The 72,089-nt window shown below is 39.5% G+C and overlaps 1 protein-coding gene across 1 annotated transcript; it reads right to left on the bottom strand.

Annotated features, from left to right (window-relative positions):
• Nucleotides 1-31,898: 31,898 nt before the first annotated feature.
• LOC134220788 (protein FAM117B-like) lies at nt 31,899-71,493 on the bottom strand. Its single transcript, XM_062699889.1, has 5 exons — nt 70,909-71,493; nt 44,029-44,373; nt 43,443-43,594; nt 33,217-33,459; nt 31,899-32,452 (listed from the first exon to the last, which is right to left on the bottom strand). The coding sequence occupies exons 1-5, from the start codon at nt 71,132-71,134 to the stop codon at nt 32,240-32,242; spliced, it is 1,179 nt and encodes a 392-aa protein (XP_062555873.1). The 5' UTR covers nt 71,135-71,493; the 3' UTR covers nt 31,899-32,239.
• Between the last annotated feature and the right edge of the window lie 596 nt (nt 71,494-72,089).

The following is a 72,089-nucleotide window of genomic DNA, read 5'->3' as shown; positions in this document are numbered from 1 at the left end:
AATTGAATACGATCTGTCCATGAAACACGCTATTCAAGGAATACCAGATCATCTTCGACAAATATTGCGATTTTTCACCATTTAGACTTATTATTCACCATTTAGACTTTTATGAAATAAATTTCGTCGTACTCAGATTTCGCTTTCGATTTCGCTGTTGGCTACCTTGCGCATTTCACTTGAAGATCGTGACAGTTGTCGCCAGCCCTCTCATGTTTACTTTTTTTTTCATTGTTCTCAGCTCTCCAGCTGATCATGTTTACACAACAAAACCAGCTGGTGCTTCGATGTTTACATTCAGTCCCATTGTTTTTAATCGACCACGTGCTTATCCAGTTTTCCGCGAGCGGTAATGGCCGTCAGCTTGTCTGCGGGTTAGTCTCTGATTTGACGTTTCTGGAGGTCAACTGCACCCACCATTCGAGAATTTTGATCAATGTGATATATAAGAAGGCTTGAATTCACTGAATCAGCACCTTCTTATATGCAACATTGGTCAAAATTCTCGAAGCGGTGGGTGCAGTTGACCTCCAGAAACGTCAAATCAGAGACTGACCCGCAGGCAAGCTGGCGGCCATTACCGCTCGCGGAAAACTGGATGAATCAAGGAAATCAATAAAAAGGTTGTTGAAAATGCCTTTAAAGACAAAATTGACAACTCTTTAATTTCGTCGAGCGAATCTAATCATTCGTGAAAAATACAATATCTATTCCCTCAATTTTTTCAGAAAAATATGAACATGTCTATTGCAACAACAGATATTTCACTGATGGTTCTCGCATTAACGGATCCACTGGCTTTGGTGTTTTCAATGTAACTTCAACCACCTTCCGAAAACTTCAGGAACCATGCTCGGTTTATGTTGCTGAGCTGGCAGCAATTAACTTCGCTTTGGGGATAATTTCCAATCAGCCCGTAGACCATTATTTCATCTTCTCGGATAGTCTTAGTTCTATCGAGGCACTCCGGTCGATGAAACCTGTTAAGCACGCATCTTACTTTCTTACAAACATAAGAGAGCAGATGCGTGTTTTGGTCGAAGGATCATTCAAGATTACCTTTGTTTGGGTCCCATCTCACTGCTCAATCTACGGCAATGAGAAGGCTGACTCGCTGGCAAAGGTGGGCGCACAGGAGGGTGAGGTTTCTGACAGAAAATACTCGAGCAACGAGTTTTTCCCATTAGTCCGTCAGAGTACTCAACAAAGTTGGCAAATAAATTGGACACACAACGAACTTTGACGGTGGCTATTTTCCATAGTTCCAAAAGTTTCTGGGCGAGCTTGGTTCAGAGGTGAGGACTTAAGTCGAGGCTTCAATCGCGTGATATCGAGACTTATGTCTAATCACTATTCACTAAACGCACATCTGTACAGAATAAACCTTGTCGGTAGCAACTTATGTAGGTGCGGAGCCGATTGTGATGACATCGATCACGTAGTTTTGTCCTGCTCGGAAAATAACGCCTCCAGAGAGCAATTATTGGATACCCTTGTGGCCCGAGGTAAACAACCCTTCAGGGAAGTTCGAGGTGTTTTGGGAGATCGAGATGTTGTCTATATGCAGGCCATTTATAGTTTTCTATGTGCTTCTGACATCAAAATCTAATATTTTGTTTTTTTTTTCTTTCTTTAATTTTTTTTTTTTTGTTCTGTCTCTGCCTTTTTGTTCCGTAGAGCTCCATAGCTCTTGCCATCCGGAAGATGCTCCCAGTCGAACCATTCCTCGAGCACGCCACATCGTCCCTGACGCCAAATGCCCGGAAGAAGAAGAAGAAAAAGAAGTTTGTTCAAATTAATTTCCACCCACACTTCAAAAATAGCATATTTAATAAATCCATAGTTTTCATCCACAATGGAATTCATTTTCAACTAACACGAGAAAGGTGACAATAAACTGCACATTGTTCGCGAAACCCCTCCGATTGCCCAGTAGTAAGCCGGCCTTGAGACCCAGTTCGAGGGGTCACTTGCTATTGAACAGTTTACCGCGAGCTAGAGAAGGGTAAAAGAGTCCAGAACGGTTAACCAATTAATGCTAGTGAGCACGTTCGCGATACTGCAGTGGTCGGCTTTCAAAACGTTGTAGGGAACGGAAAAGGGATGAGCGTTGCTAACAGGTATTTGAAGGTTTTCAGAAGTGGCTATTAGCGGAGATGTGATGAGAAACATGTTTTACAAGAGGACAAGGTGCCACCGAAATAAAGGGTGCTTTATTTTGGATGGAAACAAAGCACAGGCCCAACGTTCTCGTCCACTACGTTATTGATCTGGGTTAGAAATCCAGAAAGCCACTATGCGAAGGTACCCACCGAATGCCAGGCAGGTTGAAGTCGCTCAAAATGTAAATCTCTTTAATTGGAGATGCAGTCTCCAATACAGTGAAGACGGACTGGCAGTGAGCGTCAATAAGGTTATTATCTCCACGGAAGTTGGTCAGGCAGAGAACTAACGCTAGCAAAGTCATACTTGTCTGAGAGTGGTGTTTGATTGACTCCGACACTGCCGTCATACGCATATTTGTCCCATGTTTGCTGGGATTTCCTATATACATGGGACAATTATGCGTAGAACGGCAGTACTCAAGACTCAAATCCAGGGCCAGAACTACTCTGAATCCAGGAAGCATTGCGGTGAAATTCAAAGGCACCTAGCACGACTGGGTTGAACGGTTCAGGGTCCCCCATGACACGGCAGGCAGTGCGTTCTGGTAAAGGCAGCATAAATGCCTCCACGACACATGTTCTGCTTGGGCTTCTCAGTATCCAGTTGGTATCAATTGCGGAAGGACTGGAAACAGCAAACGATGCAGGGTACGGAAAGCTGGTACGGACATGACTTGATACTTGCCTATGGTAGGGGTTTGGAAACCCCATCCTCCAGCTCACACACAAGGATGGGGCGTGTTGCGATGATTTTCCTCTGGCTCGAATGAAACCTCCTTGACAGCATTGTCCATTATGCAAAGCTTCAAAGTTAGATTTTATTTAACATTAGTAATTAATATTTCCGCATACATAATTCAACTTACAAACTAGTTTCTAATCCATAATCCAGCACAACATCTCAACTAACTATTACAATATAAACCAACATTTCAGTATGTATGTATGGGCATTGGCCCAGTTCCAGTCATACAGCCAGTGTTGCCAGATTCACTAATCATTTTAACTCTTCTCAACACTCCCACCCGTGAAACTAACAACGAACTGGTCTGTTGTATACCGTCAAGCATTAACCCTTCAGAAATTATACTCTCCTCCGATCCGCCTGGATCAAAAATTCTTGTTTTCGCCAAACACTCATCATTTTCTCTCACCTTCTCCAGAGTGTATGTAATTAAGAGTGGCGACACTGTCAGAATTGGAACAAAATTCATCTGTCATTCCCATACAAAATCGCGTCATTCCCATACAAAAACGAGCAGGAGACCTGAATGGTTTTGTTTTTTCTTCCAATTCGTAGGTGAACAGTACGATTTGTATGTACCAAGTCGATTGATATTATTTGACGCGTATCTGTCTCTAATCCGTCCGTATCGTTTTGTGCGACACACAACGGCACCGCCCTGAGTTTCATGATGCAGGAACTGTTGGTATTACGATGGACAACTGCGGGTGCGGCATCCAAACACAATTCACTAACAAATTCATGTTTTGGTTTTGTTTGATCGCTGCAAGAAATTTGCCGCTCTTTGTCCGCCGATTTTCACGAATGTTTTGCCTGTTATATTTTGCCTGTTATATTTTTGATAATTACTTCTCTTCGTGCACAATATTTCACATCGATTTCCTTTACGGCTATCTCGTAGTCCTCGTTCAATTTCTCTAATTTACGTTGATAATCCAGCTGGATTCTCTTCTCGATCTCGTTCTGTTGAGCCCGCCATACTTTGTTCTGCTCCTCAAGCAGCGCAAGCTTTCGTTTTAGCTCATCCATGGCGAGTCTTCTGCACTTCAAAAATAGTTTCTTTGAAGAATGTTGCGATGATTTTCCTCTGGCTCGAATGAAACCTCCTTGACAGCATTGTTCATTATGCAAAGCTTCAAAGCTAGATTTTATTTAACATTAGTAATTAATATTTCCGCATACATAATTCAACTTACAAACTAGTTTCTAATCCATAATCCAGCACAACATCACAACTCTTAAACTATTACAATATACACCAACATTTCAGTATGTATGTATGGGCCAATAATTCAAGACGAAATTTTCAAAACGACTTATCTGCTTTTGTAAACAAAGATTCAAACGACGATTTGACGAATCTGATAGCTCTCCCACGCAAACCAACACCATCAATAGGTAGGTGAAGGTTTCCGCTACCTGTTGGTGGTGCTGATTTGCGTGGGAGAGCTATCAGATTCGTCAAATCGTCGTTTGAATCTTTGTTTACAAAAGCAGATAAGTCGTTTTGAAAATTTTGTCTTGAATTCTAGTCATACAGCCAGTGTTGCCAGATTCACTAATTATTTTAACTGTTCTCAACAAGGCGGCTGCTAGTCGCTGGCAGGGAAGGCTCGACTGTGTGGTGAGAGGAATAGGGGCTTCCTCGAAGCTTGCGGAAAGAATGCGTCCCGGTGTGGCTTGACTATTGCTTACTCCATAATTGTAGCTTCCGCTGAAGATACATTCCGTGAATCGATTGGTGTGGCAGCAGGTCTCGAGCGTCAAACATTTTCGTCTTGGAGGTTGACAAACGTCTCTTCCATTGGCGCCAAGACGTGTAATCTCTATGTCTTCGCTGTCCAGACGTATTTTAGCTAAGGAACAGACTTGGTCGGCAGTAACATCTTAAGCGATCCGAGACAAATATAAGAAAAATTTGGGCTGCACTGCAGGAACGGTGCCAATTCCAAACGACGGAGAGGAAGTGCTGTCGGCTCCGAGCATCATTGAAGCCTGTTTGTTCGGAATGTTGAATAGGGTAAATCACTACTTGGGCCTATGGACCCCATTCCCGGCTCACTGCACAGAATGCTAATGATTTATACTGTTTAGTAGCCGCAGGTTTATGATTGATCATTTTAAACAAGTCTCCTATTTATCTCGCACAATACTCAATATTTTTCAACCATTTATTTCACTCCTAATCGATCCAATTATAGAAAATAAAAATGTAGATTTCAAACTTTTGCTCTTCGTTGCAACACCACTGAGCCGAAGTGATTCTTTCCACTTTTACAAAACGGTATCATCAAATAAACACCTACCTGAAAATCGTCACAGTGCTCGATTCAACCATTGCTTCAGGCTGTTTATCACCACACAATAATGCTAAACTCACGCACTTTAATCTTTTGTAATTGTTCGTATCACTAGATTTTATATAAACATATTGGAATACATTTAAAAATGTATCCTCAAACCGAACAAAAAATCACCTCGGCCCAAGAACTTCTAGCTGTACAGTGCTGCCAAAAGGCCATAAGTCTAATTTTAGTATGAAGATAATCCTTCATCGATAATAGGAAAACTGTCTAATACGTTGAAGCTATCATGTTATTTATAATTCTCTCGATTTCAAAAGGTGGAAAAGATATTTTTTTTGAATGTTTGGAAGAAATTTGGATGAGTAAATATATCTTCTCAACCAAATAAAAATGATTATGAATAATACCATCTGGCATCTTGTTGTCGTGGAACGGGCATATTTTTGTTTACGTCGCATTTTCTACCGTCCCGAGAGAGAGAATGAGAGTAAGATGTTGAGAGATTGAGTAAAATATTGCGTATGCCGAGGAGATTTGGGGTATGCCGGATAAGCAATCGCCTATGACTGAAATGAGTGCTGCACCATGTTAATTTAAGGACATAGTTGGAAGAGTACCACGATGGCCGTCAATATGGCACCGGACCTTCCACGGGTCGTTACCACACCTCCCGCACGCCTCTCCCACCAACATTCGAATGCATCGAACAGCATCGAACAAAAGTTTAATATTGAAATTACTAACCTGCTCACAGCATATTTATTTACTTCCCGTGATAATTAACATGTTTCTTCAAAGAGTCCTAAGCATTTCGGTTCGAATTATAGAATAAATCAGCAGCTTCGTGCCAATTTAATAGCCGTTCGCGATATGGTGGGCTTATCACTGCACTTCACTTCCTCTCAAGGGGCATTGAAAAAATCAAGTTTTCTTACACTTCTCCGCACATGAGCAGCCCGAAATGTTGATGGAATGCCAATTAAACATCACTATTTGAAATCAGTCACTTGTTTGAAGCGAAAACTTAATATAAACTGCTATTTTTGATCGAAAAAACCGACTAAAAACTGATCACGGAGCGAATGTAAACACCGGCAGCGGCAGCAGCAAACTAATATTTAGGGTGGCTCAAAAATTATTTTGCTCCGCCACGCTCAGTCGAATATGTTTCATATTCTGGGTGTCTTCCGATGGTTTGGGCTGGTTTAAATAGGGGCTTACAGTGCACAGGTCGTTTTAGGTTTGTATGACAGTTGATATGGCGAGGTTTGATTTTACATTATTCTGATTGTGGCGCTTCGTCATTGGGCCATGGCGAGGGGGGAGACCATATGATTGGATGAAATATTCAAGAGCTTTGACTCCATAGACAATGCATATTGAGTTGTCGTTCCGATAGTTGTGAGTCGATTTTATTCGAGATTACCAATCCTTAGCATGATAATTTGGCTTCTCAGAAAGCATCAGTCTGTGATATCTATCGCACCAGGAGCAGATATGTACTTCATGCAAAAAGTGTGACATGGGAGTGAGCGGGGTATAAAATGCTATTTTTTGCATTACGTAATCAATGGATCTTTCCCAACCCGAGAAGCACAAGTCAGTCAAAATGATTGCAGCAACTTGATTGCGACCAAATTTGGTCACATATGAGTTGCAGTAACCTACGTGTAACATGTGTGCTGCTAGGGAAGGTGTGGTTTTCATTCAGCTATGTGGGTTCTCTTTTCGCCAGCGTTTGGAAGAGAAGCACGTTAGTCAGTGTAATGAAAGGTTTAGTTTCCCATACTAGCTTTCATACAAACTTGAACCGGCTTGTGCCCAATCAGTTTTTGTTCAAATTGGCTTTTGGAATACACTCGGAGCATGGGACAGAATCGATTGAGCGTGGTGGAGCTGGGTCGTTTTTTGAACCACCCTACTAATATTCTCTGCTTTTTTATAAATACTACACCAATACTACTACAGTATATGACAGTTTTAATTGTACCAATACTTTCAAAGCTTTGTTTTGGTACTCAACCTACCTTCACCTTAAATCAAATAAAAGCTTTTTCAAGCGGTGTTTAGCAAGAATAACTATTTTTGAAGCAGAGGTGAACCCCATCGCAATATTACACGGCCCACAAAATTCAGAAAAGTTGCCCCTAGTCATAAATATCAATTAAATAATGCAGTCGTGCGCATGTTAGGCCGGGAATGGGGTGAGAAACCCTAGAGGTAATAAACTATAGAGGAAGATTGTCGCTGTCGTCACTGGTGAAACATCTTTTACTGGCGAGGATAGGGCACTAAATGTCAACGAAGCAAAAATCAGTACGTTTTGACAGATAGGTACCCAACATGTTTCGGGACGATAACAAAGGGAACCGCATCGACAATCGTCCTCTATAGTTTATTACCTCAATTGAATGTTGTCATCAGCTACACTAAGGGGCAAGCCAGAGTAAACGCGACGAGCGATGCGACGCGACGCGACTCACGTAAAAGAATAACAATCAATATCAACAGGCTGTCAAATTGCACTGTCGCGTCGCGTCGCATCGCACATCGCGTTTACTCTGGCTTGCCCCTAAACATTCTTCGGCTTCTGTATAGTAGGATGGATGCCAATACACTTGAATGTTTCCGGTGTGCACGAGCTCGTATTGATCAGTTTCGCAAAATTTATCCGAATCTCAGTATTCAAATCTTCTAAAATCTCGGATTTCAGGCTCGGCATGTTATAGCTGTGCGAGTTTAGTGCAGCCCGGGCGGCATTTCGGAAGCGAATTTTCTTCATCAAAGTTGAGCATGAAGGACATAACCAGAATATTAGCGAAATTTTCATATTTTTTTCAAGCGAGTGAGAACTTTCGCGACAGGGCCCACCTACGGAAGACGAGGATACCTGTGAGGTGGTCCATGAATTCGTTAACCTAGGATCTTTGTTAACGGCTGCTAATAATGTTAATCGTGAATTACGGAGGCGCATAATCTGGGGAAGTCGGGCCTACTAGGGGCCCCAGAAAAAAACTGCGGTCAAAAAAGTTTCACACCCTCACCAAATGTGTCATGTACAACACGCTTAGAAGACCGGTAGTTCTCTACGGACATGAAACTTGGACCATGCTCGAGGAGGACTTGCAAGCACTCAGAGTATTCGAGAGACGGGTGCTTAGGACCATCTTTGGCGGTGTACAAGAGGACGGTGTGTGGCGGCGAAGGATGAACCATGAGCTCGTCCAACTCTACGGCGAACCCAGTATCCAGTAAAGTTGTCAAAGCTGGAAGGGTACGATAGGCAGGACGGGCATGTTGCAAGAATGCCGGACAGCAACATTGCAAAAAACAAGAAGCTGTGGAGCGCAGCGAGCGAGGTGGACTGACCACAGGTACAGAACGACTTGGCGAGCGTAGAGTGCAATCGAGGATGGAGATATGTGGCCTGGAACCGTGTATTGTGGCGTAAAATTGTTGATTCAGTGTTTTCTGTTTAGATGTAAGTTAAACAAATGAAAATGAAATGTCTACCATAGCTTGAATATGTATGTTGTGTGACTAGCACATAGGCATACTGGCACATGAGTGACTAGCATAGAGAATGTATCTGAAGCGAAAACATCGTAGATCATCAGAATCGTCATCTCAGGATTGGCAATCCTACGCCTTTGCTTGCTAGGCTAACGACACAGACACGAGCGATTCCAAGCAACAGCATCAAAATTTAAGAAAATTTTTAATTCATAATTTTCTATTGAGTTGAAACTTTGCACAGTTTTTCAATTTCATCTAAATCGTCATTTTTCGATATCAAATCTTCATATTGAGTCACGACTAACTTTTCAAAAGGGTGTATGTGAAAATGGTTCAAAATATTTAAAAAGCTGCACAGCAAAAACGGAATGTTCGATTGTTATGATTTTTTAGCAAAGTTAGACAACTAAATGGTGATTCTTAAGAAAATGTGCACAGTAAAAAAAAATTTTTTGCCTTTAAAAATATCATTTTGTCACAAAACTCAAATATCTCAAAACCCTATCTTTTTCGAACGTAATTTTTTAGGAAAACGGTCCATTATATTAGCTATCTACCATAAAATTTGGTGATGGTAAACTAATAAACAAAAAGTTATGACATTTCAAACATTTCACAATTTCCACAAATAGTAAACAAAAAAAATTTCCGTGTATTTTTTTAAGAATCGCAGTTTGATGCTGATTTTATTGTTAAGGGCCTTGCGTGAGTTAAACAAGTTGTTTGTATGATATTCCATATGTATGTATTCATCGATATTATGTATATTATATGTATAAATATTATATGTATAAGGCTTGTTCGCGACAAAATCTGGACACAAAACTTTAAGAATAAAAATAAACTGCTGTTGGTTTATTTCGGTACGTTTTTTACTTCAAATGGCTTCATTCCTTATCGATGCTTCGATGTATGCACGAAACTTGGTAACATTTGAATTTTCAAAGAAATAATACGTGCCGAAAGATCTGGCATCCTCAGTAGAATTTGTTTCGAGCTCGTATCCTTCTGGTGGCTCATAAAATCCGTTTTTGTTCTACTCTCTAACGTTTTAGATGTTAGGGGCAGCAGGGACTATGTCCAAGGGCTTGACGACCCCTCCCCATGGCCACTGCGAGTTAGGGGGCCTGCCTAGGATGTGGTGGGGTTTGACAGTGGGCTCTGTTAAACCTCTACAAAAAGCTGCATGTGTCCATAAGCAGGCCCTATCAAACCCAGTCAACACATTAACGTATATGGTGTCGTGTAGGATGCTGAAGTGCAGGCGATAGAGGTACTTTTCCACACAACATGTATGTATATCGACTCCAATTTAGCATCTTGTATTGCACCATGTGCGATTTTATGTAGACTGGGAAGCGACCGTGTGCCGCTCAAAGCGCACAAGCCCAACACGAGTGCCAACCGGCACATCAGGATTAATACCAGTGAGATCCTGATTACGGTATACTGGTCAAGGCAAGTGACACACACGCGTGCGCGAAAGTAATGCAAAATAAACGACATGTAAAATGAACGTAAATTTACATTCTTACTTAACGTCAAATAGAGATAAAATAAGGGTTGCTGAATAACATTAGCTTTCCGATTACTATCAATTATTTTCAATCCCGTTTCTTTTTTGCTTTTCTTACGTTAATAAAATGATAACGCGGGCGCCTAATCCGAAATTCAAATGAACAATCGCTCACTTTGAGCGATTGATTGTTTATTCTCGCGAAGAATGAACAATTGAACAAATTAAGGAAATGCTAATACTGCTGTGTAGAAGTTTCATAGGTCACATCACTTTCCATGGTGAATCCCGATCTATGTTACTGATTACCCCACCCAACTAACACTACTTCCTTTCCGTGGTAAATGTGGAGATGCAGAGGTATTCTCGGTCTCTAGTAGCAACAATTACCACACACTCACATTTCCTCCCTTTCCCAACTGACTGTAAGGACTTGGCCGGCGCCGTTATTGATCAATATTTGCGAGCTGCTGAAACGTGCACTTCGAGAATAGTTGGTAAATCCCAACCACTATTTACTTGGATCGTAGTGCAATTTGCACCAGTTCTGATCAATCACGGAGTAGCAACCATTGATATGTACAGTCAGTCTAAGCTAAGCTCTAAGCTAAGCTAAGCTAAGCTACTCTCTAACGTTTTAGATGTTGTCAAACAAGCATCGACAAATTTTAAAACGCTTTGAACAGTGTTCACATGAAAACAAAATGTTTTTAGTCAGTTTCTGGATCGAGAGACCCGAATTTCAATTGCGACTGCACACAATTCTTTCCGAACCTGCAATTCACTGCGCACTTGTAACACTTATGAGAAATATATTTTCAGAAAGTACAGACATACATTCATCGATCTACGAAATAATTCACTTGTTGATGAGCTATTTCAAAAGTTATACGTGTTTAAAGGTGTCCAGATTTTATCGCGTACAAGCCTTAAATAAATAAAAATTAATTAATATTATCCTAAGTATTAAATTAAATGTGGCAGTTACACAATGTTGTTATAGAAACTCTAAGAGTTTTGGGTTTGAATTTTGGTATGGGTTATGATATCATGAAAACAGTTTATTAATACTTATTTTTTATTTATTTTTATTCAAATTTTTAAAATATCGAACACTTTTGAATTATTATCAGCACAGTTTGAGTATAGTTTTGCTTTAATTTTATTTTCCGACAATGGAATGAAACAGTGAAATTTTTGGGTTCCTTGGATCGTTTTCGCGTTATTAAATTGCTCGCTGAGCTCTGAAGCCTTTATTTCGTACTCTTCAGTAGTAGTAAAACAAAATGATAATTTGGTTAAATCTTTTTCTTTTCTACGATTTGCCCAATCAAAAAGTTCTTTCGCAGTTTTAATTGGATGCTCACGTTCTTTGGCTAAACTTGCTCTTGTGGCCATGCGCTTTATTGTTCCTCCAATAGCATCACAAGGACCTTTGCCATGTGATGTAGCAAAAAATGCCATTCTGCATCAATTCCGTACATTGATTTAAATTGACATAGGCTCGAAAAATTCTTACGATTTTTGTACTGCGACGCTGGTCCATCAGACATGAAATATATCTTGTTGACTTCGTTATGCTTATCAACGCGTAAAAAGTGAAGCATTTTTTCAATGAACAAGTTTACGGATGCTGAATCGTGTCTTAAGTCTTCGGCAATTACAATAAAGCTCACGTGTTCAATTTGCGTACTTCCATTCAAATAAATAACGACTGGATGAATTGTAGCTTGTTGTACGTTCCAGTGATGGGACTGCACTTCATCTTGCAATACAAAGCTGTAATTTTCAGAAAAATCACAAATGACTAAAATTCACCATTTTGTAATGTATTTTTCGTATTTTTTAAAAAGCTGGATTGTTCTGTTTTAATGAAATCGTGAGGGATTAAACTTTCTAATTTCAAGCAAAAATATGACACAAACTCATCTACAGGTTTTACAATAGTTTCTATGTCACACCTATCCGTGGTCACCCATTGCTCAAATGATAACTGATCAATATATTTTTCTTCAAACTCAGCGAATAAAGTATTTTCCAATGATGAAGAATCTGGACAATCCGAACAAGATCGTAGATAGCAATTTGATGTTGTATTTTCACACAAAAGACTACCAGTTAACATTTTAATATCCTTTGTTAAATTGATTCTTTTCAAACTATGTAAAATAAGATTAATATTCTCATGGGTTGTGCACACACACACATTATGTGTTCCTGAAATGGAAAGAAGCTTACATTGCCTTGGCCGAAGGCTTGCAAATGAGGAAAAACCTATTTTAATATTATCGTGAATTTCCTTGAAGCGTGTGTACGCTTCTTTCAAAGTCGTCATCATTAATCGTTTTTGGATTGCTTGACGCTTTCCATCTTTTTTACTGATACATAATCTTTTTGACCAGGCATAGCTCGACTTACTTCATCATCTTCAAAATATTGAACTACTATTTCTTTTGTCTCATCTGTTAATGCAGTACTAGACCTAGTATTTTTGGTTGAAAGACAGTTATTCTTCAATTGTTTTGCCTCTTTTACTGTATTTCTATTGGTTTTGAACTCATCAATGGCATCCTAAATAGACCACGAACTTGGCAGCATCGACAAAATCAATATTTTTTCTTTCCTTGTCGTGGCTGCATTCGAGAACCTTTCCTTCATATTTATAATTACCTCATCGTAGTCTGTATTTTCCACATCATCAGGTCCTAATTTGAAGAGGTTTCTTCGTACAGCTTCGTTTATTTCACGGTATTTTTCTCCGGGTAATAAACGTAGTCCATCTTACTCCATTTAATCGGAGTCACTTTTATCCCAGCTATGCCCTCGTTAAAGCGTTCGATGTTGACCTTTTGGATACACTCATCTTCCGATTGATTTGTTGAAACAGATTTCGCTGATGGTACGGTGGCAAGGCTCTCAGCACTTAATACTTCTGGTAATTCCTCAGTTGTTGTCGATACATCTGGCAATTCCTCAGTTGCTGTCGTTTTCGAACTTCCTGCGCTCTGCTCAACCGATGATATACAGATTGCTCTTTTGTCAACGTTTAGACGGCAGGACGTGCAAATGCGTAAATTTGTATTCAATGTGGACATTGGAGCATAACCAGTCGCTTTCAGTTTATCTATGGTGCTTTCGGTGGGATTTCGTTTTGAACACTTTTTCCATCAAACGGCCTACAACAGTTGAGAAAGCGGCTACTCATGTTGTTCGTAATATTTCAATAAACAAAATCACTTTTAAGTTTTTACTGACTAGTTTGGTGTCATTTGTTGACTGAGAAAAAATTACTATAAGATCTTTAACAACCTTAGTAGTAGTAATTTTTTGCTTTTTCGTGAGCATTGTCATGGTATGTACCTATCAAGCATTTGTTGTTGTTGACGATAGCCGTTTCCTCCCGATCATAAAGTCTATTCTCTAAGAGGTATATTTTTGCAGGTAAACTATAGACGTACACGTGTATATAAATCTTTGATTTTGCAGCTTTTGTCTTAAAAATAACATTTCTGATATGTTTCTATCAACGTTATTATCAACAGGTTTCAACACTATTAAAAGAATTTTTCGCCAGTCACGTGCAATGAAAATTATGACACTATCAATACTTTTGATCACAACACTGGATCGTGTCTAAGTTTCTTATAGATGCTATGAATAATTAAATCAAAATATCATGAAAACAACTTGTTTAAATCACGTCCCTTAACAATAAAATCTGCATCAAACTGCAATTCTCGAAATAACTTACACAGAAAAATTTTTTTTTTTACTAAATGTGAAAATTGTGAAATGTTTGAAATGTCATAACTTTTTTGTTTATTAGTTTACCATCACCAAATTTTTATGGTAGATAGCTAATATAATGGACCGTTTAAATTACGTTCGAAAAAAGATAGGGTTTTGAGATATTTGAGTTTTTGTGACAAAAATGATATTTTTAAAGGCAAAAAAAATTTTTTTTACTGTGCACATTTTCTTAAGAATCACCATTTAGTTGTCTAACTTTGCTGAAAAACTCATAACAATCGAACATTCCGTTTTTGCTGTGCAGCTTTTAAAATATTTTTGAACCATTTTCACATACACCCTTTTGAAAAGTTAGTCGTGACTCAATATGAAGATTTGATATCGAAAAATGACGATTTAGATGAAATTGAAAAACTGTGCAGAGTTTCAAATATTTTCGAAATGGTCGCTCAGGATCGACTGACATGCCCCCGTGGAATGCCTCAACATAGTTAAAAGGAGGACATTTTTGGATGTAAAAGTAGCCTCACCCTTGCGAAAACTTTCTGCCGGATTTTGGCCCCGTGTATTTTAACCCTTTCCTTCCCATGGTAGCTGTAGAGCTCCATCAAATTTTGCACCTTCCAACATTCATCGAATTATTTCAACAATAAGAAGCAGTATTTGGCACAACATCATGGTTTAATTAGACTGCAAATATAATCATATTTGAGTAAAAATAGTGAAACTATTCAAAACAATCAAATAACTATTGATTTACAATCACAATTTTTTTTTTCGTCTTCCACTAATTTTAGCTATGCCAAATAACTTTTGTTCATAGGTGATTCATTCCTATTTAAAGCTTCGAAAAAAGTCGTGGGAAAGAAAGGGTTAAATTTGTACATTGTATTAAACAAGAAGACATGTCCTCCCAAAAGGTTACCACCTGGTAAGTCTATTCCCATCTCAGTGCTAATTAATCAGTTTCAGTTATCGACACCAAATCACATATTCCATGAAGGGAAAATTTCGGATAACACTTCTACAAAATAACTTACGGTGCCCTAAGGTACTATCACCCGTCAGTATTGTCCGATTATTCACCACTTGTCCCTATAGCCGTTTCAACTAGAAACTACCAACCGCGTGAACAAGAGACGACTCTCTGTCTCCCGAGCTATTTCATCGTATCGGGTGACGACGTGATGCATCGAACGATGTCCGTACCAAGCGCGCGCACCGCAAGCCAACCAAGATTCAATTTGCGATACGTTCTAGTTAGAGAATTGTCCGATCGCCGATATGCAGGTCAAACTGGACAAGTTCGTGGGAGAACTCAGATCGGTTGATGTTAGACTAATTGACGTGTGCACATGGAACCGCTGCAGTTGACTCAATTTGCAGTTAACAGTATTCGAGATCCTAAATTTGCAACTCTAGTAGTAGGTAGTATAGTACCAATCAATGATGTAATCGTCTTGATTGGCGGAAATTGACTGTGATATTGACGATAAGCTGCTCGGAGAAGAAGAAATCATTTTAATGCTTTATTAGTCCATCAAAATGGATTCGCGTGTTCTGGGTTTAATCCTCACAGAATCTCTACAAGATTTTAGCATACTTCAGTCATATGTTCGGTCGTTTCGCATCAGTTCTGGCTCGCTTTTATAATATTATGTCTTGTTCGACAAGTGAACCTTGTTACCTGTCCTAATATTTGTATTAATTTTTAAGTTGCGATTCTCATTGACACTCATTTGCGCCTATTTTGTGCATTCTCACCTGTTCAGTTCCATGAATCGCTACAGTATAGATATGTCAGTACCATAAGTACAGTCTATGTTCAAATGACTAAAAATATATACTTGCGTTTTTTTCGGATTCGTGGATTGGATAATCCTTATTTTTGTTATATCGCTTATATGGTTGCAGAAACAATTAGAAAGCTGGAATGTTCGTAATTAATTAGTTGTTTTGTTTGACAGTACCATCGCAAAAAAAAACAAAATTATTTGGATTTTTATTATATTCATATCTGAGATAAATCATTATTAAAGAAAAATAGTACAACTGTACTTGCTCTATTTTGTTTTCAATGCTCGATCTTTGATTTTTTTCCTTTTCAATGCTTCAGAAACTTTCCAAGTTATTCCCACTCGCTCAATAGCTTGATCGTCCATACACTGTTATTCTTTTCATAATAATAATTTTAAGTCATTAAAGCTCCAAAAAGGTTCCCGTTTTTATGGATTTTAAATATTTCTTTTTTCTAACATGACGTTAAAACTAATTTTACGTTTTTTTTACAAAATAGCCAAAGGCGAGGCACATATTTTTCAGTTTCATTTCTCTATATTTGTCTTAAGTATCCAAAAAATATATCGTTTTAATTTTTTTTTTCCTCTCTAAATATAAATTTTGAGACTTACTAATTGTTATCTTTCATTTCTTGTTGGAATAAGTCCAGCTCAACTGCAATGTCACGTGGTTCTTCTACGTTCATGTGGTACGCGTCCACTGTCGAGCGAGCGGGATGTACAGAATACACACACAAGTGCGGAATATGAGCGTTGCCACAGGGGCTGCTTGAAGTCGAGATTGCAAATGCGCCTTTTGGTAGTCTTTGTCTAATATCGATAAATTGCAAGCAAATTTTTCAGAACTTTCATACTATCGAGGAAATCTGAATACGTACTTGATGCGAAGACCGTTGAGGTCATGAAATATATGAAAAAGGAAAATATAAAAATATATAACTAACTTAAAGATAAGAATCCAAAAAACGAGAAAGGCAAAAGATGAAATTGAACACAAAAACAAGGAATCATAAGTGCTGTCCAATGTGCAGCTCGAAGTAGCTCGAAGTTGTTCCCGTCCGGCTCGTTCTTTTTTGTCAACAAATGGGAATGAGCAAGAAAGGGAGAAACTTCGAGCTACTTCAAGCTCTCATTGGACAGCACTATATTCTTATTCATTTCTACTTTGCGGTTGATGAGAATTCTCGTTTACGATAGGATATGTAAGTTTAAAAAATCATTCGTATACCTACCATATAGGGGAACTGTTCCGATCTCAATCTCACTGTACATATATCCATCTCATCGCTAAACAAAAAAAAACGGCACCAAATTCGTCGCTTCTTTTTGTCAACATGCGTACTCACTGCTGAAAGAAATCACAAAAATAATAAACCAAATTCCTTTCCATTTCTTTGTTTTTGATGTGATAGAAATAGGAGCTATGAGATGAAGTGGCGAACCGTTCCCCTATGTATAAATAATGTTCAAAAATAAACACTAGAAACGTTTGAAATGAATTTTGATGGTTTTAAATCAACCGATTGAGTTGAGTCAAGTACGACATCAAGACATTCAATACGGAGGCCGTATTTAGTGTCTCGTACTTGACTCGACTGAATCATCTCCCATAATGAGACGTGATAATTGAGAACAAGAAATGAAATAAAAGTACCTATGATGAGTGAACTTTGACATCAAAAAGCTCTATCATGTCAAATATCTCATAAATGATCGTAATCTGAATAGGCTATTAGATAACTAAATAAAGCTTCAAATAGTGGCAGTTTTGATGCCAAAGCCAACTAGTTCCATCGGTTCAGGCCTGCCCAACCTATTCAAGCCACGGGCCAATTTTCAGAACTAACAACTGCTGGCGGGCCAGAAAATAGTCAGTACATCTGTCATAAGACGAGTTTAGTACCATCCCATTCAATTCCTTGTAATCGTTACAGATACGTTACAGATTGTAATCTCCACAGAAACGTAATTCTACCTCAACAGTAAGGCCATCTTCAGTGTCTCGGACTTGAGTCGACTTACGAGTCACTAAAGAAGGCCTTACTGTTGAGATCGAAATACGTATCTGTCAAAGATACAATCAAGTGGTGGAATTAAATGGGAAGAAAGAACTCGTCTTATGACAAGTGAAGACATTCCATTAAAAGCTCAAAATAATTTTCTTATCAATATTATAATAGGTATCAAAAAGTTTTACTCAGTCACTGAGTAGATGACAGTTTAAGTGTTTGGTTTCCGATGGTAGTGTATGACCGAAAAAACACGATGGTTGCTAAAAAAAGCTTTAGCGCTACTAAAGTAAATGAAATCTGTTTACATAAGCTACCCAGGCAAACACAGACAGTTTGTGAAAGAATCCTGGAAAGTGATAAACTCGACTACATCTAGGGGTGATCGGGGCAATATGGGCCACCTAAGGGAATCGATCCGAAAAGCTCAACAAATCATCATTCAAATGAAGTTGACTTATACTAGGGAGTGTTACCTTTCATATTACGTCGATGAATGGTGAAAAATTCGTTTGGAAATTGTTGGAATGCACTTTTGAAAATGTTTTGATTTCAATGTGTGTTATACTTGTGACACATATATGATACCAATATCACTGTACAGCATAAAATCATATGTCTGTCACCCAGAATCACGCTCGTATCACGATAGCACAATGATTTCCGTACCCTGCCCTTCGACCGTTGTATTGTATTGCGAGAACAGAGAAAACTTCTATTTTTGCGGAGCAAAGAAGAAGAAGAAGACTGAGTGTCGGAAACTTCAAATGACATGCACTGTGCGAAAAGTGTTGATATTCCTTGATATCAAGAATATTCGAGAAGTCTAAAATGTTTCAAAATCGCATAAAAACGTTCCGAAATGACTTGAAAGTATCATAAAACAAATTTAAAATATATAGCGGCACGTAACACTCGTTTAAAGTTACATATTTTCTTTGATTTCAATAATCAACATTCACACCAAAAAAATCAACCAACATTATTTTCCGTGCCTCAAGTGATTTGACGTTTGCGGAACAACATTCCGACGGTCGACCGTCGGACCCTCGTTCGAATTTTTCTATCTTCTCGCAATACGAAACAGAACATAATTTGTTGTTTTGAAATGTCAAATACGCCGTTTGACATATGAAATAAAAACAAACATTTGCAAGCTGACTGAGTAAAATTTGTTTTTCTGCAATTCCGGATGATATTTTTCACAACATTGGCAACATAATTATTCGTAAGCCCATTATGTGCTACAATTACGCTCTGAAGATGTCTTCCTCTTGATTTTGCCAGTTCTTGGGTTGTTTCCGGGAAGATCTACCGTCACTTTTGCATGATATTCAATGGTTTGAGTTCTGTGTCGTGTGATTTCGAAAATTTTGTGCAAGGATCCCATGGGTTTTGATTGGAATGAGGTCTGGGGATTGGGAAGGATGCGGGATCTTTAACTTGCCATTAGTCAGCACCTGCTTTTTTAGATGGGAAGAATGTTTTGTACCGTTGATTTGGACAAATTCAAAATTGGATCTGTAGTGTTTGGAGAAAGAGGGAGGAGAGGAGGATCTCGTGAAGGTAAAAGTGGAGTGCAGAAATAAACAGTAGTCAGCACAAAGTAAATAAGTGTTTGAAAAACCCGGAGTTTCGTGTCCGAATAAACCTGTTACAGGATCTATGAATATGCACTGTAATCACCCCAAACCGTAGAATAGAGTGATTAACGTCCGCAGAAATAATTGCTATGTGGAATATTTGCAAGAACTCGCATATTTCTGATAAAATAGGGGAAATGTCCCGATCTCCATCTCACTGTATATATATCCATCTCATCGCCAAACAAAGGAATACGGCACCAAATTCGTCGCTTCTTTTTGTCAACATGCGTGCTCACTGCTGAAAAAAATCAGAAAATAATAAACAAACCAAATGTTTTACCATTGCTTTGTTTTGATGGGATGGAAATAGGAGCTATGAGATGAAGTGGCGAACCGTTCCCTACCTATACAAAAATTGGAAAACTATGACGTTTTCATATCGATGAATGAACTGCTGACGCAAATTTACAATTTATTCAAAAATATGGGTAAATATTGTGTCATTCATAAAAACTATAGTAACAGTTTATGATTTCTATACATTTTGATGAAAAATATAGTTTTGGAAAACGGTAGAATTAGTTTCAAAATAAGCTGTCTAATAGATACAACGGTGGAAAGAAAAGATGTGTGTCATCTTGTCACTGTACGCGTACAGCGTGATACGGAAATCATTGTGCGGAAATCATATGTCTGTCGATAGTATTAGTCGGAAATAAACACGGGGCAATATGAGCCACCATTTGGGGCAGTATGGGCCACCCATGCAAAACGTTTTTTTTTTCGAGAGAAAAGTGTGGTAATATGGTAGAATATGATATTCCTACAACAGTTTAGAGTATTCTATACAAAATAAAATTAATAAGCCGCACAACAGCGGACCGAAGCAGTGATGGGAAATGTCAAAAAAATGTCATGGCATTGCTATTACTACTTTTCTAATAACTTTTTTCAAAAGTCATTTACAGTTAGGATTTTTTGATTAACATGTAGTACTTAAAGGGTCCTAGAACTTTGTCAAACAGATCATTGTTCTAAATTGAAAGTGTGAGCCATGAGGGCGAGATTAAAAAAATGTCACGGAATGTCATGACATTAATGTCATTTGACACTAATTCGGCTCTCACGCCGCCAATATCATATTTAGAGAAATCAGCTGTAAGAAAAAGATTTCGGGTTCTTTGAGGGCTACATGTTTAAAAGAAAAACATAATTGAAAATGACTTGTGAGAATATTTATTAGCAAGTTAGTCCCATGACATCGATATGACATTTCCCGTCACTGGACCGAAGCGATTTGCACTCTTCACCGTTTTAATAGCCATGTTTCAATTGATCGATAGTCATTTTTTCTGTTTCGATCACAGTAATGCGGTGTTGTAATGAATCTTACATAGATGATAATATTTCAGATTCCAATCAACTTCTGAGGGCTGCGAAATGGTGAGTTGACATCCGGGAATCCGGGCGCCTAACATAGCTCTGGTCCTCACAAGTTCCAATACTCACGCTTCCACGGGTCTTTCGATGACAATTGACCGCCAGCTAAAGGTTGCGTACTTAGCTGGTAGTGCAGCCTGGGCACTGTTGTCCTTCTGACTTCAGCTAGAGTGAGAGGGTGCGTCCTGTGGGGTCTGCCTAGGATGTGGTGGGGTTCGACAGTGGGCTCTGTTGAACTTCTATAAAAAGCTGCATGTGTCCCCAAGCAGGCCCTATCAAAGCGACCGCCCAAAGCGCACTAGCCTAGTCCTGGTGTTGGGTGGGACTTTGAACAAATTTGACCCGACTGACCGAGCGTCTGTTCACCAAGGAGGTGCGGCTCCAACAGCGCCTGTTCTGGCATCCAGCGGCTGAGTATGAAATGCTATTCCCCGGAAGCTATACCTAAGATGGCAGCCCCATCCCGGTGGATAGGGAACCTTGGGCCAACAACCTACTGTTCCCGAAACATCAATTTGTTCGAGAATTCGATAATGAAAGCATACGGACTGATTTTACGGCGACGACTCTTAGCGCGAAACAACGGACACGAATAGGAATATGGAACGTTTTAACCCTAGCCCAGCAGGGTAAATTGGCACAACTTGCCAATGAGGCACGCCGCATGAAGCTTGAGATCCTGGACTGAGTGAAGTCCGTTAGCCAAACTTTGGAAAACACAGAACACCGTCGAGACAAGTTCTGCTATACTCTGGTTTACGAGGTGAACACGCTCCCCGGCATCGCGGAGTTGGCTTCCTACTAAGCGCTCAGGCACACTCTGCGCTTATGAAGTGGGAACCTATAAGTTAAAGCATAATCCTTGTCAGATTTAGAACACGGGTTCGAAACCTTACTATAATCCAATGTTATGCGCCATCTGATGCTGCCGATCCGCAAGACAAAGAGAACTTCTACAGTCACCTCAATGACGTCGTAGATAGAATTCCGAAGGGTGGTATCAAGATCTGTTTGGGCGACTTCAATGCGAAGATCAGATCCGACAACTCGAACCATGAGCGCATTATGGGACGCCATGGTCTCGGAGAAATGAGCGAAAACGGAGAGATGTTCGCAGAATTTTGTGGTAATAACGACATGGTGATCGGGGGATCGGTTTTCCCTCATCGACTGGTTCACAGGGTCACGTGGGTCTTTCATGACGGCTTTACAGAAAATCAAATTGACCACATCTGCATCAGCCGAAAATGGAAACGGAGCCTTCTTGATGTACGGAATAAACCTAGTGCCGATATCGCATCTGATCATCACCTCCTCATCGGCGAAATACGCCTGCGCATTGCGCGGATTCGTCGGCAGGAGGAAAGAGTTGGACGACGATTCAACACACGCCGACTAGAAGATGCCACGATGGCAGCGTGGAAGACCAATGGACCGCCATCAAGAATGCCTTCATCACCACCAGCGAGAATAATCTGGGCGAACTACGCACCCAGAGATAACAATGGATCACCGATGAGACCTGGAGGAAGATAGAGGAGCGAAGAGAAGCCAAAGCCGCGATAGAGCGATCGAAAACCAGAGGAGCCAAAGTCTTAGCCCGTCAACGATACGCGGCTCTTGAGAAGGAAGTAAAACACTCATGTCGACGGGACAAGCGAGCGTGGGCAGACTCTCTGGCCGACGAAGGAGAGAGAGCCGCCGCGACCGGGGACATTCGCCTCCTCAACGATATCTCACGACACTTAAACGGCGGGGCGAAGATGAATGCAACGATGCCTGTGAAAGACGCGAATGATCAGTTATTGACCGATCCAACTGACCAGCTGAAACGCTGGTTCAAGCACTTCGAACAACTTTTTCAAAGGGCCAGCCAGGGCATCATCACCTCGGCATGATCTGCCTAGGATCCGACGTATAACATGCGTCAATACCGAAGCTCCATCACTGCTAGAGATTCAAACAACCATCCAAAGCATGAAATCGAATAAAGCCCCAGGGGTCGACCGCATATCAGCCGAGATGCTCAAAGCTGACTCTATGACATCCGCTCAACTATTGCATCGTTTATTTCGTAATATCTGGGACACCGCAACTTTCCCGGTCGACTGGATGCAAGGTATCTTAGTGAAGGTGCCCAAAAAGGGTGACCTGACTGCATGCGATAACTGGCGAGGCATTATGTTGCTGTGTACCGTTCTCAAAATTCTGTGCAAAATTATCCTAGCCCGGATTCAGGAGAAGATCGAGCGACTCTCCGGCGATGGCAAGCCGGATTCCGTGCCGGAAAATCCTGTGTGGACCATATTGTCACGCTCCGCATCATTCTGGAGCAGGTCAACGAATTCCAAGAGTCCCTTTACTTGGTATTCATTGACTACGAAAAAGCTTTCGACCGTCTCAATCACGAGAATATGTGGGGCGCCCTGAGACGCAAGGGGGTTCCTGAGAAAATCATCGGCCTCATCGAAGCACAGTACGAGGCCTTTTCGTGTAGAGTGCTGCACAATGGGGTCCTGTCCGACCCTATCCGGGTCGTAGCTGGTGTGAGGCAAGGATGTATTCTATCACCGTTACTGTTCCTCATCGTAATCGACGAGATTCTGATAGATGCGATTGACCGTGAACCAAACCGCGGGCTGTTATGGCAGCCTATAACCATGGGGCACTTAAATGACTTCGAATTGGCTGATGACGTTGCATTCCTCGCGTAACGGCGCTCTGATATGCAGAGTAAGCTCAACGACCTTGCCGAGCGATCCTCCTCGGCAGGTTCAGTCATCAACGTCAACAAAACCAAATCGTTGGATGTAAACACGGTGACTCCTTCCAGTTTCACAGTAGCCGGGCAACCAGTGGAGAATGTTGAAAGCTTCCAATATCTTGGTAGCCAAATGGCGTCAGACGGCGGTACCAAGCTCGACATAGGCGCACGGATCAAGAAAGCAAGGGCTGCCTTTGCGAGTTTAAGAAATATCTGGAAAAACAGGCAGATAAGTGAACGCACCAAAATACGAATTTTCAGCTCTAACGTGAAATCTGTGCTGTAATACGCTAGCGAAACATGGTGTGTATCAGTGGAGAACACTCAACGGCTGCAGGTGTTCATTAACAGATGCCTGCAGTATATAATTCGGGCCTGGTGGCCTCACAACTGGATCTCAAACAACGAGCTCCATCGTCGTTGTCACCAGAGGCCGATAGCAACAGAAATTCGGGATCGGAAGTGGGGCTGGGCGGCCACACTCTACGTAGGAGCAGAAACGAAATCTGTAAACAAGCATTAGACTGGAACCCAGCGGGACATCGCAGCAGAAGCAGACCCAGAGGCTCATGGCGGCGAAGCCTCAATAAAGAAATAAAAAAAGTCGACCGAAATCTAACCTGGCAACAGGCAATCTGGCAATCTAGCCGGGCAACGCTCACTATGGAGATCTTTCAAGCCGGCCGTTTGCACCACCGGAGGTGTACAGTAGACTGGCCCAGATTACTATGGGGAGAAAAAATGTTGTCGAATTCCACGGGGCACCCCCCAGAATTGTGTCTTTGGGTGAGAAAATCAATCTCTGAAAATTTCTGCTCAATCGCTTGTTGCATAAGCTGGCGCATTTGATTTGAAGTTTGTATGGGGATTTCAGCCATAATGTATAGGAAAATACACCTCCGTCACTAATTCGATCTGAAAATTGGTTCTGATTGCTCGATTGACCTCAGAATTGCAAAAACGGCAGTTGGTATGCTACAGAACAATTTCACAGAACATTGCGTGATGATTAAATGAACTTTTATATAATTTTCGGCTGATGTATTAGGAGCTGATTTGTGTATTTTTGGGTTTTTTGATCGAATCGCATCAGCCGAAACCTATATAAAAGTTCATTTAATCATCATACAATATTCTGTGAAATTTTTCTGTAGCATACCAACTGCCGTTTTTGCAATTCTGAGGTCAATCGAGCAATCAGAACCAATTTCCAGATCGAATGAGTGACGGAGGTGTATTTTTCTATACATTTTGGCTGAAATCCCCATACAAACTTCAAATCAAATGCGCCACCTTATGCAACAAGCGATTAAGCTGAAATTTTCAGAGATTGATTTTCTCACCCAAAGACACAATCCTGGGGGGTGCCCCGTGGAATTAGACAACTTTTTGTTTCCTGGGCCAGTCTAGTGTACAGGATCCATAAGTAAGTAAGTAAGTTCGGGGAAGTGATTTCGTTACGGGAAATAACGTGGGGTGATGGTTTAGAGTTCGGTTGCATCCCGCTCGGTATGTGGTCGGCTCGTATGTTGTTTCAGCGAAACATTGACTAGTGGGTCACGATCGATGGACAACAAGCATACATCCACTACAAGGGCCAGGTTGCCTCTTACAAATGCTGCAAAGAGCAGGCCTATACTGGCATATCTTGTGTGCAGAACAAGAAACTGCTGGTTCAAAAGAGCTACGTGAACGTGACGAAGCAAACTGGGCCACGACAACCGCCGAAGAAGACGAACGGTGCGAAACCTCTGAGCCTTTTGACCACATCTCCTTACCGATGAAAACGTTGCCGAGTTCCAGTATAAGTGGCAATACTGGACTCGACAACGCAGAAATTATGGAACGTGTATGGATTCCCAGCAAACACAAGATCGTATATCATAGCGAATAAGTATACAAAGTGGAGGCCATATACGTGCATTTTGCACGCAGTCAAATGGAGGAATGCGCCTATATCGCCTCCACCTTGTACACTTATTCGCTAGTATATACGATTTTGTGTTGGCTGGGTTGGTGGCTGTCGTACGCTAAGCCTAAAATCAAGTCGTTTTTTAAGTGGAAATCTCGATCTGTTTTTGACGAATTTCACGATGCGCACCAGCATCTCTATGCGCAATTACGGCAAGCGTACGACGGCTACTACCAGCAGCCACAATTGATAACCACCATCAATCGGCTGAAAGGAGAAATGTTGGCACCGCAGCGTAATTTCTCGCACATGTTTATGCGCATCAACGATACGCATCTGGCAGGCGAACCAATGTCGATCTTCCACCTAGGGGGAAAGACGAGGAATGAAAACCGTAATTCGACACGGTTGTTTCATAAGGGCCAATGTCGCAAATGTAAACAATGCCTTTTCCTGCAAATTCCTCAACAACTAGGACCGCTCCCAGCTAACAACCACTTGGAACTGGTGGCGCTCCGCACCTTCTATCGAACGGAAGTGGAAAATACCGCCAGAAGTCTCTAATCTTCCTGAAATCTGCAGAAGAAGTCATTGTTTACGTTTGCGACTTTCGTCCTTTTGAAACAGCAATGTCGAATTACACAGCTGCAGACGGGAGAGGACGAATTTGTCGCCGAGCCTCAGGCGATAGAAATGAAGCTGTTTGATTTCTTCGCGAGCCTCTATGCAGAAGAAGCAGCAGAAAACGGCGACAATAACAACGACGGGAACGACTTTGCATGCGAGCGCGTTATCCCTCCGCACGATCCGTCGAACGAAGCGTGAATAGAGGAGATAACAACAGCAGAGACCCTCTCTGCTATAAGGGCTAGCGCACCCAAACGATCCCCCGGTGCCGACGGAATTCCAAGAGAATCTCCCTAATGCTTTCGTGGAGGATATTATCGAGCTGGTGAAGAAAAAGGGAGGTGATAACACGGCCCGAGCATACCGGCTCATATTGGTGCTCAACGACGATTAGAAGTTGCTTTCTCGAATCCTCAAAATCCGGCTAGAGCGCGTCATGCGAGCCCATCGTGTGCTGAGCGACGCACAGAAATGTTCGAACTCAGAACGCAATATCTTTCAAGCTATTCTCGCTCTCGAAGACCGGATTGCCAGCCTCCGTCACCACCATCGCACCGGTAACCTCAACGTCTTCGAACGCCTTCGATCGGGTGCGTCATTCGTTCTTGTTCGGCACCATTCGGTCACTCGGGTTCAACGAGGAACTCATCAGTCTTCTCGCGCGCATAGCCAGTCGGTCCACACCCAGGCTGCTTATCAATGGACACCGGACACCTCTCTCGATCGTTCGAGATCGCTTGGTCAGTGCGGCAAGGGGACCCGTTGTCGATGCATGTGGCATAGCGGACGATATCAGCGTCATCGTCACAACAGAGGCACGGATAGGAATGATCCGTGAAATATTTAACCGTTTCTGTGCAGCAGCCGGCGCAAAACTTAATTTGCGCAAAACGATGTCGATTAATGTTGGGTATTGCGAAGGTAATATCATCGATATTCCGTGGCTCCAGACGGAAAATGTCGTCAAAATTCTAGGTATCACCTTCGCGAACTCGTTACGATTGATGACGACGTTGAATTGCAATGCGATGGTGGGGAAGTTCTCCCAACAAATGTGGCTTCACGATTTTCACACTCTGGCGTTACACCAGAGGGTGATTGTATTAAACACTTTCGGCACAGCAAAATTATGGTACCTCTCATCGGTGCTGCCTCCACTGAACCTACATACAGCGAAGATAACGTCGACGATGGATACGTTCCTGTGGAGGGGTATTGTCGCCCGCGTGCAGCATTTTGTGCAGCAAACAGAACGGCCTAAATTGGAACAAAATAGTCCGACGATCGACTGGCTCCGCGTGTGGCAAAACATTGGATACAAACAGCTGTCTTCAATACACCGTTCGCAACTCTACCTGTTTGTGAATGGAAAGTCCTAGCATCGGAAGCTACTTCATACAATGCAGCGAGTAGCAGACGACAACTGCACCCAACCATTTACAAGAAACGCTCCAGCACAAATTTTGCTCTTGTCCTCGTGTCGGCCTAGCTTGGACGGTCCTACAACAGAGAATAACAGGGCTTAGGAATGGATGGAGAAGATTCTCTTACGACGAGTTGGCGATACCTAAACTGACAGGGGTGAACAAACGTAAACGAGTGGAGATTTCACGAATGTTAACAAATTACACCAACTTTGTTAACTTAAGTAACGATGCTATAGATGTAAACTCACTAGTCTTCCACTTGGACGTTAATTTTTAAAACTGTAAATAACTTTTAATTTAAATGAACTACAAATAAACTGAATTTTAAACCACAAAAAAATTGTATTTGAAGTCTGTCTCATTTGGAGAATCAAACTTAAAAGTGACAGTTCGAAAATTAAAAAATCACCCCGTTATAAGAATGGCTGGTGCTGGTGCTACCCAGCAATTCCAATAGGACATCGATGGAAAATGATTCGATATCTGTCAAAAGTAATCTTGCTCTGCGAGCCGGGTTATTCGATAATTATTGAAATGTCACTTTTAACTTTAATTTCAGTTTAATTCATAGAGACCATAGAGACCGATTTTGGAAAAAAACAATGTTTTTGAAAAATTAAAATTTGTATCACTACAAACATGTGCACAATATTCAATTATAAGAGATCTTTTGATTGTGATGTATTTATGACCTGTATTTTAATCAGTTTTGTGTCAAAACCTTATTTATAAACTGGGAAAGTTTTTTGATCACCGTACATGACTCAATCATTATTGATTTATCGGCATTTATCGGTGAGTACAACATCTAAAGCTCAAAGTAAGAGGGAGCGCAACAATGAAGAACAGTATGGATAGGTGCCACAAGCGAGCGACGAGTATGAAGCGAACAGAAATTGAAATTTTAGTAGAGGGCCAGTTGTGAGAACAGCATTGTTGAAATCGCTGTTATTCTGCCTAACGTCCACCCAGGAACTGCTTGGGTAGTAGCATGGTGACTACTCTTACCAAGACAGGCTTATAGTATATAGAGAGATCTTTTGATTGTGATGTATTTTTGACCTGTATTTAAATCAGTTTTGTGTCAAAATTGAAATTTTATAAAAATTCTGCATATGCTGCGAAAATTTACATTTTCAAGTGTGTATTTTCATGTTCGAATTGAATTTTAATGCGGTTTTCACGTTGAGGCATATGTGGAGCATTCTTCTAAAGATCAAATAACTTTTACATGACAAAACTTGTCAATAAGCTCAAAAGAGAGTGACTCATATTGCCCCTACTGCCCCTATCACTTTTCTTGACATTATTTATGTTCAAACACATCATAAATGTAGTTCAAACATACTAACGGCCAGGTCTACTGTGCAGCGTTGTTAAAAATACCTGTGAGAATTAATTCTTAACCTGATTACATAATTAGGAGTAGAACGGGGACTGAAAATCTCTTAAATAAAAAAAACTATCTGAGTAACTACATTGTCCGAAGACGAACTTATATATGTACTAGTTAAAAACAACCTAAACAAAAAAAGGAAAAACTACATAGTCCAGGGGTGCACGAACAGTTTATCAATATTTCAATACAGTCGCATGTTCGCTTCCCTTATTTTCCGAATAATTTTTTGTAATAAAAAAGTTTGTCCAAGTTGTTTGTTCCAATAGAAATAATCTTCAAAACCACATAAAACAAAAACGATAGAGCAACAAATCTGTGGAAAAACGATTTAATTGAAATGTTTACTTATAATACATAACAAAATGCATATAAAAAGAATATATAACTGATCGAACATAAAATGCTAACATAAATGAAAGAATATTAATTATCCAATACAAATTATTATCTTAACCAGAACTAACAATCCAAATGAGTAATAAAAGATATATAAGCTGGACATTTATAGCACAGTTTCGTTGTACTTCACAGAACAAAAATAAAACATCAAATCAAAGACGTATCGAGAAGGGTTCGGCAATTCAATGCAATGCAATGTTTAGATTAACGTGGATAAACATTTTCCCGTTGACTAATATATGGCGCTAATTAATGATGTACCTTGTATTTCGTTTGATTTCACTGAAAGATCGAGCGTTGGTAACGTATAGTTTGTTGTTTCTGTTGTTATTCACTTGAATTCGACATGTTGTACCACCTAACCGAACAAATCTCTCCTCCAGACTTCCGCCAGAAAGCGCCATTTTTAACCGACTGCGCCTCTCTATTTTTGTCTTCATTCGTTTCTTTTATGGGTTTGTTGGATCACTTGCTGTCGGCAAAGACTATACTTATCGTTTACTATGTGATTATTATTACTAATAACTTATCGATTTACATATAAAGAAAGTTATCAACATTTTTCGTCGCAGTATTCCTTTTTTTGGAAACAAAAATCTTAAACTAATAAATTTGTACATTTAGTATTTGGGAATAATTATCGGCGAATTATTGGGTAGGTATTATTTTTCAGCGGCGATGTAATTTTAGTCAAAATAATATATTACTACTGTAATATTTTCGAATATTTGTTGTTACAATTTTGTTTTTAGGAATTATAAAATCTTTTTAATCGATTCTTAGCAATTTGAACAATTTCGACCCAACAAATTTTTGACATTTTTTATTACACATAACAATATTTTTTCAACTTGCTTTGAGCATAAAATGCATCCCATTTTAATACTGGGTTGTATATTGGAATAATTCAACGATTTTAATATTTTACCATCCTACATTAAGTAGTTACTCTCAAAATTATCACGAATTTCTTTCATTCTTATTATATTACTCACGAAATAAGGGGAATGTAGCGCAAACTGTTGAACTGATACAGAAAAAAAAAGAAAATCTAGATGACACGAAATCAACAAAAAATCCAAAAATTACTTGGTCCTGTATTCAAATGCTCAGAGAAACCGGCTTCGCGTATCATACAGATTGCATCGCGAAAAGACTAAGCTTGCCAACTTGCTCTCGGCACCCACATCTTTCTAAGTAGCTTTCCATGCACCGATAAAAGACTTAAAACGTTCATCTTTCCATTTCCTCTATACATTGAGTTCGTTTCCGTAATGGGTGAGCCACAATCGTGTACAAACAATCGAATTGTTAGCTTATTACATTGTCTACTAATGTGAGAGTTGTTGTTATGTCATAGTTGATAATGTTGTTTAGAAGTTTTGTATATCAAAATATAATGTGTATGCTGTTTTTGATTCTATTATTATTTCCGGTCGATACTTTTTCTTACTATTGCGATGATAGGTGAGTTATTTTGCTTGTTTTTAGGTTACATTTTGAATGAAAATCAAATTTCGATTACGGAAATGATTCCAGAAATATTTATATCAAATATATCGAGTATAAAAATGCATTACATGGGATACATATGTAGATTAATTACGTTTGTGATGCATGTGGATAAACTAAGCATATTTTTGTCGGATTTTGAAACATAGTTAAATAGAAAGAAAATATCTGCAATGTTCGACTAATGATATAGATTGATCTTTCAATCCTATAAATTTGTGTTTAAAATTTTCGTTGGCTTGTTCGCGAAAAAGATATATGCAATATATTTGATTTTGGGAATTTCGTCTATAATCCATCATCCACTAAATATCATGCACAAAATCAGAGGATCTGTGATTTCAGGAAAAAAGGTAGAAGACTCTTCAATATTGAGTAACACGAGATGAATTATCTTTCTTGTTAAATAGCGTAGAGAGAGATGCGATTTAGCTTCCTATGCATCACAAAGCTAACAAAATGAAAGTAATTTCAAAATATATAAATCGTCACTGCTCCAACACGCTCTGTGTCAGAAGTACGTGCGCAAGCAAATGATAAATATTCAATTCGGGTTGTTCTACTGGTCGCATGTTATCCACAGCTACCGAGTAAAATAAAATATCTTTTGTTTTCAAATAGTAACACTATACAGCAAAAAAAATGTAGAAAAACTGAAGTACACGAGATCCGGAAGGAGTTATTAGCGTTACTGATAATGTCTATTAGTCTGTGAATGCTTACACCTCAGTTCCTGATTGATAATCTTTTATTTTATTGTTATCTTGTCGTCAGTACAAAACTCGCCATCAAAACATGGCATTCCAAAACTGGGTCAAAACTCCTGACAATGGCTACCCATTCAATCTCTCCAGCTCTCATTTTGTCTCCTTTTAATATGCAATATTTACAAACATTGACTCTCTACAATTACCAGCCGATGACTAAAATAGTCCAATGAAATCAAAAACATTTCCTGAATCGTTTTGAGTTTAACGAAAAATTGTGTCACGATGCAAATTAATAGAAATATACAACACAAACCCCTATTAAAAGCACGATCTTTTTATTGTTCTAAACTTACAAAGCACTCTATAGTGATTAATCGAGAAATTTGTCAAAAACTCTTAGGTCTTCATCACCTATCCATTCAGTAATTACTTTTAATCGACAGATTTATAATTCTCTCATTGTTTTTTTTTTTCGTACAAAATGATATTGAATCGACATTTTAGTTGTACCTACCGATTTAATTGCGCAAAATGCTTGCTAACAGTTCACGAACGAATGTGTATACTTTTTTTTCAGTTGGGAAGAATACACACTAAGTCAGGGGGAATGAATTAGAGAAACAGCTAGTCGGGCCTCCAAAATGGCCTTCAGTTTCCTTAGTTTGCCTCACCGGTTCCGGACGACGAAGCTGTTTGACTTTCGGCTTCCCCTTCGTTGTTACCGTCATCCTCCGGGGTGGTTTTCAATGTCGGTATTGGCTGCAACGGTTGAAATGCAGACCCAAGTGAAGGTCTTAGCTGGAAAGCGACGCACGGTTTGAAGTGTGTCGTATTTGTACTGGTGTCGGCTTCGGTTAATTTGAGGTTCACCTAAAATAGGGATAATTTATATGCAGTTTTTTAATTATTGTAGCCTTTCTGATTGAGGGCCTTCTATGTAATTGCTGTTGAATGCTCGTGGGATGTATGAATGTATCGCTAGCAATTTCAAATGGTATTTTTTTGATGAAAAAACAAAGAGCTATTTACTTAGCAGGAATGTCAGATGGAGGGAAAACATGTGAAAAAATAATGTTAAATATTCAGTCCACTCAACGTTAATTGCCTGTATTCCGGGTATTGGCCACTCGACATGGTCATTAATTACAATGTCTGAAACTCTACTTGCATATGAACAACATGTGAAAGATTAATTTCAAAAATGTATTGGAAGTAACCACTTGCTTAGGTCGGGTTTGAAGGTCATGTTTCAGACATCTTTAAATATTCACTGAGAAAATCTAAGGAACGCTGCTACAAGAGCTTTGTTTGGAAGTGCCGATTTTAATAAATTCGAAAAGTTCCCGTCAGCAATACACATATAAGCTTTACGCAGTGGCGATATCGTCATCAATGAGGTACAACCGAGGGGCGGGCGATTATTGCTAGTTGCAAAAGCAATACGCATACAAAATCCAACGATGAACTATTTTTGAACTAGGTATTAAGAGACTACTCAAAACTGATGTTTATATGAACTTTGCCATAAACTTATATTGAGTTTAACCGGCATATGCAGCAATCCAACTGATGCAAAAACATACCTATGCATCTTAATTACAAACAAAACTATGATTTAAAAAAAATGTACTCACCTTTTCACAACCATCTGGCGGTTCACGGGCCAAGAATTTGTTAATCCTGGGCGATGCACTCGAAACGGCTGCTCCCTCGTCCGGGGAAGTGCTTTGGCTACCGTCATCCGAAGATAACACATCGCCCAACGGCGTCTGAGTATTGACGGAGCGTGTATCGCTCGTCATGATCACGCCTCCGCCGGCCGCGTGAAACAACTCTGCCAGCGGTGCACGATGTCCTTCCGGAGTTCCGCGAGAGTACTGAAATATGATATTGTTAAATGCTATCAGTTTTGGATTATGGACTTAAGATTTATTGCTCATTTCTTGACCCCGTTTAAACCTTCACCCAGCTTTGGAAGACTGTTCCTGAAATTATAAGCACACTTGATTTCTCAAATGTTTTTCGAACCATTTTTTTAGTTACGTATAGTTTATTATCTTGTCTACTTTCTCATAGTGTTGAGTTTTCCGGATTTTATGCAATATAAATCATATCTTAGGATTTTTTGCTTCATCCTTTTCTGAGGTGTTTGCACAACACATTTTGAAAAAGTTTGCAAACTGTTGCATATCGTCAATGTACTAATTTACTAAGCATTACAGATGATACACGGCAAATGCTGGGTAAAGCGTACCATTGGTACTTCGCGTACCTGAAGGAATCAAATAGACCCCCTTTCGCGGTCCTTAGCCTCTTACCCAGCAACTCCTATCCTGGCCGAGATACGAGCAACCTTAAGGAAAATTGGTTAACCAACCCCGGTGAGAACTGGTGGTCGTATGCTGACAGGGAAGGGGGGATGGGGGCGGCTGATCATCGCCGAGTGCCAGCGAGGGACTCTAAGCAAAATTGTGCACATCATGCTGCATCGTGTCAGCATCGAGAAGGCAGCCCCTTCAACGCGATGTAGGTAGCGCAACCCTGGTAAGGTAGTCTACCGTAGATTCTACGAATTCTTCGAATTCTTCAACTATAGCCTGATCAGCATCTAAGCCCCAACGAACGATAAGCCTGATGACGTGAAGGATGAGTTCTCTGAGAGCCTTGATAAGGCCTACGGCGAGTGCCCAACACACGATGTAAAGATTGTCATCAGAGAGGCAAATGCGCAGATCGGAAGAGAAAGTTTCTTTCGCCCTGTCATTGGTACGGAAAGCCTTCATTCCGCTACCAACAATAATGGTCTACGACTTGTAACTTTTGCTGCTGCTAAAGGAATGGCAATCAGCAGTACCGGAGTCAGAGTATGCGGAGGTTTTACGCAACTGTCAATAGCATGCGGCATAAGACTGCACCAGTGACCGCCATGTGCAATGACCGAGAGGGGAATTTTCTGACAGACAAGACTATGGTGGCAGAAAGGTGGAAGGAGCACTTCGAAGATTTGTTGAACGGTGAAAATGAAGGTGTATTAAGTAGCATGATAGACTTAGCCCAAGCTGCACAATTTTGTTCAATAACTGAAATACAACTTCTGTTGGTCACACATAAGTAATAGAAACTTGTATGTAATATGTGTGTTGCTCGGGAGTCGGCGACGGTTCAGCTGTGGGACCACCAACGCTGGACGTGGTAACAAAGGCTGTAAACAAGCTGAAGAACAGTTAAGTTTCTGGGAAGGACGGGATCCCGGTCGAGCTTCTCAAAGGCGGAAGTGAGCAGCTCAATCAATCAATCCACCACATTATTCAGAAAATATGGGAGGATGAAATACTGACTGCCGGCTGGTTGGATGTCCTCATATGCCCATTCTATAAGAAAAGGCACAGACTAGAGTGTGCCTATTTCAGAGGGAGCATCCTTCTGAGCTCGGCGAACAATTTCCTGTCGCGTATCCTGTTTAACAGACTTAGACCGCTTGAGGAGTCCTTCGTCGACGAATACCAGGCAGGTTTTCGTGAGGGCCGATCAACAACGAATCAGATGTTTAGCCTGCAAATGATGCTTGATGAATTCCGGGAGTACAACTTGCAGACTCACCATCTGTTCATTGATTTCAAAGCAGCGTACAATTCAGTGAAATAAAATGACCCGTGACAGATAATGTCCGAATATGGGTTTCCGGCGAAACTGATTAGACAGATATGTGAAACGCTGGATGGCGCGAAATCAAGTATTCGGATTACAGACGAAGTGACAATCTCGTTTGTAACCTTAGACGGATTGAGGCAGGTTGATGCACTTTCGAATTTATCGTTCAACATTGCACTCGAGGGCGTTATTAGGAGATCTGGCGTGCAGAGGAACGGCACTATCATCAAACGGTCGCATATGCTCCTGGTCTTTGCGGACGACATCGACGTCATTGAAATCGATCGTAGATCAGTAGTGGAGGCTATTGTCCCACTGAACAAAGACGGCGAGTATAGGCCTAACCATTAATTCTATAAAGACAAAGTACGTGGTGTCAGGTAGAGATAAAGTAAGACCTAGTGGTGTTGGTGCTTGATGGGGATGTGTTTGAAATTGTTGAAGAATTTTTTTAACTTGGAACTCTTGTGACATGTGACAATGACGTTTCCCGTGAAGTAAGAAGACGTATTGCTGCTGCGAATAAGGCCTTTTGTGGATTATGTAATCAGCTTAGGTCCCGCAACATGCAGACGGAAACGAAATTTGCTCTATACAAAACTCAGATCCTACCAGTGGCCCTGGTACCCAGTGCTACGTATAATACTCGGAGGGTAACTATAAAATGGTGTGTGGCGAAGACGCATGAATCGGAAGCTGTATCACGTATACAAAGCAGAAAATATTGTAAATCGTATAAAAAACGGCAGACTTCAGTGGGCTGGTCACTAAGTGCGAATGTCGGAAGAAAGAATAGCGAAAAAATATTTTAAAAACCCAAATAGAGGCCGACGACTTTGTGGAAGGCCACGAACACGCTGGCTGCACGCGGTGGAATCGGACCTGGGGACCCTAAACGTTCGGGGAAACTGGAGGAACATCGCCCAAGACCGACGATTATGAAGCTCTACAATACGCCAGGCATAGCTGTATCGACGCTGTAGCCAACCAGGTATCCAGGTAGGTACTGGAACAAAGAAAAAGCACCCGTCACGAAGCCAGTCTAAGCTTCTAATAGAAAAACCCATCTCCCGATACGAGCCAGCCTTGGGCTGAAAGTCTCGTTAATAAAGACAAAAAAAAACATCGTTAAAGCTGGAGCTGTAAGCGGCGTTTGGTGGTCATCCTAGGAAGGAAGCCAGAGTAGAAGCTATGCAACACGACGCTACGAAGAAGTTTGACAGTTCATTGATAATCATTTATTATTATTCTTTTACGTGAGTTGAGTCGGACGTTGCGTTTACTCAGGCAGACACCTAGGAATCATCAGAAACGAGCCGAAGAAAATTTCCCAGAACGTACCCACTGTAGCAGCGAGAAGAATTCCGAGCGCCTCTACTGGAACCAAAAAACTGCCGTTAAACACCCCAAGCTTTCAAAAAAAAAAACGCGCTTTTGAGCAAGAATAAACTCCACCAGCTAAAAGCCCTGTAAGTTGCATTAATTTGACGTCTATGCTTGCAGTGCCCTTATGGGATTGGTTGATTTACCGAAACCGATTTTTACGCGAAGGTTACGCACTGCGTAAATTGAAACAGCGTAAAAAAACACCTGAAACACCTGTTTTTGAAGTTCCTGAAGATTTCATTAACCGTATTGTACCATTATTACCGGAAGTTTAAAAAATCATTTCTGCGTGACTCACATTATTGTCTGACATATTGTTTTCTAATGATAGTTACTCAAGACACATTACAAAAAAAATAATTCCGATCTTTGGCGATAGGGGGGTGCGTAGAGTAGTTGTCTACACGTCTGACTCTAAATCAGATGGTCATGGGTTCGATTCACACCCCTCCACACCCTTTAAATATTAAAAAGAGGTGATAGTCTATACGACTTTAAACGAATGCAAAAGTCTACGGACATAAAAACAAACGAATTATAATTGTAAGACAATTCGAAAAATACAATACAGCCGATAAAGAAGAGGATGATTGTAAACTCCATTGGAGTATAAATAGAAATAGGTGGACATATGGCCTGCGATGTCGGTCCAGTTAGGTGGGTGGTGCACAAAAGAAAGCACCACCCGAACAGAAAGAAGAAGAAGAAGAAGATCTTTGGCGATGAATGTTTATGACTTGATCGATAGTTCAAGTTCCCGGTTGTTTGCATGATTTCACGCATTTTCCACGCTTTTCGCGGTTTTCCCGACTGGATGGACACCCTGATTAAATCACATTGAACTATTCTGTTGCAGATTTATCATATTAAAGGTCATTTTTCGTGAAAAAAGTTCGAATTCGTGCTGAATAAAACATTTTTATGCAACTAAGGGGTCGTACACTAATTACGTAAGCACTTATGGGGGAAGGGGGGGTCGGCCATTTTCTTACGCTCCATATAAATAAAAATTGATTTGTATGGGAAAAATCTTAAATGGGAGAAGGGGGGAAAATTGCTTACGTAATTAGTGTACGGCCCCTAACGTGAAGTACCTACCTTAACTTCACGCACTTGAGATCTGACAAAGTTGAAACGTTCATAGAAAAACATGTAGTGCCCATTTGGGAATATTTGCTACTGCATCACGTAGTACAGCGGTTCTCAACCTCTGGATCTTCACAAAGCGGGCTTTGTTATTCCGTGAAGCTTTCATTTAAAGTTTCAAGTTTAAACATCAGGCTTCCTACAGGATTTTTATGACTATTGGAGCCGTTTGAGCCTCTCGAAAGGAGGCTCAAAATGATAAAAAATCAACATTTATCGTTGAAAATTTGAATCCTTTAAGCCTATTATTACGATAGTGCTAAGGTCCTATTTTTGAGGTATCGGAATAGGAATTACATGCAATACCGCAACAATAGGACTGACCTTTTAAAAAATATCGCAACTGCGTCCTATTATTGCGGTAGTTTGTTTTTATTGTGATAAAAACAAAACAACATGAGTTCAGCACAATTGACATTGTTGAAGTATTTACAAAACTATAGTTAACGAGCATCCTTTTCGACTACTACAATGTGGAAAACGACCAACAGGTAATTTATGAAGAATTTTTGAAATCAATTTTGTTTTGACACGGTGATTAACCCCTCCATAATAGGTAGTTTCACCCTACCGATTAATTAGTTGTATGTACTTGTTACACACAAACGGGATAACATGCCATGCAACTAAATTATTTTGACGTAGGACTTACGTCTTTCTTTACTATACTGGGTGTCATTTAGATTTTTGGAAATCGAAAGCGTTACGCTGAAAGGGAAGATTTCGAACGTTAATAGCGCCTTTATCTTTCGATGGATTTTTAAGATTTATTTATCAATCGACTCGGATACTCTCCAACAATTTGCCTATTTCATTGAAACTTAAGATTATTACCAATAAGCTATTGAAAATTTCAATTCTTGTCAAAGCCAGCAAAAATGTCATATGTAACCAATACCGTGCGTTCCTAACACGGGCATCAGAATGCGGTATGCCACGAGCCTTCGGGTCCACCGCAAGATTTTCTTTGTGTATAAAAGAAGCAGTGCATGCCGTGTGCGAGTCATTACAATTTGTGACAGCAGCGCGTACTGACGTGTTTTTTGCTCGCGCATTTTTCGTTTCGTTCGTTCGTTCGCTGTGTTTACCCACACAGCATGCAGTCGCCAGCGATAGAACTGCCGGTGGGTCTGCGAATATGCATGAAGGAAGTGGGCGCATTTTTTGACATTCTGTGCTTGATGATGGCCGATGCAGTGGTCTTGGTTGCGATGGATGCAATCGCCCATCGCATCGCTCGGAGTTCACGGCCAGAGGCCGATCATGGCTGATTCAGCGAGGGCAGCGGTGGTGGATGAAGAAGAATAAAAATAGAGAGATTTGATCTGCTCATCCACGGAAAGTGATTGGTTTCATAATCCACATTATCCCGGGATGGGTACGAGTCATGGCATATGACAGACCATATATTAAGTTATGCTTGGTATTAAACGACACGTACATTAAAACATGGTTATACAGTTCTGATTATCCAGCAAATCAGCTACACTGATGAAAATAAAAGTTTGATTAAAATAATTACTTTCATTTATTCGCAGAAGGCATTAGCAATTAAAGATGCACAATCAGCAATAGTGTTAATATTCATTTTAGGTCAGAAAATTTCGCTGTATTACATGTAAATGTTTTAAAAAAGTCCGCAAAAAATAATTTCCAGAAGAATATTTAAATAAACATTATCTTATTCTTTGTTTTTTATTCTCTGAAAAATTATATTATTAAACTTGACGTAGAATTGGAGTTTGGAATCAAAACATTAAATAATATTTCGTTGACGTATTAGCAGTACGTCTTCTATTTTAGTAGGGTTACTGCTCATTGACTTGTTTCTTATTGTTGTGATTTTTTTCAGCAGTAAGCACACATGTTAGCAAAAAGAAACAATGAAATTTGTGCTGTATTTCTTTGTTTGTAAAACGGGAAAGTTCCCCTAAAATAACATATTTTGCCCGAGTCTGAGAATTTTATTGATAGAATTTTTAAACCTCAATTACTATCATCAATAGGAAATCTATAAATGCTTTTTGCTTGAGTAAATAAGGGCTTAATAGTTAGAAACCAAGCAATTCTAATTATCTATTTAATTATTAGTTTTATTTCCAGAAGTTTTGATTAAACAAATTGCTAATTATTCTACAACGGGGCTACCGGGGCTAGCATAATTCCATTTGGCATAATGACCATTTGGCATAAAAATTGAAAGAATTATAAAAACTCTAAGAAGAAGCTCAATTTACATCTGTATTATTGCCTTTTTCTGGGCATTGCGTATTTTAAGGAGCGATTTACTTTTTCTCCTAACGGGTGGCAACCAAAAAATGGGATTTAAAAAATGTCTCGGGATAAAAAATACAAAGAAGTACAGTTCAATCTGATATATGTTATACAAAGAGTTTTCCTTAGTCTTCAAACTTAGACTAATGAATATTGCATATGTGGCATATGTTCCTTGATTCGCCGTGCTGCTTCTGATCCTGCTTATGAGTTGCTTCGTGGCTTTGGCCAAAAGATATTTTAGTTACCAGATAAAGATTGTCGTTGTTCTGCTGTCCGAAACATGTTGGGTACCTCGTATGTATTTTTCCATTTTGACATTTTCAGGGTGTTCAATAAGTTCGAATACAAATGTTTGATCATTGTGTTTGTAAGCCCAATGTATATATTCTGTATTAGCATTGGTGTCAGCGTTAGTGGTATATATACGCTAACGAATGTGTGTGGTGTTGACATTCTGTCTCTTATTGTTTGTTTATTACGCGCGTTGAAAATGGATTGGGGCATCGTAAATAGCCGTTTTTGAAGGTCGAAATCATTGCGGCGTACTACAAAACTGAGGTTTTGTGGATAATAAATGCCCCCAGTGACCCGGTGATAATACGGAGATCAGCCCTACGTGTTCCAATAGGACGATAACCTTTTATACACGAAAAATGCGATTAAGCCTTATATGGGGACAATTTCATCGACTTTTTGGATGAAACTTTGCGACCTCCCAGCTTCCCGGATTTGAACCCTCTTTACTTTCTTGTTTGGTCCTTTGTTATGTTAATGCTGTACGAATACGAGGTCAGTAACTTGGACCAGTTCAAGACGTAATTCTCACAATCTGGAACGAAATGCCCATGCAGATCGTACGTGTTGCTTGCGATAGGTTTTAGAAACGTTTGAAGCTCGTGAAGAAGTACAAAATAGAGGCCATTCAAAAAAAAAATTCAAACGTTCCTTATAAATAATACTTTCAATGAAATGGAACCGGGAAAAGAAATAATTTATTCTCAATTTTTAAACATTTTTTGAAAGTGTATTCGAACTTATTGAACACCCTGTAGGTCCCCTATCCTCGCCAGCAAAAGATGTTCCGATAGCGACAATATTTATCTGATAACTAAAATATCATTTCTTTGGCCTCACAATCACCTTTGTATAAAATAGAGCTGAGTAGACCAAACAATACTTTGGCAGTTTTCATAACATTTTCCACATGTTCGACCGTGTACTTTTCGCATGATCTTTGTTCGTTTGAAAAATTTACAAAGCGTGCCGCAGTTATTTTTTGATTCTACGGCATGTTGTGAGCAATGTTGGAGTAAAAGTGTGTGTGTGACAATTCTTAAAGTCATATTTCTTTTGCCTTATTCCGGGTAAATGCATACTTTTAAAGAAGGAGTCATCACTGCTTTTGCATTATTCCGGGCAAATGCGTACTTTCAAAATAGTCATCTACTCTTTTGCTTCATCCCGGGCAAATGCGAACTTTGAAAGAAGGAATCATTTACTCTTTTGGCTTCATCCTGGGCAAATGCGTACTTTCAAAGAAGGAGTCATCTACTCTTTTGCATTATTTCTGGCAAAGGCGTACTTTAAAAAAAAAGTCATTTACTCTTTTGCCTTATTCCGGGCAAATACTTACTTTTGAAGGAGTCATCTTCTGTTTTGCTTCATCCCGGGCAAATGCATACTTTTAAAGAAGGAGTCATCTACTCGTTTGCATTATTCCGGTCAAATGCGTACTTTTAAGGAAGGAGTCATGGAGTCATCTACTCTTTTACATTATTCCGGGAAAATGCGTACTTTCAAAATTGTCATCTACACTTTTGCTTCATCCCGGGCAAATGCGAACTTTGAAAGAAGGAATCATCTACTCTTTTGGCTTCATCCCGGGCAAATGCGTACTTTTAAAAAAGGAGTCATCGACTCTTTTGTATTATTCCGGGCAAATGCGTACTTTTAAAAAAATAGTCATTTACTCTTTTGCCATATTCCGGGCAAATGCGTACTTTTGAAGAAGTCATCTTCTGTTTTGCTTCATCTCGGGCAAATGCATACTTTTAAAGAAGGAGTCATCTACTCTTTTGCATTATTTCGGGCAAATGCGTACTTTTAAAGAAGGAGTCATCTACTCTTGTTCCATCCCGGGTAAATGCATACTCGCAAACGTGAACAATGCCTTTTCCTGCAAATTTCTCTACAACTAGGACCGCTCGCAGCTAACAACCACTTGGAACTGGTGGCGCTCCGCGCCTTCTATCAAACGGAAGTGGAAAATATCGCCAAAATCTTTAATCTTCCTGGAATCAGCAGAAGTAGTCAATGTTCACGTTTGCGACTTTCGCCCTTATGAAACAACAATGTCGATATATTCCTACGATTAACCTTTTTTGTGTCAAATGGTAGTTTTGCTAAACGGCCCGTTGTATTTAATACAGTTTTCGAGGATTATGCCAAATGGTCATTATGCCATACGGTCGTTATGCCAAATGGCCTCGAGGTACCCAACAAATTATGCCAAATGGTCGTTATGCCAAATGGTCTTTATGCCAAATGACCTTAAGACATTTAAATCGTTATGTCAAATGGCATTATGCCAAACTTATGCCAAACGGCATTATGCCAAATGGCATTATGCCATATGGGCTTCCCCCTTCTACAACGCATGGAAGTTGTCGTTTCCAATATCAATACCTATAATCAAACTCCATAGATCCAAAAGATAGAAGTAAAATGTAAATACGTTACGTTTATGTAAGTCCTACGTCTACTCGCGGTTATGTTAAAAACATTACCTATTGTTCGTTTTTGAATAAAATAAAATGAAAAACTTAGTTTTCACCAAAATTAACATAAAGTGAAGAAAAATAAAATAAAATAATTAAAGGAAACAAAACATTCAAATATTTCGTAGCATAATATTATATTAATATACTATTAAATTTAACATGGACATATGCAATTAATTGCATATTATTCGGCAACTCGGCCGTACGAAAACCATTTTTTTGTTAAATATCTTGGCTGTGCATATGCACAGCATATGTTTCGAAATGGACAAATTGATATGAAATTTGCGAAAAAGAATCCACGTCCCTCCAAGACACGTGGATTCTTTTTCGCAAATTTCATATCAATTTGTCCATTTCGAAACATATGCTGTGCATATGCACAGCCAAGATATTTAACAAAAAACATGGACATATGTTTTTATATTTCCGAATGATTGACTCATGTAAGGATAGTGCATTCAAAAGTGTATTCTAAAAGAATACGGCAAAAGAGCTCACATTAGGAGGGGCTCATTTTGCATGGTTACCGTGATAAACTTTATTAGCTTTGTTTAAAGAAAATCACGCAAAAAACAATTTAAAAAAAAAAACATGGGCTGTATGTTCTGAAGACTTACCATTTCCAAATCGGAACGACAGGTATGAGGCTGGCTGGTGTACAGAACCAACTTCTCTATTTCCTGATTCAAACCTTCAACTGAGTTACGCATCGGCCGCATGTGAACAGGTGGACAGGTACGTGGAGGTATCGAAACTGGACTTGCTTTAGCTGAAGTATAGAAAATTATTACACTGTTAGACTCAGTTAACAGAAATCTACTAATTTTCACTGACCCATAAGCCAAGCAAACCTTGAGATCAAATCGATAACGTGTTTTGTTTTTGTGGAATCGCTGATTTTGATATCCTTTTGGTCAGAAAAATCTCACAAAATAATATCAAAATAAGTAAACAATAACGGAGACCAAAAATTGAAAACAAATTATGATTTCAATTTGATGTCGATATTAAAATATGTTCTCTATTTGCCCTCATTATGTTATCAGAATTTGCTCGGGAAGTCAGTGAAATTAATAAGTAGGTATTCGCCATTTTTTCGCAGCAACTATTGGCGCGATACATTAGCCGTTGCTGCGAATTAATCGCATGGGTATACAAGACCCTTAGAACATTTTCTTATTGTAAAAAACAATCAATACGTACCATGGTTAGGACTAAGTGTCTGTGAACTCACTGAGTGTTCCCCGCGATGTGTGCGTTGCAGTCTTTGTCTTATCACCTTCTCCATCTTCAAATCAGTCGGTGTGGTCACCTCTGTGCGGGTTATTACCGGCGAGGCATCCGCCGAAGGCCCAGATCCCGCACCGGCACTAGGTGTCCATGTGCTGCCCCGTGTGCGTTCCAAGTACGACTCCTCGGTTTGAGTGGCTTTATCAAGCTGGAGCAGAGTGGAAGTTAGCAGGCTCCAAGCCGGAGCTGGACGCAAATAAAGTGCATCCAGGGATGCTGTCCTCCGCATCGAGCCTTCATTCAATGTTAGCAGCTTTCCTGCAAATAGAGAAAAACGCAAGAGTTGTTATATCACATGATTAGTTCAGTATACCTATATTACAATTAAGTCGGAGCCTATTTGGGTACTGCATTGTTTGACTATCAAAAATGTCTGGTAAAATACCGTTCTATGATTTGCACAGGTTTAAACAAGAAAAAAAGCAAACGAGCGTAAAACTGTGCGGGAAACGGCAGCAGCTTAGGGGGATGGCGCATAGTACAGAAGAGGGGTGTGCCTTTCAATCGATTACCGCTGATTTTCTCGCCTGTCCTTCGAATGTCAGCGCAACAGTGATGGGTGGTAGGGCAGATTGGTTTTATATACAACGTGTATAGCGCTACTACACGCGAGTTCAAAGGCGGCCCAGACGGAGAGGTTGGGCTGATGCATATTTCAGCGAGGTTGAGTGGTCACACAAACGGAAAGGGTACCGGGGACATCGGGACGAGAAGTTGCCGGTATATGTAGATACAATGGAAGAGAGCATAGAAAGCGAGTAAGAGTTTGCGCGCAATTCGCTTCATACCGAACCAGCTGAGAAAGATAGAACAAGTGGATAAAAATAGAGAACCGGAGCGCGTCGATGCTATGATTGCATTCATTTGAAGATCAAGGACACTATTCACGGGAAAAGTTGAATGGATGTGTGTATTTGAAGCCTCTCGAAGCTTTTGTTCGCATCTCTTAGACACGATAAGCAGGTTGAATGGTTCTTGGGTTCAAGATTATGAGATTTGAACAATCTAGAGATTTTAGTTGATGAACGAAAAGCATATAACTTTTTCTATGTTCAGAATGCAGTTGTAGGAAGCCCATTGAGTGCACTTCCCCTAGTTATTATTCAAGCTACTCCTACGCAATGCATGCATCTAAGTACATAAGAATACACACATACATTTGAAGATACACCGAGCCAAAATACGTTCATTGATAAACAACGCCATGACAAGAGGAACTCGGTAGATATTTACTGTACACAGGCTCCAGGCAGTGCACAAATTGAATTGAATCTGAGCTACCGAAACACAGGATCTGAAGCTGGTGTAGAATGATTCATAAAAATAATATTTAACTGCTGCTGATAAAATAACGTATAATTTTCTTGACTTCAATTATTTTACTATCATAAATAATGAGTTGTCTAAAAACTAAAAATCAATTCACTCAACTCAACTAAAACATATTATTACACCAACTAGTGGTGAAAAAATCGTCCCCTTAAAAATTAGACATTTTTTATAAAAAAAATATGAAGTTTTCAATTAAGAAATCAGGATAATACGAGCAATAAATAAATATAAAATTTCCCCAAATAATGCAAAGTTTCCACAAACCATTAAGAATTATCCACAACACAAAAATAAATTAGCGCTTTTAAAAGAAAAAACCCAGATTAATCCACCTAGCGGTGATGATGCCTTTCTCGTGCATCGTAAAATGTTTTGAATTAATCACAAAAGAAAGGTCAAAAAGCAATTTAGAAGAGTAGATCTATCATTTTGCATGTTTTTGCAACAATTACTATGCACTGCTGCCATTTTTGAAAAAAAAAATGCGATTTTGAAAGACCCTTGAACAATGATTTTTAAATAATTTTGAAATGCAATTTCCGATCGGGCAAATTTACAATAACAAACAATGGGACCGCATTACCCATTGCATGCAACTTGTTGCGAGTAAATCGGGTAATGCTAAATTCCAAAAAGTGTGTCTACAAAATGTATACACATGGGTGTGTACAAATTTTGTAGACACACTTTTTGGAATTTAGCATGTGTGTGTATGTATGGGTACAAACACACCCACACATACACACATACACACACAAAATCGTCTCGGAGCTACACAGAAGGTGGCGTGGACTCGAGGAATGGCTAGTTCAGGCGCAAATAAGAGGTGGTCCAAAGGTTCAGAGTCGGCGTCATGGATCATACCGGTGCCCTGTGGTCGAACTCGATCCTTTTATCGAACAAGTGGCCGCGCGAAGAACAACATGGTATCGTCGCTTTCGCGGCGTCGGTCGGGTTCCGAGCCCGAGGACGGAAAGGGGTCCTCGTCAAGGCTGGTGTAGGCGTAGGCACCGCGTCGGCAAGTCCCTCTGTGTGTTGGCGAACAGACCCTATCGCAGAGAGGTCAATTTGGGGTGCACGCGGCATCATCATTCTTAATACCAGTCGTGTAGTAGGAAGCAGGCGCAAAGTCGACCCTTCCCACCTTCCGAGGACATAGGGCGTGGTAAGGCAACCTGGAAAGCCGGAAATGCGCTGGCACGATACCATTGATGTTCGATGCTGCAAGGACACGCAGCTAACCTCGAGGGTGCGTTGTGCACTGGACCCCTTTTGAAGCATTACTTTCTGGTTGTACCGAAGGGACGATGGGCTTGGCGGCAATGGCAACGGTTTAGCGGGGAGAAAATACGACTCGATATAATCGGCAAAGACCTAGGCGACGAATAAAGGATCACGATTGGAAGCTTGGAACATGGAACTGCAAGTCGCTAGGTTTCGCAGGTTGCGACAGGATGATCTACGATGAATTATTGTAATAGAACATGTAGCATCCCATAATTAGCATGTAGTTATTGAACGTAAATTCCCATATAGCACATCCATAATAAAAGCAGAATTAAATGTTTACAACGAATTCCCCAAAGTAGCATACCTCAACCTTCCATCAAAGAAAAAACCCAAACATTAAAACTGCCAGATCAGGTAAACTTCTCACCTTTTGTCATGACCGTCATAAACGGTAAATCCCAAGCGTAACGGCACCCAATGCCAAGAACACTCAGTCATAAACAACAAACATCAAACATGTACCTAGCATAAGCAAAGAAGTGTAAACCCTAATATATAAGATAGCAAGACCAATAAAGAATGTTGATCAGTAAGAAAGTACTCGCATGACTCGTCGTTTGATCCGATCATACCGCAATACTATTTCGGCGTAGCATCTACGGCGAACATAGCTCATTACATCCCCGCAACTTCGACGTCGTGGCGCAGTAGGAGATTTGCTGGACAGGACAGAAAGTGTGGAAAAGCGGGCATCGAGCGGCTACCTGTGGCACCACCAACGAGCTGGGAATCGGCTTCATAGTTCTGGGTAAGATGCGCCAACGTGTGATTGGGTGGCAGCCAATCAACGCAAGGATGTGCAAGCTGAGGATAAAAGGCCGTTTCTTCAACTATAGCATCATTTGAACGTGCAGGGAGACCCGACGACGAGAAAGAAGCGTTCTACGCACAGCTAGAGCAGACATACGATGTATGCCCACTGCGGGACGTCAAAATCGCCATCGGCGACATGAACGCACAGGTAGGAAAGGAGGAAATGTATAGACCGGTCATTGGACCGCATAGTCTGCATACCGTATCGAACGACAACTACCAACGGTGCATAAACTTTGCAGCCTCCCGCGGTATGGTAGTCCGAAACACCTTCTTTCTCCGCAAAAATATCCACAAGGCCACATGGAAACCAAGAAACGGAAAACCAAATCGACCACGTTCTAATCGACGGTAAATTCTTCTCCGACATCACGAACGTCCGCACTTACCTTCTTCTTCTAATTGACATTACATCCCACACTGGGACAGAGCCGCCTCGCAGCTTGGTGTTCATTAAGCACTTCCACAGTTATTAACTGCGAGGTTTCCAAGCCAAGTTACCATTTTTGCATTCGTATACCATGAGGCTAACATGATGATACTTTTATGCCCAGGGAAGTCGAGACAATTTCCAAACCGAAAAGTGTCTAGACCGGCACCGGGAATCGAACCCAGCCACCCTCAGCATGGTCTTGCTTTGTAGCCGCGCATCTTACCGCATGGCTAAGGAGGGCCCCATTACAATAGCGTCCGCACTTACCGCAGTGCGAATATTGAATCCAACCACTACCTCGTTGCAGTATGTCATGCGAAAAAAGCGACAAAAGAGAACCAACGACAAAGCTTTGTTTTTGTCAGAGATAATAATGACAAAGATCCGAATTTTTTTGTCAGCAACAAAAAAGAAGACATTTTTTTTTTTTATTCATTTCTTTATTTGGTAGGCACTCTGTGTTTCTTAACCGCTACTGTGCCGTGATCTACTGTGGTATTCTGATGTACAGAATCCACATAGAATCTATTTTTAGACATTCGTTATTGTTATCATTGCCGGGTCCATCTCATCGTGAGACCATTGTGTCCATTTGTCCATATCTTGAATCCAATTGCTCGATGCAATGTTCGGTTGCCGTTTATCCGGTTACGTTGGAACAATTTGTCAGTCGTCATTGGACAGCCGTGTCGGTAGGACGCGCACCCTAAAACGCAACCGTTTGGGCTGCACCTCCGGCAACTGACAAGGGCTTGGTGAAGGGGCTGGGAATCGAACCCATGACCGTCCGCTTATGAGGCGAACGTGTAGCCAACTACGCTACGGGACCCCCTAAAAAAAAAAGAAGACAATCTTATTGCTAGCTTTTCATTCCGTTATTTTGCATTATTTCTAGAGCAAATCTCGTTTTTATGCTATCATAGTTTCTGCTTTTATGGAAATACGCGGTAAGACGCGCGGCTACAAAGCAAGACCATGCTGAGGGTGGCTGGGTTCGATTCCCGGTGCCGGTCTAGGCAATTTTCGGATTGGAAATTGTCTCGACTTCCCTGGGCATAAAAGTATCATCGTGTTAGCCTCATGATATACAAATGCAAAAATGGTACCTTGGCTTAGAAACCTCGCAGTTAATAACTGTGGAAGTGCTTAATGAACACTAAGCTGCGAGGCGGCTCTGTCCCAGTGTTGGGATGTAATGCCAATAAGAAGAAGAAGACATTTCATGTATCTTACAGTATTCGATATCGTAACTTCCGAGCTGGCACGCTGCCTCTCGGATGTAATAAATCAATAGTAGAAGTCATCAAGCAGTTGTCATTTATTTGTCTGGATCCTGGAGAAAGTTAACACAACGTAAGGTCGTCCCAACCTGGACGAAACAAGATGAAATAAGAAGGAAGGAGGAATTAAGAATAAGGAATAAGGAAGAAGGTAGGAAGGAGAAAAAAGCGAAGAAAGAAGGAATAACTGAGGAGGAAGAAAAAATCGAAGTAACAAGAAGAAAGAAAAAAGCAACATAAAGAAAGAAACAACAAGAAAGAAAGAAAAAGAAAGGAAAGTGCTTTGTACCATCTATGGTGCAGATGGCGGACGGTACGTGGAGCAGGGACGGGAATGGTTGACATTCATTTTTCCTATTCATTCTTCCACGCAAAAAATAAAAACAAAATCACGGCAGCCGCAGCAGCAGCCACGCCAAGCAGGCGACAGTCAGCTCATGTTTTTTTTTCTATTTTCTCTCCCCACGATTAATGTTTTGGTACAATAATTTCTCAACGTATAACCGACCCGTAACGCTGGGTAGACACCTTTACGTGGTGTGTTACGGAGTAAGATCTACCACGGTTACATTGCCAGCTACAGGCAAATCCTGACCCAACGAATACCTTCCTCATCATTCAACTCCGTGTTACTTATGAGGGTGTCGCTAAGTCGGTGGCCGCTCATTAAGTAAGTACCACATCAACACTTCCTTCCTCTCCCTAGTTACGGTGAAGATGGGCATGGCCAGCAGTAGTAATCCTCATGCTTTTGTTATTTTTGGATTCTTCTGAATTTCTGATAGCATTCTAGATAAATATTTCAAAAGTAAAACATGAGTATCACTAGTTTCCAATCTACAAATTACACCGTAACACTGCTAAAGCTAATGCTAAAAAACAACGTATAACCGTTTTTGGTGGAAAAATTCATTTAATTACTCCTTGCTCATTTTAGAGATAAGAAAGTACCAGCGAGATGGATCAACTAGGTCCGAGCTCAATGACAGACAAAGAAAGTACCTACGGATAGCACTCCTTCTAGGTTTTGCGCCACAGGTAATTAAACTCGATTCTGTGCTGTTGGCACTGCGCACGAGCCGAAACAAAAAATCTAATGCAAATGCTGACCGCACGTCGGCACGACTCTAACGTAGCAGCAAACAAACAGTTTGCTTCATCGGCAAAAAATGTCGCGTACATTTTTTTTTTTGCAAACTGTTTCGGCTTGTTTGGTGCATGAAATTTGGCTGGATAAAATGTGAATATTCACATTATCAGAGTGTTTTAACGTACATTTCCCAACACTGACGTGGAGGAGGCGAATGAACCACGAGTTGCATGAACTGCTGGGAGAGCCATCCATTGTTCAAACCGCGAAAATCGGACGACTGCGGTGGGCTGGGCACGTAGCCAGAATGTCAGACAGTAACCCGGGTTAAATGGTTCTCGACAACGATCCGACGGGCACAAGAAGGCGAGGTGCGCAGCGGGCAAGGTGGATCGATCGAGCCGAATGGAGAAAACTCTTATATACCGCACAGGCTACTTCGGCCTGTCTGAATGAATAATAATAATCATTTAAATGCATTGCAGCATATTTCCAAAAAAAATGGATTTTGAATTTTTTTTCCTTTGGGAAACATGGAGAAAAGGGGGGCTCCGTAGCGTAGTTGGCTACACGTTCGCCTTACAAGCGAATGGTCATGGGTTCGATTCCCAGCCCCTCGACCAAACCCTCGTCAGTCGCCGGATGCGCAGCCTATACGGTGGCGTATTAAGGAGCGACCTTACCGTTACGACTGCCTGATGACGACTGACAAATTGTTCTTCTAGGAGGCATTCCTCCAACGTATTCGGATAAATGGCAACTGAACAACGCAACGATCATTGGATTCACGACACGGACAAATGGACACAATGGACTCACGGTGAAATGGACCAGAACAACAACAATGAATAATGGAAAATCTAAAAATATATTCTGTGAGGATTCTGGCGGCAGAATACCACAGTAGATCTCGGCACAGTAGCGGTTGAGTAACACAGAGTGCCTACCAAATAAATAAAGGTAAAAAAAACATGGAGAAAAAAAAATGTTTTTTAATAACTCCGGAATGCAAAATTCCAATAGCGAAAAAATAGGCAGGATTCCGCATCGGCAAGCAAGTTGAATAAGGCTAAGTAAGTAATTTTATATTTATTCGTTGCTCATACTCTGATTTTTTTATTGGCGATTTCCTGATTTTTTATAAAAAATTTCTAATTCTTTATAAACATTTTATTTTGCTGCCTAGCTCAGTATATGACTCGGACTTTAGCCTAATATGTTGTGGTTTTCTATTAATTTTTATTTATTTATTTGTGAACAAGCTTTTTCTACCTCGAAGTGTACTTATTTTGATTTGTTTAAAAGCATCAGATTTGTTCGAAACCCCCAATTAATAAACACTAAAATGCTTCATCAAAAAGATTGACAATAAATACCTATCGACTAAGCAAATATTACTTTACCTTCTTTACGCAATATATCACATACCTACATGCGAAAAAAAAGCACGCTCGACAAAGCAATCTTTTTGGAACCATTCACATTTCAAACCCCGGCACTTTAGCAAACCAAAATATTTTCTCCGAGTACCGCCATAGAATTTTCCGGTTATACTACAATGCGAATATAGATAGATAGGTACATAAATTTTACCGGGCGACTGCTGCGTGGACCAGCATGGATGTGTTTGTTAGCTGTTTCCATCACTCCATGGATCCATCTAGCGCTCTTGTCGGCTGTTCCGATTCAATATGCCGATACATACGGGTTTACTATTTTTTCTTATATAGTAGGAAAGGAGCGGAGAAATTGAAGTTTACCTCATATTAACTTGATTTTACGAATATGGGATCTCATAGTACTACAAATTTCCATTCCTTTGTTTTAAATATGGCGAATATGGAAGATATGGAACGAAAAACCGGAGCAATAATTTTTAGTAATTTTAAAATCAAAAAACGTATACTAAATGGTGTTCTTCCTCATATTTCATTACGAATAAAACGCTGTAGAAAATGACCCATTAAGTATTTCTATTTTTTTTTTTAAATTAAGCTAGAAGTCAGTTTTTTGAAAACTGGAAAAAAATTGCGTCAACTGAGAAACAGCATCGCAAACACCTGGAAAATTCTTAACTCTCTCATCGAGTTTCTGAATTGCGGTTCATCTGTGATACTGACTACGAATTTTATTCGCCGTTTGTTAGCTTCTTTCGTGTTAGCGTGTTAGCGCAATCGTGCACCCTCCAAAAACGCTCAGAGTTTCCAGATGATTATTAGAAAGCCTTATTTATTAGTCCATTGAAGTAGTAAAAAAGGGCTATGCAGTATTTACTATATGTTGTATTCAGCGATGCAGCCGATTTCTTTTACTAAAAGTTATAAATTAAATTTCCTACTGAATAAATTTTAAGTGGAATACGAAATATGCATCTATTGATGCAAAAATTGTAGTGGAAATAGATTAAAAAAAATCATTTCTATATTGAGAAACTACATAATTCCCTTTTGGAAAACTTTCGGAAAAGAAACATTTTTAAACCAAATATTTAGCACCAAATTATTCGATTTAGACAGACCAATTCTTATTTCCTAATGATCTATGCATTGCATGCATTCATCTCTTAGTTTCGTGTTTTTTTAACACTATCATCCTTATTTAGGGGCCCTCCTCAGCCATGAGGTAAGATGCGCGGCTACAAAACAAGACCATACTGAGGGTGGCTGGGTTCGATTCCAGGTACCCGTCTAGGCAATCGGTTTGAATAGTGTCTCGACTTCCATGGGCATAAAAGTATTATCGTGTTATCCTCATGATATACGAATGTAGAAATGGTAACTTGGCTTAGAAACCAATCAGTTAATAACTGTGCTTAATGAACACTAAGCTGCGAGGCGGCAATGTCGCAGTGGGGGGATCAAAGGTGTGCGCCGCCGCGCCGACATTTTTGTATCGGCGCGCCGCCGTTTAAAATTCTTCACGCCGCTGATCTAAAATTCGACATTATTGTTTCAAAAGAGCGAAAGTCGCAAACGTAAACTTTGGCTTCTTCTGTTTATTCCAGGAAGATTAGAGATGTCTGGCGGTATTTCCCACTTCCGTTTGATAGAAAGCGCGGAGCGCCACCAGTTCCAAGTGGTTGTTAGCTGGGAGCGGTCCTAGTTGTTGAGGAATTTGCAGGAAAAGGCATTGTTTACGTTTGCGACATTGGCCCTTATGAAACAACAGTGTCGAATTATCCACGTCGATCGAAATATAAAGAAGTCCGCGGAATTTGCAGTAAATGTGTCGAATTGGAATTTCAGTAGAATTTCCTTATTGAATCCTACAACGTCACTTTGAAACTCCATAGAATTTTGCATAAAATACCAATGATTTCCTTGAAACTTTCATACAATTTTTCGTTGTAATTTCGAAAAGCTCTCGTGAAAACTAAGAAAAACTACAAGTGGAAAATGCGAAGAGTTTCCCATTAAAATCTAAAGAATTTCTCGTTGAAATAGAATTTTAAACGGAAAAGTATCGTTCGGCAGAAAGCCATTTAATCTAAGGCCACAAGGCTGGAAGTCTTTTGGTCGAACAGTTCCTTTGGCTGAAAAAAAAACCGGGTGGTCGAATAGCTCAAAGGACATAGCCTCAAAGGACATTCGGCCGAAAATGTCGTTCAGCTGAATTGGTCATGTTGACCATTTTCAAGACATTAACGGGAGATTCTTTTGAATTCCGCCGAAAAAAACTAATGAACTTCCCCAGAAAGTTCTTCAAGTTTTTTAAGAATTTTCATTTGAAAAATATTTTCAAATTTTACACGGGAACTATTTTGAAATTTGGAATTCTCAATGAAAATTGTTTGGAATTTCAGCGAATATTCACGAAAACATGTTCCAAATTTCTACAGGGTAATATTCGGAATATCCATGGAAAGTTCCTGTTAAGTTTCTGTTGAGTATTCCTCGAAATTTACACAAAAAGTTCTTCATTATTGTAGGAGATTGCGACTGGTAGAAGGTATGTTTTATTGTTGGTTTTCTCAGTATAGATTAATAAAGATGGCTAGTTTGGCATATCCAACGACAAAACAGAAAATTCTTTGGAATATCCGTAGGAGACTCTAAGAAGTTTTCACGGGAAACATTCTGGAACTTTTATGAACAATTTTCCTGAATTACCACGGAAATCTTCTCAGAATTTCCGTGAAAGATAGTTTTAAACGTATATTTCAACAAAAACTTCTTTGGGTTTCAAAGGAAAATTATTCGAAGTTTTTTTAAGACTTTCTTTGGATTTCTACAGAAAATTCTTTATCACGTTCATTAGAAATTCCTGGGAAATTCCATTGGCCGGAAGTGAAATACATCCGTACTAGTAATTTGGTCGATAAAGCCATTTGCCATAACAGGTCGTCTAGTCCAAATGTCATTACTAAACGGGTTATATGGTCAAAAATGTCCACTTGTTTGGCGAAATGACCTTATTGTCAAATGACCCTTGGACAAAATTGCGTGTGGTCATTCAATAATGACGTCACAGGTTTTAGTGGGTGAGGGGGTCTAATATTTTGTGACAGTACATATACTAGGTATACAAAAAAGCGTTACAGAGGGGGGAGTCTAGAAATCTCAGACCCGTCGGGCTAAATTACATTTTGGGCCAAATGGTTCCTTCTGTAAACGATCATTCCAGCAAAACGGCATTTTCGGATTGATAACCAATTCAGCCAAACGACCTGTTCAACTATCAGTGAGGCTATATGTAGCTTTCGGCCAATGGAATCTCCCAAGTATTTCTTATGGACAATACGAACATTTTTTCCTGATTATGGATCGACTGTACGTTTTAATTATATTTGTTGAACAGCTACTCAGTCTTAAAATTATTACAACGAGTTTATTATTTACCCGACGTTTCGACATGGGGATTGTGTCTTTTTCAAGGGGAAAATATGTTTGTTGTTTGTCGTTGTATGTTTAGTCAGACTAGAATGATAACACTGCTTCCGAAGTCATATACGGAAAATTAGACAAACAGGCGGTGCAAGTTAGACTACACATACGCAACAAACAACACAAAAGAAAAAGACACAATCTCCGTGTCGAAACGTCGGGTAAATAATAAACTCGTTGTAATAATTGTAAGACTGAGTAGCCGTTTAATAAATATAAGTACGAAAATTTTACTGTAGAAATCCAAAGAAATATTCCGAGCAATTTTCCGTTGATATCCAAAGATGTTTTTGCCTAATTCTACATTCTGAACAATCTTCCGTGGAGATTCTTAAAAAAAATCCGTGGGAATTTCGGAGAATTTCTGAAAATTCCCGCGGACATTCAGAAGATTTTTTTGTTTTATTTTTGAGTATGCCAAACTAACCGTCTTAATTAATCTATAATGAGAAAGCCAACGTTGAAACATCTTTTCTACCAGTTGTAATCTCCTACAATGATAAAAACTTTCAAAATGTACAATATTTTACATTTGGATAACAATTTGGATTTTTAGGAATTGTAGATTGCAGAAAATCCTCCTGAGAATGTTGGAAATTTCGTGGTATGTTTTGACTATTCACAAAATATTCTGCGACCGCAGCAGAGCAATGCTGAGCGATTTGAGAAGAGTGACGGGGGGTAAAATTAAAAATGATCGCAATGCACTTTATAAATAATTCTTCAATTATTTCTGAAAGCCCTCTGTACTCTATGTACGCATATGGTCAAAGCAGTATGAATTGCCAAATATCCATAAGATTCCTAAAAAAACTCTTAAAATTTTAATCAATTTCCGAAAGATAGAATAAACGTATGCAAATCAAAAGGAAAATGTATTTTTCGTGAACCCACGTACATGAACTAGTTGGGTCAATAAAATCTAACTCTAAAGTGAGATGGCCAATGGTAAGAGTCGTTGAGCCTTTGGCCGAGATCAACATCGGCCCTATTCGGATCAAGAAAAATTCAAAGCCAGTTGATGATTTGAAGGAATATTAGTGGACTTAGTTACATAAACAAAATCCAATTCTGTTAGTGGCCCAAATCGCCATCGAACCTACCCCAACAAACATTGGAAGCTGGTAAAGCGTTTAACTATTTAGTAAAACGTAAAACATAGACTTCTTCAGTCAAAAAACTAGTTAATTTAGCTTAATTTGTTTGTTGAGACTAAGATCAAGAAAAATTCTACTCTGCAGTTAGTCAATGGTTTTAAGACACCATTGGACCAGTTGGTTCAATAAAATTCATCTAGGAACTGGCTTGATCGATAATCGGAGTCGATATTGGATTTAGTCGCATCAAGAAAACCTCAACGATTGAGTGAGTTGGTTGAGGACCAAAATTAGGCTGACCATACGTACCGTATTCAACGGGACAGACCCGTTTTTTGGACCTTATTTTGTTGTCCCGTCATAGTCTAGAAAAACCTCAATTTGTCCCGTTTTTTCATTGATTTTTGCAAAGAGCTCCGAAATATTATTCATACAAATTCAATATTTTAGACAGGAATTTAAAACCAAATACAAAGAAAGTGAACGAAACTCATCAAAAAAATGTGAGATGTTATGTTATCAGTGTTGCTTTTAAAGGAATGCTATCTTTGCCGTTATGTATTTTGCATGGATCGACTTTTCTTAATATTTTTTAACAGTGAATGACAACAGGTGATAACGGGAGATTTTTTCATACCTTTCATTTCATCGACTTTTTTCTGCTGATTCCGAAGGCATTAAAATTTGGCAAATTTCATCAGTGGCATGTATATTTTGAAAATCAGGTCACGTCAATAAATGAAGCGCACTGAAAGACATTCTTATTTCCAGATTAAATTTGTTTTCGAATCTTTTTTCTTGCCAATTAGGTAATTCCATTTTTTTTTCAAATTCTCTTTACCACATAATTTTCAACCGCTTGATTTTTTTTTTTGAAATATTATCAAAGTCTTTCTGAATAATTCGGAATATTTTGAAATCATCCACTGTCAAAAAACAAGAACAATAAAAAATAATTTATAAATCAACCGAACAAAATCGAATATAAGGTAGTTTCAAACCGAGATTTTTTTTCGGATTTCGGTCCTCACGTACTTTGAGGCTAGTATTTCGCTTACTTATATGAACGGAGGATTTATGGGATTCTATTGTAGAAAATTAGAATTTCGGCCCGATAAAAAATACAACGGTGCGGAGATCTGAGAGTCCGAGCTGTTAACCATCCTATAAATTAGCCAGGATTCGTGTTACATTTCGCGACGAAATTGCATGAGTCCCGCCTTTTTGAAAACACATGGAAACAAAATCAAAGGACAAGATTCCCGAGGTGTGAGGCTTATTTTAACGTCATTTAAATCAATTTCGATCAAAAAGGACTGTGAATTGATTAGATTTGACATTTTTCATATGCGCCAACTCTATTCATGGAAATAATTAAAATTACATTTTATTAATGTTCTTTCCTTGTTGAGGTTCTTGTTATTCTTATCCGCAGAGTTTCCCTCACTAATATTAACAAAAAAAAGGGTTTTAGCACGTTAGCACAATGATCCCACCCTATTGCTTTTTTCGTTATTGACAATTTTCCTTATCTGTCTGATGTCCTCATCGGCTATAGGCAGGGTACTTTGACTATTTCTTGTTATCTTCAATTGTTCAGAATTGGAAAAATCCCATAAATTTTGAAATTTCCACTTTTTTTAATCTTTATTAATTTGTTTTTTAAAACAGAAATTTCCACTGCTTTTGAATGTTGTCACAAGGTTTTTTGACATGTCCCGTTTTGTAAGTGCGTTTGTACCGTTTTTTCACCGAAATGGTCTGGTCAGCCTAACCAAAATCGACATTGGACCTATTCGAATTAAGAAAAATCCAATTATGGAGTGGGTTTGTCGGTAAATTGGAAACACTACTGAGCTCTGTAAATTGTTGAGTCAATAAAATATAATTTTAAAGTGAGTGGGTTGGTGATCGGAGTCGCTTTCAGAAACAACAGGACTAGGGAAAAATACAACTTTGGACCAATATCTGATAGATTTTAGGAAAAATTTGTACTAAACACTGACGACATAAAGGACGTTCTTCTCCAATCATGCCAATCAACAATTGAAATTTTTTCAACTCTTATAGATTTCAATGAAGAAGTCAAATTCTATTACATAATATTCAATGGTTTTGCTTTGATTTCCTATCAATGTGCTAGAACAAGATTGACATGTTGATGTGGAAATGAAGAAATATTTTTGTTTGCTCTCATTATCTCATTACTCAAAATATTTCTCCTAACTAGTACAATTGTACTATTTCCCATATGGGTTGGCGCCCTTAGCTTCCTCCAACCGCATGCTTCAGCGCTGAATACAATGCAATTATAAAGATTTTTCTGTTGCAAAGAATACACAACAGCAACTCAACTTTTTTCGAAAGAATTTCTTGTGAAAATCCTGAAGAGTTTCTTATGTAAATTCCGACAAATTTTCCAATGAAATTTAAAAAAATCTCTAAACTTCAAAGTAGTTCCCGTGGAAAATCCTAAAATAATTTTCAAACAAATATTATCTAGAAAAATTTCCCCTCAGATTTATCCGGAGAAATTCAAAAGATTCTTGAAAATATCGTAAAAAATGCAAAAAAAAAAATCTTAAGCGTAATAAAAAATCGCCACGCCAATTCACGCCGCCGCCGGCTAAAATGGCCTTCGGCGTGACGCCGAAAACGCCGCCACCGCCGGCCAAAATTCTGACAAACGCCACCGCCGGCGTATATCGGACCGGCGCGGCGCACACCTATAGGGGGGATGTGATGCCAATGAAGAAGAAGATTATCTTCATTTACTTTGAAACATTTTTAGTTATTATTACTAAGTTATTAAAATTAAGGATACAAGGATCTGATTGTTGCAATAAAAGATTGCAACGATTTTTGTCTAAAATTGGAAATTATTCTATTGGACATGTACTGCAATGATTCAATATTAGAAATTCTATGAAGTTCATATACCAGGGCCAGAATGTCTGCTAGAAGGTTTCTTCAACTAAGAAACGCTCGGCGGAAAATTTTAAGTTGAGTTTTTTTATAACTTTATATTTGTTTCTTAGTTGTTAATGTTAATATAAAATATCTTCTTCTTCTTCTTATTGGCATTACATCCCCACACTGGGACAGAGCCGCCTTGCTGCTTAGTGTTCATTAAGCACTTCCACAGTTATTAACTGTGAGGTTTCTAAGCCAGGTTACCATTTTAGCATCCGTATATCATGAGGCTAGCACGATGATACTGGGAAGTCGAGACAATTTCCAATCCGAAAATTGCCTAGACCGACACCGGGAATCGAACCCAGCCACCCTCAGCATGGTCTTGCTTTGTAGCCACACGTCTTACCGCACGGCTAAGGAGGGCCCCAATATATAGTTGTCCAATCCTAATACATTTTCATTAGTTTCTATATGATAACTGAAAAATTGACCTAATTGTTTTATAATACAATTTCTAGATTTTCTATTGAGGTTCTTCAATGCTGGGTAAATAAACTCCTCTGGTTCAATTCTTGCTAGTCTGGGTTCGATGCTCAGTAGTTGTCTTCGTTGGAATCTCCAGATAGTTCTCCAGTCTCGATGCTCCGCTGCTACAAATCCAGGGTCTGGTTTCAAACTTCGACAATGGAGAAAGATCGCTTGAGACGTTGGTGTATTTACCAAATGAATTGGTAATTGAGTCAATTCCTTTTATAATTGAGAGATGTGGCTAAACGTGGCTGGAATAGGGTTGTTTGGATTTTGTAATAAACTACTCAAGAAACAATGATATGGAAATGCTAATATCATCTTCCAAACTTGGACGTACATGTTCATGATAGCATTAGAGGCGAAAGTATAGAATTGATAGTTCCGTTAGGATACGGCAGGCATGAAGAATGTTTTTATAGAAGTCGATTTGAAAGCGAGCGGAGGGCAATATTTGTGATGGCACATATCGCACGACCTTCCTTCTGCCAAGCTCCCGTATGAAGGGGGAGGGAAGAATATCAGTGTGGAAGTTGATATATCTCCACTGGCAAAAGGAAGGTGGTTTGACTTGCTCATATGCCATCGCGTGCGGAAGGATTTGCTATCGACGAGTACTGTCTCCAAATTTCTAATTCTGCCATCAGCCCTTCATACGGGAGCTTTTGAAGATATTGGCCACTCTTAGTACTGCTTGTTCATTTTCAAGAAACATGGAAATATCGTCTGCATACGCAATCAGCATAGCGTTGGGAAATTGTTGCGCTATAGTGTCAAGTAACGGTTGGAGGTACAAGACGAACAGGTGCAGGTACAGTGAATCTCCCTGTCGTACGGAACGATTGATTTTGATTCCATTCGATAAGTGTCCATTGACCAAAATTTTCGAATATGACTCCAAATCTGAACGAGTGAGTCGACGAAATTCGAGTTGAAATTCATCCTATCTAATGTTTGCTTCAAAAATTGGTGGCTTAATCGATCAAACGCATGGACCAGATCGAAGGATACTAGCAGCGAACTTCTATGTGTATGCTTCAGTTGACAAATTTTGTCGTAGATGCGACTCGTTGCTTCAAAGATAGTTTTTTTCCCCGTTTGAGCATTTTTGAGTGTCAGATAACACCAATGGTAGCAGACAATGTAACCTTTGTTTAAGAATTCTGGCTAACACTTTGTAGTCAAAAAAACTCTTTAGGCAGCCCATCGCAGCCAGAAGATTTCCGAGAACAGCAACCTTTTATTGTAGCTAGCACGTCGTTTTGCGTAGCAGCTCGCATCAAATTTTAATTTGCAGAGTTGTTCTCTGGAATTTTCCTTAACGGCAAAAAATTCGTTGAGTACTCAGTGTTTGCTGGAGAGTATAAGTTTTCAAAATAGGTTCGTAACATCTCTTTAATTTGAGTTTGATCGTGAATTTCAGTGCTAGGGAGTGAGTGCTAGTAATGGACCCCTTAATGACTGAAATTTGCTTCAGTCGCTCCGCTAGAGCGAGCTTCTTGATAAATTGTAGTTCTGCTGTACCAGATGAAAATCGACAGGTACCAGCAACATGTTTCGTTTATAAAACTAGCCAAAACATTAATTTTAACTACTGAAGCAAGCATTTTAAAATGATGTTGCTAGCATGCCTATTATGGCCACCCCTGGGCCCATAATACGCAACGTCAGGTTTGTTTATATACGTATCCAGCTTTCCACGCTCGCCATAATGGCGGCTGCTATAAATAAATCTGACAGTAACTGTTTCCGACGCTGACCTGTAATCAACGCTGGTCGTATCTATGCAACCATTTTCACATTGTTTATTTATTGTTATTAAAAAAGGCAAGACTTGAAGATAATGGAAAAAAAATGTTGTAACAAGCTTTTGATAATTGAAAACTAATTCCAACTGTGCCAAAAATATGATATACATTTTTGTTTTAGGTTGAAGCTCTAGTTGAAGTAATTTTGCGATACAACAGTTATTCCAATAATACGCAAGGTGTGACTCCTGTTAATGTGAAATTTTATGTTATACGACGGCTCCAAACTCAGACATGTCTAAATGCAGCACAAAACTGAGATTCTAATGAAACACATCAATCTAGGAGAAGCTTGATGATTAGCTAAATGCGAATGTGCAATTAATTAAAATCACAAAACTTGGTAGTGCTAAGATCGGAGTGATAAACCCTGACGTTGCGTTGTTTGTATCAAGCTCAATGAATAGCCGTCTTCCATTCAACACAGTTCCGTTCAGTTGATATTATTCTACTTTTCTAAGTTTCACCAATTAATGAAATTAAATTGATTACTATTAATTCCATATATAGAATTGTATTTACAGTATTACAGACAGTAAATTGTAACGAAATCAAGAACAAAATAAAATAACCAATGAATACTTTATTTAGCCATATTAAAAAATGAAATGATTATTGTAAAGGAAGTCATATGCACGACGTAAGTTTAAAAGTTGATAATAAAATGCGAGGCATAGCCTGGCTGGATTATTTTTCATTGGGTTGATTGGTTTCCGTGAGATTGAACAGCTATCCCTCTGAAATGTTAGTTATTTATTTATTTAATCAGACTAAGGCCGAAGTGGCCTGTGCGGTATATAAGAGTCTTCGTATCGAGTCGCATTATCTCTTATATTGTTCGTAATGATTGGTTTTCTAGGCGGCTTATTGGGCCAGCGCAAACCTCCTGTCTCGTCGGAGGGCCGTCGTGTCAGGGCTGTTTAGCGTCCCACCTAACACCAGGACTTGGGCTTGTGCGCTTTGAGCGGCACACGGTCGCTTTGGTGGGGCCTACTTGCGGATACATGCAGCTTTTTATAGAGGTTTAACAGGGCCCACTGTCAAACCCCACCACATCCTAGGCAAGCCCCACAACTCGCAGATGGCCTGGGGAGGGATCGTCAAGCCCTTGGACATAGTCCCTGCTGCCCGCTGAAATGTTAGTAGTATAGTATATTCGGGTGGTTTGACTGTACTATTGACTACTCGCATGTTCTATGAACACGGAATCACGATATCAAAAGCTAATGGTTATCAAACACAGGTCGGTTATTGGTGATGAGCTCATAACACAATGAATGCGCATTAGTGGTTAGCGTAGGGAACATAACTAAATAGCATCAAGACAACAAATGCTTAAACATATTGAAATTATATTCTAATTGAATATCAGTACTGCTGGCTCTGCTTCGTGATATGTCCGGGCTTGGAATCATTTTATATAGCAAATCTCCACATCTACAGGAATCACACAGCGCGTATTTGAATTGTTGTTGTATTGGGGAACCACTTCAACCTAAAACGGTAATGCTGGTCATATATTTGCGAAACAATAAATAATCTAGTTTTTAATTATCAAAAGCTTGTTGGAAAAACTTCTTTTTTCGAGTCTCGCCTTTTAGGATAACAGTAAAAAAAACAATAGGGGTATACACTTAACAGCGTAGGTTGCTGTGTATCTGATTATAGAAATGTTTCACACTCAATCACAAGGGACATATTTCAAATCGCCTGTGAAACATTTCCATAAACAGATACACAGCAACCTACGCCGTTAAGTGAATCCCCCTAATGTGAAAATGGTTGCTGAGATACAACCAGCGTCGATTACAGGTCAGCGTCGGAAGCAGTTAGTGTCAGATATATTTATAGCAGTCGCCATTATGGCGAGCGTGGAAAGCTGGTATCCCCCCATTTGATTTACATGTTCCATCCCCACATGTTCCTGATGCCTATTACGGACCCCCCCATTGTGTGCTAGTAATGGACCCTTTAGTGTATGTGCATAAGAGTGGCCCAGCCTAGTATGGGGAGAAAAAAAAGTCGTCGGATTCTACGGGGCACCCTCCAGGATTTTGCCTTTAGATAAGAAAATCATTCTCTGAAAATTTCAGTCTGATCGGTTATTGCATAAGCTGGCGCAATTGATTTGAAGTTAATATGGGGGTTTCAGCCGAAATATATGAGAAAATACTCCTCTGTTACTATTTCGTACAGGAAATTGGATGGAAGAGCCCGATTGAGCCCAGATTTGCAGAAAATGAAGTTAACATGCCCATGAACAATTCGACATAAAATTCTACTATTACTAAATAAACATTAAATCAGTTTTTGGCTGATTTATTTGGAGTTGGGTTGAGTATTTTGAAATTCATTAATTGCCATGAAAACATACGCATGCATTCAAAGGTGTCTGCGATGCGTGATTTCGCGCGCACTGAAACATAAGTAACTGCACGCGCGCCACAACACATATCGTAGCTACCTTCGATTACATGCGCTTGTTTTCAAGGCAATTAATGAATTTCAAAGTACCTAACCAAACTCCAAATAAATCGTTGCGCGTTGCGTTGCGTTGTGTTGTAACGGAGTATTTCGTAGATTGCATACTGATAGCTGTCATGTATATTCTTTATCTTTCTTACCCCAACTGCTTATGGATTACTATTTGGGAATTAATAGCAACCCAATTGGAGGTCCAAAATGATAAAGCATGAAAGCTACCATTGCTGGCCACGCCCATCTTCTCCGTTACCAGGCTTGCCAAAAACTCCTCGCCGAGTAGAAAATGAGCAAGAGCAAGAATTTTTTTGAGGAGCAGAAATAAGCATCAAAACTCACAACATTGTGCATCATTAAACCCGAACTTGTGCGTCGCAAAACAAGAGCGAGTATATCTGTTCATCTTTTTCTTGTGGTGCGTCACTCACTTACACTCACACTCAAAACAACCTCCAAGATTGTTTTCTCATACAAAGCGTCGCTCCGGAGGATCAATGAATGCTCTTTCGCCCGACGCCTCACTCACATCAATGAGCTAGACTTTACTAAGGTGGCGCAGATCAGCACCGCGTGTCACTAGTTGTCCCTTTCTCCCTCCCGTTGTTCTTATGCAATGGAAATAGTGACGTCACTATTTGCGTTGCATAAGAACAACGGGAGAGAGAAAGAGACGACTAGTGACACACTGCGCTGATCTGCGCCACCTTAGTAAAGTCTAGCTCCTTGCACTCACCCCGGGTAGAGGTGAATAACAAACAAATAACATAATGATAACAAATTTTGCTATGATGTCAGATTAAGTTATTCTTATGTTATTCAAAAATAACATAAAATAGCATCCCAACAACAAGTTTTGTAATAATAGTAAAATTAGTTATTTATATGTTATTGTAAGAAAGAGCAGAACGACAAATGAAGAACACATTTTGCAATCATAGCAAAATTTGTTATTCATTTATCATTTGCATTTTCAACATCGATGTGATCATTTCACATTAAATGAAATTTTCATCAATAATAACTGATTTTGATATTTTCTTTTCTTCAAATATTTTGCTATTGGTTTGTTATTATAATAGCAAAATGAGTTATTTATGAGTTATTTGCTATAGCAATGTATGTTATTATTTTTGCTATTTTAGCAACTATATCAAACAAACTAATATCAGATTTTGCTATTCAGTTATTCATATATTAATAGTAAAATTTGATATTATTTTGCTGTTTTCTTCTACCCGGGACATGTGTTTTTGTTTTGCTTTTCCTCACTCTGCGTTTTTGTACCTCTGCTTTTTTACGCTTCCACTCAATTGTGAGGATACGATGGTAGCATTTTGCTGATCATGATGTTATTTGACTCTAGCGAGGGTGAGGAGTTTTGTCAAGCTTATCCGTTACTAGGGAAGGGAAGGAAATGATGATATGACATCTACTTAAAGAGAGGCCAGCGACTCACCGACGCCCTCATAGATGTCAAGGAGTTGGATGGTTGGAAGGGAATATAGTTTAGGAGTATCACCATAAGCAAATGATATGATAAGATTGAATACACGTTGGGAATGACCATGCTAAGAAATTTATGTCATTTCATTGATGATTTTGCTGGGATGGGGCGAAGCTATTAAACTTGCCCTGGCTAATAAGCCTAGGTTTAAGCACCATTGATCGCTCTCTGAAACGAGAAAGAAAGTTAAATATTTGAATCGCTTCCCCCTTTTTGTTTCTAATTGAAATTGTTAGGGAAATATTGATATCTGCATATGTTTTTGTAATGAGCGAGATTCAAACATGTAACTAGACACGTAGTGCATCATGAGCGTCACATCACCGAGAACATGCGTACTAATGTACAAACTGAGTGAAAGAAAGTAATATTCAAGGCTGACATTTACCGGATTGAGCGCATAATAGATTAAACAAGTTAAGGCATTCTCGAGGAGTGTCATTGAATATAGCAGTCATGTACAAAAAGTTTGAGTATACGAAAATTATGTTTGGTGAATTTTCTTAACAAGAATACACTAAATTTTGCATCGGTGCATCATTCTAAATCGACAAATTTGCTGTTACACAATTTGTCAAAATAATATTGCCATTATATGACTGCCTTGTGGTATCCTTCATCTACTCTTACTTCAATTTTGATGAAACAGACCAAAGAATTTGATCCAAGCGTCTATTGAGTTTTTTTGGTAGAGGAAAAAAAATCACGGTAACATGACACGAGATTTTATTTTTCACGTTTGCTCAAATATCCTTCTATTAAATGCACTTACTAAATTAGGATCATGAAACCGTTTAGATGGTGCAAAATCAAAGGGCAGGCTTTTTCGCGCAGAGGACAATAGTTACTGGCTAGGCAATATTTACAATCTTGAGTGTCAATTCAAGATGAATCGGTTTAAATTGATGTGAATATATTAATCAATTGTTCGAGAATTCGCAAAAATACCTAGAAACTTCATATAAAAGTAAGTAAAAGGAAAGCTCTCACCGGATTTTATCCTTCTACGCCTCCATGGGATATCCTCACTAGACTGCTGAAAAACACAACACTCAACCCAAAATAACACAAAGTTTTTTTGATTGGCTCATATGAAACGGAAAAATGAGCACACGCGAATGAAGTTAATTACCACACCACATTTTTTAACACCGGTTGGCGCCGACTCACCACCAGCCGAAACTTTTTTAAAGATGCAAACGAGCTTAGCCAAAAAATCAAGCACCTAAAATTGACGTCTTTATTGGCGCACGGCCCACTACGATCCGCCTTTGCACTTGAATCATAACCAAACTCCAAATAAATCAGCTAAAAACTAATTTATAGTTTATTTAATCATAGTAGAATTTTATGTGAAATTGTTCATGGGCATGTTAACTTCATTTCCTGCAAATCTGGATCGGGATTGTCCATCCAATTTCCGGTACGAAATAGTGACAGAGGTGTATTTTCTCATATATTTCGGCTGAAACCCCCATATTAACTTCAAATCAATTGCGCCAGCTTATGCAATAACCGATCAGGCTAAAATTTTCAGATAATGATTTTCTTACCCAAAGGCAAAATCCTGGGGGGTGCCCCGAAGAACTTTTTGTATCCTGAGCCAGTCTAATGTGCATTTACAAATTGATTAATTTAACTAAATTCTTCCATCCCAGTCCATAACAAATGCATAGAGCTGCTGTCCTGTTACATAAAGCAACTCCTTCCGACGGAAGTTTGCAGGAAATAGTCGATTCCAGCGTTTTATTTGGGCTTTTGTTCAAGGGGTCTACTATACGCACGAGGTCAATTACTAGCACTCACTCCCTATCATTCGCCTATGGCCTTGTGCAATATTAAATAATGATGTTGGTTCCCCAGAGATGAAAGTTTCTATGTTTTTCTCGGAGAAATTTCTTTGAATTCGTAGCATCTGTACCTTGATGTGATTGATCGTCTGAAGTCCGTCTGGATTCCCGTGGTAATTGTCGTTCGCATTCCTTAACAAAGAACGATACAACTCAATTGTATCATTGAACTCTCGATAGACGATTGATGATTTCCACTTTAGAAATGAGTTCACCTTTGGCTTTGCATGACTGACCCACCATTCTGTCCAAGATTGATAATTTCTTCGTGCTCGTTCGCAATACACCCACTTTCTAGCTAACTCATTCATAACTCCTGTATCCTCCAGATCATGAGGCTGAAGACGCCATATACCCCGGCCAGAGGGAGTTCCCAAATTTTGAAGATAAATGCGCATCACGACCACGTATGCTTTGTGATCCGAAAATGAGGTGGCCGCGGAATGTGTTGTGTGGATGGATTTGGTATTAGTATAGGATCGAGCCGCGATGCTGTATTTGCTCGGAAATAAGAAAATTCAACTCTGTTGCCGTTAAGCACTTCCCAAGTGTCTGCAAGCTTTGCTGCATTGATAAGGCGTTTACTGCCGTGAATCGCATATCTGTCCCATCTTTGCTGGGTTTCCTATGCATATGGGACAAATATGCGATTCACGGCAGTTTACACATAGGGCTTATACTATTAGTTCCAGTTGCGTCCTTTGCATTTACTACTACGTTAAAATCGCCACCAAGTACGATTAGATCCGTAGAATGGTGGAGGTAGTATGAGATGGAAGTGTTGAAAAAATCTTCCCTGGCTGCTCTGTGAGAAGCGCCAGCAGGGCATAAATGTTGATGAACGTAGTTTATCCAATTCTCACTGGTATTATTCGAATGTCTAAACTTTTCTGAAAATTATCAACCGCGCTGATCGCCATGTACGTTGAAAATTATTCTAAATCCTACCAAATCAAGTTGTTTATTCTGTACCTCTTGCAAAAATATAATATCTAAGTTTGCCGAACGTGAAAATGACCGTAATGCATCAATTTTTGTCTGGTTAGAAATAGCGCAAATGTATATAAGTGCAATTTTGTAACTTAATAAATGCATCACCCTAATTGTTTTTGAAGAATTCGGGGAAATTCTCCACTTTTGCAAGTTAGTGAAAAAAAATATCCAAACTTTTTTTGCAATCTACTACAAATGACACGAAGGCTTTGCCCTTTGGCAGGAAGACACGTGTCATCTGCAAACAAAGATTTTTGACAACCTGATGGTAAATCAGGTAAGTCAGAAGTAAAAATGTTATACAATATGAGCCCCAGGGGAACACTAGCTCTTACGGGTAATCTATCAGATTTCGAATTCTGATAGTTTACCTGCAGTGAGCGATCTGATAAATAATTTTGGATCAATTTAATAATTTTCAGAGGAAAATAAAAATTCATCAATTTTACAATCAAACCTTCATGCCAAACACTGACAAATGCTTTCTCTATATCAGGAAGAGCAACTCCAGTCGAATATCCTTAAGATTTGTTGAGTCGAAATAAATTCGTAACTCTTAAGTGGAGAAAAATTGCTCATCAGCAAAAATAGGGGAACTGTTCCGTTTTCAATCTCACTGTACATATATTCATCTCATCGCGAAACAAAGAAATACGGCACCAATTTCGCCGCTTCTTTTTGCTAACATGCATGCTCACTGCTGAAAAAAATCACAAAAATAATAAACAAATCAAATACCTTTTCATTGCTTTGTTTTTCGTAGGACCAATATCGGAGCTATGAGATGAAATCCAGGAGCCGTAACCCTATAAGTGTCATTATTATTAACCATCATTCTATTTAAAATAATATTTTCAAACAGTTTGCTTATTGGAGAAAACTAATTTGGCGATAACTAGAAGCCTCAGCTGGATTTTTGTCCGGCTTCAAAATTTCAACAACTCTGGAATTTTTCCATTTATCTGGGAAGTATGCGAATTGAAAACATTTGTTAAATAAATTAACCAAAAGTATGTAGAAAATCAAAATAACAAAATACCTCACTCATCTAAATTAGTTTCCAACGAAGGGTTAAAAATATTCTCTTGATTGAGAATGTTTTCGAAGCTCCACGTAACCTGATCCTCAATAGGACTAGTGAGACCTAGACTAAAATTATGGGCACTCTCGAACTGCTGAGCAAGTTTTTGAGCCATTTTCGCCATTTGTTAATAATATTTTATTTCCCTCTTTAAGCGGTGGAATTGGCTTTTGAGGTTTTTAAGAATTTTCGTTAATTTCCAAAATGGTTTCGAACTGGGATCCAACTTCAAGACATTATTCTCAAAGTTGACATTTCTCGGAAGAGCGAAACGTTTTTTAATTTTATTTTGCAAATCTCGCCAAATAACTTTCAAAGTTCTTAGCCCAGCGGTAAGACGCGCGACTACAAAGCAAGACCATGCTAAGGGTGGCTGAGTTTTATTCCCTGTGCCGGTCTAAGCAATTTTCGGTCTGACAATTATCGCGACTTCCCGGGCCATAAAAGTAACATCGTGTTAGCCTCATGAATGCTTTAAATATTCGATTATTTTTTTATGAAGCCCATCTTTGTCACTTCACTTCTAAACATATTCATATTCGGCTATGCACCCCATCAATTTTCAGAGTGAATATGGGTCAGTGAGTATTTATTTGAATATCACAAATTATCAAATTATCGTAAAACTGAACACATGTTCTATGATATACGTTTTATATAAATCCATATCATCTCTATGATAATAAAATGTAGAGTTGATTGGGTTATAATTTGTTTCTTGTGAGATTTCAAACGTCACAGGAAGGAGATGAGTGGATGAAAAACAAGTTGGGCCATTGGAATATTGAATAGTATAATATCCTGCAGAACAATCGGGTTCAAGCAAAGGTCGTAGCGGAATCAATAGGTTCTTTCAAATCTACTTTTTTCTTCTTCTATGGCTTTACATTCCAACAGGAACTTGGCCGGATTTTTCAACTTAGTATTCTATTAGCATTTCCTCAGTTATTAATTGAAAGCTCTTTATGCCAACCATCGCATTAATATGTATCTTGTGTGACAAGTACTGTGGATACACTATGCGCAGGGAATCGAGAATGTTTCCCACTCGAAAGCATCCTAGACCGAACCGAGAATCCAACTCGCCATCTCAGAATTGGCAATCCTACACCTTTACACGCAAGGGTAACTGGAGAGCCGATTTGGCTATCAATAATATATCGACACTTTGATTAGAAAATTGACCCGATAAAAAGTATGTACCTATATATTAACTGGCCATCGTTAAAAAAAATACAAATCAAATATCGATATTTCGCAGTATCAGTACGTCCCTAGATAGAAGTCGATATTTGGGTTTCTTTTTATTGTAAACAACAAAAACTTATGGAACTCGCAAGTGTTTCAAGTCAGCCCGTTTGACGGTACCTACAACATTATATTAATTTATTGAGCCAGGCACAATTGCACTTACCTTTGTATGTGAGCGCGCCGGGACTTCTATGGCCTGAGATGGCATGTTCCGGTGATATATGCCTAATGGGAGGCGATAGGGTTGCCGAGAGGGACTTGCTTCCGAATCCGCCGGGACCAGCGCCGGGCGTCGTACAGTGGAGCGAGCCCGAGCCCCTCACTACCAAAGAGCTTACCGGAACGAACGCCTTCATAGGTTCGTTCTGTTTGCGAACTCGGCTGGACATTTTTCTTTTCTTAATTTCTGCTCGTTTCACTGCCACTTCGGGTTTCACTGCACTGCTGCTTCACTTCTTGTGCTGACGACGAATTTCACTTGCACAAAATTCATCCGCTTCTCTCGAGATAAATTTTCAACACTTTGCACCCTTCCGATTACCGATATTCGTATACCGTCCACTCGCGTATTATTTATTACGCATTCTTATCGATTTTAGGAGTAAAACGCGAAAAGATCGGCCAAACTTAGCTGAAATATTACATTTTTCTTTAGGATTTTTGATTTTCTGCACAACTTTAGGAGTGAATCTGATTGGCCTTTGTTCGTCGTTCGTCTTCCTTCAAGCTCAAACGAAAATGGTGAAAAGAAAAAAATCTTGACAGATGATATTTATGAGATGCGAGCAACTATTACATGAATCTGTAGATACAATTTACTGTAGTGTGGCAAGTAAGTCCGGCGAAACAACCATAAAAAACCCAGATTAATCCACCTAGCGGTGATGGTGCCTTTCTCGACCTTCGTAAAATGTGTGTGCTTGAAAAAAGATGAGCTAGTGGCTAGGAGTAAAAAAGACAAATTTCTTTGTCCGTTCTATGAAAATCAGATTATTTATGGCAAAGATATTGTAGATCCAGTTGAAAACCGAAAATCATATTTTGTCCCATTTCCGGTGCAGTTGCAACATCCGGAAATGCGAGAAAATGCGATTTCGCGGGACCTCGGTTCGGTTTTCAGCTTGATCTACAATATGCTAATAAGAATTTCGACATTTTTGTTTCCTTTTTCAATCTTTTTGACGTACATAACCCTGTTTTATTTCACCCAGTCATATATTTTAAGGATATCACTTTTGGATGTTAGTTGAACTGAAGCTCCGACTACACAAAAAGAAAACGTAAATGTCATTCCCATCACGCGAGCGGAGGGCAATATTTGTTATGATATAAATCTCATGACCG

This window comes from Armigeres subalbatus, chromosome 3, assembly GCF_024139115.2.
Source record: "Armigeres subalbatus isolate Guangzhou_Male chromosome 3, GZ_Asu_2, whole genome shotgun sequence".
Classification (NCBI taxonomy): Eukaryota; Metazoa; Arthropoda; class Insecta; order Diptera; family Culicidae; genus Armigeres; species Armigeres subalbatus.
This window is presented reverse-complemented; position numbering and strand designations above follow the sequence as displayed.

Excerpts from the sequence above, each read along its gene's own strand:
- LOC134220788 (XM_062699889.1), bottom strand. The coding sequence starts at position 71,134 with ATGTCCAGCCGAGTTCGCAAACAGAACGAACCTATGAAGGCGTTCGTT. Across the intron at positions 44,374-70,908 it reads CGGCGCGCTCACATACAAAG|GAAAGCTGCTAACATTGAAT; the intron begins GTAAGTGCAATT and ends CTCTATTTGCAG. Across the intron at positions 33,460-43,442 it reads GTCGTTCCGATTTGGAAATG|TACTCTCGCGGAACTCCGGA; the intron begins GTAAGTCTTCAG and ends ATCATATTTCAG.